The 72089-nt window shown below is 38.5% G+C and overlaps 1 long non-coding RNA gene and 1 pseudogene across 1 annotated transcript; both read right to left on the minus strand.

Annotated features, from left to right (window-relative positions):
* Positions 1-11049: 11049 nt before the first annotated feature.
* On the minus strand, positions 11050-12913 carry LOC122439178 (annotated as a pseudogene).
* Positions 12914-22827: 9914 nt separating this feature from the next.
* On the minus strand, positions 22828-59377 carry LOC122439411. The gene is made up of 5 exons (XR_006268857.1): positions 59248-59377; positions 57472-57572; positions 45494-45575; positions 44124-44204; positions 22828-23023 (listed from the first exon to the last, which is right to left on the minus strand). It is a non-coding gene; the product is annotated as an uncharacterized LOC122439411 (long non-coding RNA).
* Positions 59378-72089: the final 12712 nt, after the last annotated feature.

A 72089-nucleotide genomic window follows, 5' to 3' on the forward strand; every position in this document is an offset into this window, starting at 1 on the left:
TGTAAATTAGGCTTTGGTAAAATTTAAATCGAAAATATATTAGACAAATTCCTTAATCTTTTTTTTTTTTGCCTCAGTTTCTTCATTTGTAAAATTAAAGCTTTGGACTAGATGACCTTGAAGGTTCTTATGAGGTATAACAGTTGAAAACTACAGTTTTATGTGGAGGAAATAGCTATGTAGTTAATCAAATCCTTCATTTTTCAAGTGATTATTTTGGCTTCTGAGAGCTTATGAGAAATCCCTTCATTTATGACTATTTGTATTCATTATCTAGACATTGTCCTCATATAGATGGAGGCTAGTGATCACGTCAGTTCCAACGTGGAAAATGTCTCTCTTTCCAGTAGCCAAGTTTTAAACATGAAGGATGGTAGCAGGGTTTAAGCAACCAGGGCTGTCTGACTTACCTATATTGAATTACTGCAAAAGTCATGTTAATTTTTAGAACTGCTTCACATCTTGAGAAAACGTAATGCCAGGAGGCCAGCAGGTCGCACCGCCTGTGGAGGAAGCCGCTTTGCCTGCGCCTGGTGGCTCTGCAGGGCTGTTTGCTGTCCTCAGCCACAGTCAGAACTGGCTGTCTTTCATGCCATTGAGTCAATTGCTCAGAATTTGGAATATGCTACCTCCAGCACCTGAAGAGGCATACCCACTGCCATTCTTCTTTCTTTGTGGTGGGAATACCATGATGGAATAATTCGTGTTTTATTTTTGAGGGAATGTTTCAGACCGCTGGACCCCTTCAAGCCTCACTGCTGTGTGAAGTCCCTGAATCTCTGTAAGATTTATCCTCCATTCTCTGGGCTACAGTCCATGAGGTCACAAAGAGTTGGACATGACTGAGTGACTGACTAACTCTGGGACACACCAAGGCCTCCACTTGCCAATTCTTGCTTGTCTGATTTGATTAACATGTCATCCATATAGTGGGCCAATGTGATGTTTTGTGAAATGTCCAGATGATCCAGAAGATTCATTTGGACTGTATTATGACTGAGGGTGCAGAGTTAACATAGCCTTGAAAGTGAAAGTATTGGTCATTCAATTGTGTCTGGCTCTTTGTGACCCCCTGGACTGTAGCCCACCAGGCTCCAGTGTCTATGGAATTCTCCAGGCAAGAATACTGGAGTGAGCAGTCATTCACTTCTCCAGGGGATCTTCCCAATCCAGGGAAGATCAAACCTGGGTCTCCCACGTAGCAGGCAGATTCTTTACCGTTTGAGTGACCAGGGAAGCCCTTAACATAGCCTTGGGGGAAATTAAATGTGCATGATTGTCCATCTGACATGAATATGAACTATTTCTAATCCTCTTTCCTTTTAAAAAAAATATTTAAATCGATTCATTCATTCACTTATTTCTTTTTGGCTACATGGGATCTTAGTTTTGGCATGTGGGATCTTTTTTTTCTTTTGTTGTGGGTCACTGTCTTCTCTTTAGTTTCTCCCCAAGGGCTTAATTGCCCTAGGGCAAGTAGCATCTCAGTTCCCTGACTAGGAATGGAACCTGAATCCCCTGCTTTGAAATGCAGATTTTCAATCACTAGACCTGATCCTTTTTCTTGATAGGAATAGAAAAGATCACATTTGCTAGATCAATGTCTGCATAGTTTGTACCTGAGGCTCTATTAGTCTGCTGTAGTAAACATACCATATCTGGCACAGTAACTGCATTTGGTTAGGTTTTTGATAGTCAAATGTCATGTACAGGATCCATCTGACTTTGTGGAATTCATTATGGATACCATGAATTTAAATGAAAAGTGATGGTGACCACTGCCTCTGCATTCTTTAGGTCTATAAGATGGTACTAACCTCTCCACTACCACCAGAATGAAATTTTTTAGCTGCGGAAGGGAAGTTACACAGATTTTCACTGGGCTTTTTCTCTGATGATAGGTTTTACCCTGTATGCCAAGGACCAGATATGGAAATATTTTGATTCCAGTTATACCTCTGGAGACCCAGGGAACGACGCCTGTGGGCCTAGTGGACCTGCTGTAAGCCAAACTTGGGTCAGGACCTTGTTCATCATCTGGCTCCCACACATCTCTGCTCTAACAGGGGCCATGACGACTCTGGGCCTTTGGTTAGCAATGTTCATTTGGTCCTGTGCCTAGGAGTCCTCAAAAAATATGAGTATTTCTCTTTTCCAAGTTTCTGGTAGTCTGAGTAAGTGGTTCTAGGTCCTTTTAATCAGGGACCACCATAGAGACTTGCTATGCTGTTGCAAAGTTCTCCCAGGGACCCAGCATCTCTTTTAGTCATTGGATTTTCAGTCTGGGGCTGACTCAGGTCTACAAACTGGGCTTTTACTAGGGCAGCTGTCCTGAGTCTCTACATTATCCATCCTTGATTTCTTTTAGTTGTATATATTAAGAAGTATACTTGTTACTTCCCATAACTTTCCTTTAGGAATGCCATGTTGTTTGAACATCTCCACGGCTCCTTTCGAGCAATTTCCCACTCATTGTGATTACGACCCCCACTTGCTTCTGATGCTTCAGCATCATCACCACTTGGCCACGATTATGATCCCTATCATTCCTACTGGGATCTATCATCTCTCACGCTTTCAGAGAGAGAAGTGCTATAATAGCATCTCTTACCTTAGCCCTGGCCTACAGACAGCAGTCACCACTGATGTTTTCAATGATTCTAGTGTCCCTCAAGAATCTTTTCAATGATTTTTCTAGAATCTTTTCAATGATTCCAGATGTTTAAGCTGGATTTAGAAAAGGCAGAGGAACCAGAGATCAAACTGCCAACATCCATTGGAGAGTTCCAGAAAAACATCTACTTCTGCTTTGCTGACTAGGCCAAAGCCTTTGACTGTGTGGATCACAACAAACAATGGAAAAATTCTTACAGAGATGGGAATACCAGACCACCTTACCTGCCTTCTGAGACATCTGTATGCAGGGCAAGAAGCAACAGTTAGAACAGGACATGGAAAAACGAACTTATTCCAAATTGGGAAAAGAGTATGTCAAAGCTATATATTGTCACCTTGCTTATTTAACTTATATGCAAATTACGTCATGTGAAATGCCACACTGGATAAAGTGCAAGCTGAAATCAAGATTGCCAGGAGAAATATCAATAACCTCAGATATGCAGATGACACCACCCTAACGGCAGAAGGCAAAGAGGATCTAAAGAGCCTCTTGATGAAAGTGGAAGAGTGAAAAAGCTGGCTTAAAACTCAACATTCAAAAAACTAAGATCATGGCATCCAGTCCCATCACTTCATGGCAAATAGATGGAGAAACAATGGAAACAGTGACAGACTTTATTTTGGGGGGCTCCAAAATCACTGCAGATGTGACTGCAGCCTTGAAATCAAAAGATGCTTACTCCTTGGAAGAAAAGCTATGACCAACCTAGATAGCATATTAAAAAGCAGAGATATTACTTTATCAACAAAGGTCTGTCTAGTCAATGCTATGTTTTTTTTTTTCCCAGTAGTCATGTATGGATGTGAGAGTTGGACCATAAAGAAAGCTGAGTACCAAAGAATTGATGCTTTTGAACTGTGGTGTTGGAGAAGACTCTTGAGAGTCCCTTGGACTGTAAGGAGATCAAACCAGTCAATCCTAAAAGAAATCAGTCCTGAATATTCATTGGAGACTGATGCTGAAGCTGAAGCTCCAAATCTTTGGCCACCTGATGAGAAGAACTGACTCACTGGAAAAGACCCTGATGCTGGGAAAGATTGAAGGCAGGAAGAGAAGGGGATGACAGAGGATGAGATGGTTGGATGGCGTCACTGATTCGATGCACATGAGTTTGAGCAAGCTCCACGAGTTGGTGATGGACGGGGACATCTGTCATGCTGCAGTCCATGGGGTTGCAAAGAGTGGGACACGACTGAGCAACTGAACTGAACTGAGCTGAGTGTTGCTCTAACCAGTGCATTTCTTACTTTCCCACTTTTCCTTAAATTAATGGTTAATTATCCTTAGCTTTTCATTATAACCTTCATTACTAAAGCCTCCAGACTTCTAAAATACCTGAGATATTGCCCACACCAATGCATTCCCTTCTACCTGTTTGTCATTGGTGAAAGTAATAGCATTGGAAGTGTTACAGCATGCTGGGAGATAACAGGAATCTACCTAGCCCCAGGGACAGGGTCCTTATACCAGTTGGCTAAAGGATGATCCAACTCAAACATTTTATCTTAGAGTCTGCTTCCTGGGATTATTCTTGGTATTAATTCTCTTAGGTCAAATTCCCTAGAAAAAAGACTTGACAGAGATATGTATTTAGGAAGTTAACTGGTCAGTGTTCTTGGGTATAAGATTTGTGGAGAAGTGCAAGGGGAAGAGGTTTGGGCCAAAGGAGACATTGATTTGTGATGTAGTTGCAAGAATGATCTCGGCTGATTATGTAGGGAGCTCTGGAGCTGGGATGGTTTTTCAGAGCTGTCCTAATTTGAGGCATCCAGGCCACGATTTTAACCAGATGCTAAATCAAGAGTATCTTTAAAGATGAAGTTTTAGGCAGGTGGCTTTCTTCTATCGAAGGCAATTTCCAGAAGAAAACCTAATTGCAAACATTCCATAGCCAACATCCTGGCTGATAGTGGATAGAGGTCATGGTCTTGGAGGGGGATTCTGGCAGCACACCACAGCATTCACTACAGATGTCATCAGAAGTGGTGCTTTAGCATTCTTTAAATTTTTCTCTGATTTGTATTGTTTTGTTTTAGTACTGTTTTTAAAATTGAATACCCTCATTTGTAAAAAAAAAAAAAAAAGTAACTTGAAACTTTATAAAAAAAAAAGAAAAGTCAAAGCACACAAACTTTCCAATTTCTAAATTTCTAACCTCTTTTGTTTCTGGAATTTTTAAATTTCCTTAATATTTGAGGTAAATAGAGAAATTTATTTGATTTTTTGAGTACTTTAAAAATAAGTCAGTCAGCGGAAAAGTCAATGTCAGAAAACACTGGTTGCTTAGAACCTACTATACTTCTTGTTGAAAAGAAAAAGTGCTCTAGTAGGATGCCCAGATTCCTCCCAAGGGAGATCCCTCCTACCCCACCATCAGGAGCAAGGCATATGTCATCCTAGCTACTGAGAGTCTTGGTTGCCATCACTCAAACATGCACTCCCTCTACAGGAATTGCCCCTGTCCAAAGATAGCCACTTTGCCTATGGTTGTGCTCTATCTCCAGTTCCATTGCCGGCCTCATCTCATGACTGGGTCAGTGGGGACAGGGTCTTAGTCCCCTTGCCTCAATTTAGGGCCACTCTGAAAGACTATTATAGCTAGAGTTCACCACAGGAAAAGCTAAGGCTTCTCCTGCAATTGCCTTTTACTTTAACACTTTTCTCTGTCCAATTCTTTCCTTTTTCCCTTTTTGTATTGTGCTTCAAAGCATTCCCCAACACATTTTCTACAGGCAAGTATCCATCTCAAATCTGTTTCCTGAAAACCCAATCTAAGAAAATATCCTTTATATAACTTGATAATGAGAGAAAGATCCCCTGGAGGAGGAAAATGGCAACCCACTCCAATATTTTAGCCTGAAATATCCCATGTACAAGAGAAACCTGGTTGCCTACAGTCCATGGGGTCTCAAAAAGTCAGACACGACGAGCAACTAAGCACATATGTGAGAAGGGGGAACAATCCTCCAAATAATGATGATAAAACAGAGTAGATACATAATATAGTGTGTTCAAAAATTTAATTTTCTGAGATAGAGTTATATTTCTTATTAAGCATATGAACACAAAAATATATTTTAGTCGATTATTCTGACTAAAGTTTTAAGTGCTTGTTATCCAATTGCTATTAGCAGTTTATTACTGATAATCAGAAAATTTCTATTCTTTCTTCCTTTTCTCTTTTTATATGGCTGCAGACAATAATTCAGGGAATGGCCTTTCACTAAAATGAGTTTTGTCAGAAGGTTGGGAAAGGCATTGCAAAGATTCTGAGGGGAACATACCATTCATTGCCATTGCTAAGAAACCAGACAGAAATAAAAAATGAAAGTAGTGTTCTCAGAAACAAAATTAGAGCCATGTTGGCAAAGAAATTTAATATCTCTGAGCATCACTTGTCCTTTTTATAAAACAGGGACTATGGTGACACCTTTAGCATAAACTTAGTTTCAGTGTTCATTCAGGCTAGATTCCACTTCAAGCACTTTGAAGCCACACTACTGACCTCTGTTGCAAGCAACTTGGCTGAGTAGTTTCATTGTTGTTTAGTTGCCAAGTCATGCCCGACTCTTTGCGACCCCATGGACTGTAGCCCTCCAGGCTCCTCTGTCCATGGGATTTCTCAGGCAAGAATACTGGAGTGGGTTGCCATTTCCTACTCCAGGGGATCTTCCCAACTCAGGGATCGAACCAACGTGTCCTACATTAGCAGGAGGATTCTTTACCACTGAGTCACCAGGGAAGATAAATGTAGGACACTTCTTAAGGAAGAACATTTAAAATACTGAATAAAACATGAAAAACATACTTTCAAATACATGGCTGATTTAAGAAGGAAAATCTTCTGAGACCAAAGTGATAAAACATGTATCAAGAGATGTAAGCAGGCAGAGTACTGGGCATGTATTTTGTGGAGATGGTAGGTTATCTACATTGCCCAGTGGCCTCTTTGGGTTTGTTCAAGCTATACATGTGTGGAAAACGCAACAAACCAGAGGCCTGCGTAGGCAGCAAGACCAATTAAAGACCCTGCACAGAGTCTGCTCTACTGGGGAGTCACTAGGGCAAGCTGTTCTCAGCTTGCTGAGGCATGACTCTGTCCTAGCCCACTCTGTCTGCTGTCCTCAGAGGACATGTTTTAGGATCTCTGAATGTCACTAAGTTAGGGGCAGCTGCCTCCCACCCTTCCTGCTAAGATATCCCCTCACCACATGCAAAAATCAGTTTCAGACATCCGAAGGATTTCAATGTAAAATGCAGGACTTCAATACTTTTAGAAAGCAGTATGTAATCTCTGCAGGAATAGATTCTTAATCAGCACATCAAAATAATAAATCATGATGAATATGATCATATTAATTTATCACAAGGTTCCCCCCCAAACAGGAAATGTTACATCACAAACTGGGAGAAGATCTTTGTGAACACATATACCCAATAAAGGATAACATCCAGAACCTCTGAAAACACTAAGCCAATATGAAAAGACAAACAATCTACTGGAGAAAAAGGTAAAAGACATTAGCAGACATTTCACAGGTGAGGAAAAAATAAACAGCCAATAAACTTATGAAAAGATGTTCAACTTATTAGTAATAAGGGATATGCCAAGTTTAACCACAATGAAATGCATTTTACATACATTATACTGGTAAATGTAAAGGCACTGAAATACCAAGACTTGATGAAGATGTAATAAACTGCACAGTCACTTTAGAAAACACCTTGGCATTATCTAATGAAGTTGATCTACATCATATCCTTCTACAAACTTACCAATTTCGAATATATAGCTTATAATGTTTCATGAGTCCTGGTGTGCTTGGATCAGGCTGATTTATATCACTTTTCCTGTGATTTTTTAAAAAATATTTATTTATTTTTGGCTACACTGGGGTGTTCATTGCTTAGCAAGGGCTTTCCCTAGTTGCGGTGAGCTGGGCCTACTCTTTGTTGTGGTGCACAGGCTTCTCATTGTGATGACTTCTCTTGTTGCAGAGAATGGGGTCTAGGTGCGAGAGCTTCAGTAGTAGTGGCACATGAGCGTAATTGTTCTGCGGCATGTGGGATCTTCCCGCACCAGGGATTCCACCCTTGTCCCCTGCACTGGCAGGTAGATTATTAACCACTGAACCACCAGGGAAGTCCATGATCATTTTTAATAGCATCTCTTTGCTCTCCCCCCAGTTTTTTTAGTTTGATGATAAAATGTATGGCTGTTCTATCATCATTGTTAAAAAGATATGTAATGATATACAAAAATATATGATTAATGAATGCCTATTATTGAAGATTGGGTTTTAGCAATTTCTTTTATTCTTTATACCATCTTTTTTTTTTCCTTTTAAAATATGCAGGCACCACAAAGCAATTAGATTCCACTTTAAGACTGGGGACACCATTGGTAAGGTACACATGGTCTTCTGGTGGGGTCTGCTTCAGTTAGAATAATAGTTAGGAACCCCTGACAACAGCAGTACCTGATCGCTAACATAGGGGAGCAGCTGACCCAACCATTCTATTTCTTATTCATCTCTTGGTGATCATATAAATCTTTTTCTGTTTTTCTCAACATTGTAAAACAATTTTTTTTTCCCTTGAGAAACATAAATTTTTTCCAGATTTCCTTAGAAATGTTTTCAAAGAGAATTACCCCTAGAGATCACTGTCTCAACCTCTAAATCATTTAAAAACACGCTTCAGAATCTCCTGAAATTTTTCTACCTACTTCCTTACAAAAATAATCCTGTTTTTCATGAAACAAAGAATTCTTGAAATAAGCAAACAAAAACTATAGTTGTCTTGTTACTTTCTATTATGTCTTTATATATTTTTAAATTAGTATTGCAGTGCTATTCCTGTGTTTTTCACTATGGATGCATTTTTTTTTCAGCCATCATCTGTATAGATCTGGTTCAAATATATCCTAGAGATATGAAGAAATGCATTCTGAGTTAGTAAATTGGGGATTGGCAATAATTCTAAGTAGTGCCACCTTATAATATTTTATGGTGATGGCAACCAACCATTCTTAATAATTTATAATATGTCCAGCTCATCCAAGTAAACTTCATTTTAGCATGATGATATTTTACCTTTAGTAAATGCCTTCCATGGCTTCTTCCATCTTTCCATCTTCAAATATTTATTAAGCCTGCAATTTGCTAATGATAGAAAGATACAGCATGTGCTAAATGATATAAATGTAGTGTTTCTCAGTGCTTGATATGCCCTACTATACATTATCTGTCTTTCAGAGATCACCTGATTTTCTCATGTCCTAAGACATTTTAGGAAAAAGAAATGGTGGTTTTGGCTATATAACAGCAGTAGAATTGTACAGCATACAAACTATGTCAGTATATATTATCCTAGTAGTTTTTAAAGCTCTTTCTTAGAGTGTTAGAACTATCACATCTCTATAGCCTTTAATGTTATGGTATGAAGATCAGTTGAACTAAATTCAACTGACTAAATGGCATAGTTACATACAATTCTACCTTGAAATAAAGAAACTCCATTTATGTAAAAATGTATTTAAATAAAATGTATTTATTTTATATAAAACACTGCCACTTAAAAAGATAAGTAACCCAATGGCAGACCCATGCCCAGGGAGGGTCAGAATTCAATTCAGAAGGTCTTGGATTTTTTTCCCCCTTGTTTTATGTTTTTTTTTTTTACTTCAATTCCCATTTATTTTTGGCTCTTAGGGCAATGTCATCTTTTCAATATAAAAAAAAAGCAGCAAGTTCAACACAAAGTAGAAACTGAAATGTAGAGTAGGACAAAACCAAGAGTATGGGGGAAAAGTCAATGGCAAAAGTAAGAGATGAGATGTTGCCAAAAGATGGGGGGTGTCCTGTCCCCTCTCTGGGGAATGACATTTCAGTTCAGTTCAGTTGCTAAGTCATGTCTGACTCTTTGTGGGAGCTTGCTCAAACTCATGTCCATCAAGTTGGTGATGCCATCCAATCATCTCATCCTCTGTCATCCCTCTTCTCCTCCTGCCTTCAGTCTTTCCCAGCATCAGGGTCTTTTCCAATGAGTCAGTTTTTTGCATCAGGTGGCCAAAGTATTGGAACTTCAGCTTCACATCAGGCCTTCTAATGAATATTCAGGATTTATTTCCTTTGGATTGACTGGTTTGATCTCCTTGCAGTCCAAGGGACTCTCAAGAGTCTTCTCCAACACCACAGTTCAAAAGCATCAATTCTTCAGTGCTCAGCTTTGTTTACGGTTCAACTCTCACATCCACACGACTACTGGAAAAACCATAGCCTTGACTAGATGGACCCTTGTTGACAAAGTAATGTCTCTGCTTTCTAATATGCTGTCTAGGTTGGTCATAGCTTTTCTTCCAAGGAGCAAGCATCTTTTAATTTTAGTCACGTCTGCAGTGATTTTGGAGCCCAAGAAAATAAAGTCTGTCACTGTTTCTATTGTTTTTCCAACTATTTGCCATGGAGTGATGGGACCGGATGCCATGATCTTAGTTTTTTGAGATCATTGAGACATTTAGGTGGTAGCATATACGTTTCCATATCCATTCTTTTCTGTAAGTAAAGATAGGGTTGGGGAGGAGCTTTCTGGAGACTAAGGGACTAAGGCTAGTTTCTCTCTTGTTCCTCTTGACCCCCTTTTCTGACTAGGAGAAAGGAAGGAGTCCAGCATTATGAAGGAGGGTCAGTGGAAGAGGGAAGGATACCACTTGACAGGGTGGGGTCAGACACTTGCAAAGGAGATATCTGAGGAGAGAGCTTGGCGGGAGACTGAAAATGGAGAGAATACTGCCAGCACCTCCCCGGAAACCGAGAGAGGGGCAGGGAGCTAGATACCTGGAAGCTAGGACTTTAACTGCCTGGATGCCCTTTTCCAAAACCCTACCCCTTCCTTGGAGGGACTTGCACGTGCTCCTTGGTTTCCTTTCTCTTGGTCTGCCACACGGCCTAAGATGGTGCTCATCTCTCCAGGTTTTTAGCGCCCTGTTCTAGATGGGATTTGATGAGACCTAGATTCTTGGAGAGTTATCTCAAACAGAGAGGGAATGTTAACTGGACAGATGGGACGAGTGAGCCCCAGAAGGAAATACAGGGTTACCCAGAATGGCAGAAATCTAGGTTCCCCAGAGTGGAAAGAGAGAAGACATTCAACAAACAATAAATATTTATTGAGCACCTTATTATGTACCAGGTACTGTGCTGGACCACCCCCACCCCGGCTCACCCAAAATGAAAACCCAAGATAAGAGTCAGAAAACACAAATGCTGAGGGAGAGGGAAGGGCCAACTGAGGAAGAAGGCTGAGGGGACTGAGAAGCCTGAGATGATGGGGACTCGGCCTTAGGCCTTCTTTTTGGCCTCCTCACTCTAATCCTCCCCCTCTTCTGTGGTGGCATCCTGGTACTGTTGGTGTTTGGAGATGAGGTCTTTCATGTTGCTCTCAGCCTCAGTGAACTCCATTTTATCCATTCCCTCACCTGTGTACCAGTGGAGGAAGGCCTGCCAGCGGAACTTGGCAGTGAACTGCTCTGAAATGTGCTCAAAAGCTTCTGATGGTCGTGCTGTTGCCAATGAAGGTGACTACCATCTTGAGGCCATGGGATGGGATGTTGCAGATGGCCGTCTTGACATTGTTGGGGATCCATTCCAAGAAGTAGCTTCTGGCTTTGTTCTGCACATTGAACATTTGCTCATCCACCTCCTTCATGAATATTAGCCCACAGAAGATAGCAGCCACCATGAGGTACTGAAAGGTTGTTGCTGAACCATGAAAGACACCGGGATTCTTGGCCTCCGGAAAAGCAGAATTCAATCTGGGGCCAGAGACGAGGCTTGATAGCTCAGAGCTTTTGTGTAATTAAGTTTTATTCAAGTATAAAAGAGATAGAGAAAGCTTCTGACATAGACATCAGAAGAGGGCAGAAAGAGTACCCCCTGCTGGTCTTTAGCTGGATGTTATAAAGCTACTAGCAGTCTGCTAATTAAAGAAAGGAAATGTCTCAAAACTCAAAATGGCACTGGGTGAGTCATCCCGGGCCATAAAACAATTGACATGAATCTTGAAGAAAGGCAGATATCCATACAAATACATAGTTTCATTAACTTGGATTAGGAGACCAATATAAGAGTATAACATACTGGTTTGTCAAGTCGGTTCTGAGCCTTTAGGTGAACCGACTTGAAGACAGAGTCTAGGGTAAATGCATAGTACATTAACATACCTGAAGACAAACATTTCCATAAGAAAAATGCATTGGTTAGCTCAAGGTTTGAGAAAAGTTAAGTTCAGGTGGAACCGGGTGTCATTACGGCAACACACAATTTTAAGAGAAACCTCTTTTTATATTTGTATAGAGAAGGGGAAAAAATATAACACTAGTTTTCTCCTGCTGCTTAAGAGAAAGATAAAAAATGTCTGACACTTGCAGCCTATGTCCTCCGTTTGGAGACCCCTGGCCTTCCTGTCTGTTACCCTCTCAGTACCGGCCATGGTGGGGGTGACAGGCAGCCATCGTGTTCTTGGCATTGAAGACCAGCTGGGTGAGCTTGGACCCACTGAGCACCTGATACTGCTGGCTTCCATGACTGGTCAGAGGGGCAAATCCAGGCACGAAGAAGTGGAGACATGGGAAAAGCACCATGTTGACTGCCAGGTTGTGGAGGTTGGCACTGAGCTGGCCAAGGGAGCAGAGGCAGGTAGTGACATCACTTATGGAGGCTGGAAGGGGGTGGTTCATGTCCCTGTGGGTTGGTGTGGTCAGCTTGAGGATGCAGAAGCAGATATTGTAAAGGGCCTCGTTGTCAATGCAGTAGATCTCATCAGTGTTTTCCAGTAGCTGATGGACAGAGAGGGTGGTGGTGTAGGGCTCAACCACAGTGTTGAACACTGGCTGAGGGCACCACGCTGAAGGTGTTCATGATGTTGGCCCCATCTGTATAGCAGCCCTTGCCTCAGTTGTTGCCTGCCCCAGACTGACCGAAAACAAAATCACCTGGTCTGAAGATCTGACCAAAAGGACTTGAGAGGACAGAGCCCATAGTCCTGGGTTCTAGATTCACCAAGATAGCATGAGGGACATATTTGCCTTCTGTGTCTTCATTGTATTTGGTACACGGAGATGCGGTCTGGCTCCATGATGGGTGTGGGTCAGGCTGATGCCATGTTCATCACTGATTACCTCCCAGAACTTGGCACTGGTTGATCGGCCTGGATGTGCTTGAGTTCCCTCATTGTTAAAATGTTTTCTGATCTTTTTGTTGCCTCAAACTGTGTATGGGGCAAGAAAATATGTAATTAATTTTTCTCTGCTCTCTGGTCACAGGCTGGAAGGATGGGACAGGTCCGGTGGGTTGGAGCAACGAGGTTCAAACATGGCAGCCAGAAGGTTCTAGGAGAGCTGGGAGGCTTTTGTATAAACACTATGATGTTATCGATAATTTTACCCATGTCATAACCACCAGAGAGTTAATGTAGGGCTTTTTAAAAAATTTTTTAAAAATGCAAAGATATACTGTATGTCATACTATAAAGGTAGTTTGGCAACAATATTGATTTACCACTTAATTGACCAACCAGGTTTGTTCCAAGAGGATTTTATAGCACAGGCTTGGGAGCATCCCCCCTCTCTTTATATATGATGAAAGAAAAAGAAGTCATTTTGAAAGTCACTGCAAATGTAAGTTACCCAGTTTAAAAACAATCAAGAAAAGAAGCAAACATGTTGAAGAGCATCGTGACTGTCTGAAATCACATTTCTAAGGGCATGACACTGGTGACATGATTGCTTATGTTTTGTGTTATTAGATTATGATGGGAAATAACTACTGAATTCTGACTGAGATAAACCATCAAAAGATGAACTGTTTCCCATATCAACCTGTCAACTCAAGCATATCTTATTTATCTCCTGGTTCTTCCTTTGGGAGGCCAAATGTGGGTGATTGTGAGTGTAACATTGGTAGAGCCTTGGCTTCTTCTTACCATTCAAAACTGAGCAGTTTCACTTTTTCTGCTAATTATGAGACACTTTCAAATAATTTTTGCATCTCTTTTCCAGATTTATTGGGATATAATTGACATATAATATTGTGTAAGTTTAGGGTGCGTGGCGTAGTGCTTTGATTCCGTATACATTGTGAAATGTTTACCACCATAAGGTTAGTTAACCCATCTGTCAACTCACATAGTTACAATTTTTTTGTGTGTGTAGTGAGAGCATTCAAGATCTACTCTGTTAGCAACTTTCAAGTATATATTACAATATTGTTAACTATAGACACTATGCTGTATATTGCATCCCTAGGATGTATTTGTCTTATAACTAGAAGTTTGTGCATTTTGACTGTCTTTACCCATTCTCAACCTGGTCCCCCACTCCCAGAAGCCACTAATCTATTCTCTGTTTCTATAAATAGATATATTTTTAGATTCCACATACAAGTGAGATCATACAATATTTATCTTTCTCTGCCTGACTTATTTCACTGAGTATAATATCCCAACTTTTGCTTCTATCATTCATCATTTTTCTAATGAATACATGGATATTGGGAAATAACATTCTAGATATTAATGTACTTTCTCTCCGATTCCTTTCCTAGACAGTCAGCCTGTTATGTTGGATACTGAGAGGTGACTAAAAGGGGACATTAGGAGAAAAAACCTGACTTGGAGATGCTTACAATAAAGCCAAGGAGAGTAGCTGAGGTCAATCACAGTAGCCAAACTTAATTCTTAACACAACCAAGGAAAAATAATTCTGAAAATACAGATTTCTCCTTGCTTCTCAGCAAGGATATACTGGGAACTTACAGCATAAGTGTTTGGTCTTGAAGTGTGCTTGATTAAGTCCTTTTTCTTTCTACTCAGGTGTCTTAATGAAAGGAGAGAATGGCTTTCAGACCTGATGCCTTTCCTTCCCATTCTGTAATTTTAGATTTAATCAGCATTTTGAACATTCACCAAAAAGGAAACTTCATAAATATTACCAAATGTAAAAAGAAAAAATAATGCTAATCTTACAAAGTCTTTTAAACAATAAAAAGACTAACTGCATTTCAGTATGTTTATGAAGGCAGTATCACCTTAACACCAAAACCTGTGAAGGTTGGCATAAGACAAAGATCAGGCCAATCTCATCCATGAACATAGATAACAAAATCCTAAAACAATGTTAGCAAACTAAATCTGGCAATATATTGAAAAGGATATTATATCATGATCAAATAGATTTTAATCCATAAATGGAAATTTGGTTTAACATTTGCGAGTCAATTAGTGTGATTACCACATTAACAGAATAAGAGAGAAAAATAGATACAGAAGAATAATTTGATTAAACTCAATATCTATTCATGATTTAAAAACTTTATCAAACTATAGCCTTCTATTCATTAATCTAGTCACGAACATCTGCAGAAAGCCTACAGCAAGCATCATACTTAAATGAGAACTTTTGAAAGCTTTCCTCTGAGGTAGGGATAAGACAGGAAAACTTTACTTTTATTCAACATTGTTCTGTAGGCAAAGGAAAATTAGAAGCTACAAGGATTCAAAAGAAAGAAATGGAAAAAAAAAAAGAAATGGAAATGTTGTTATTCTCACACAATATAATTGCTTACATTGAAAATCCAAAACAGTCTACAGATAAGTTGTGTAGTTAATGTTTAGCAACTTTTCTGGGTACAAGTTCAACATATAAATTTTTATACATTTCTATATGATAAAGTGATTATTTCTGATAGCATTAAACAAAATTATTGGATATTTATTTAATGGAGTGTATGTAGGGCATTTACACACAAATCTGTAAAGCATTAATGATAGAAATTAAAGGCATAAATCAGTGGTTGTGTGTGGCATGTTCATTGAGTGGAGGATGCAGTATTGTACAGATTCAGTTCTTTCTTAATTAATTTATAGATTTAAATTGCAACCAAAATCTAAGTTTTCATTGTTATTATTGTTAAAGTTAACAAACTGATTCTAAAATATATGTGGAAACGCAAAGGGCTAAGAATATCCAAAATGCTCTTAAAACAGAGGAAAAATATGGACCACTTATGCTACTGAATATCTGGGTTGAAAGCCAAAATAATTGATGATATATCGGTGGAACAGAACAGAGAATTTAGAACTAGACACACACAAACATGAACTCTTGATTTGTGGTAAATGTTGCAGTTATAGAAAAGAAATGAAAAGATGGTTTTTTCAATAGATGGTGCCAGGTCAATTGGATAGTCATACAGGGAAAAAAGAATGAAACTTGAACCCTATGTTACACCATAACTAAGTCTAATTGTATTGCAGAGCTAAGTATAAGTAGTAAATTAATAAAATGTCTAGAAGGTAACATAAAACCACATCTTCCTGATCTTTCCATGAGGAAAGATTTCTCAATAAGAGACAAAAATCATAACCATAAATGAAAATATTAATAAATTGAATTACATTAAAATTAATAAACTGTAATCATCAGAAGATACCACTGAAGAAAGTGAAAGGTAAACTGCATAATATGAGAAGATATTTGCAGTGCATGCATTCCCAAACTAGAGAATTTCTGGAAATCAATGAGAAAAGAGACATAGACAAGGCAACAGAAGAATGCTTTCTTGAAGCGGTGCTTTACAAAGACCACCTCCAAACAGTCAACAAACATATGAAAAGGTGCTCACCTTTAAATCATCAGAAAAATGTAAATTAAATGCCCTCTGAGATATCACCACATATTCAATAAAATGGCTAAAATTTGCAAAGCCCAATGCAGAGCAATTGGAGCACTTTATACGCACTGGTAAGAATTAAAGTTGATAAAATGCACTTCAAAAAACTGCTTAACATTATCTATTAAAATGATGAAGCACAAGCTGGAATCAAGATTGCAGAGAGAAATATGAATAACCTCAGATATGCAGATGACACCACCCTTATGGCAGAAAGCGAAGAAGAACTATAGAGCCTCTTGATGAAAGTGAAAGAGGAGAGTGAAAAAGTTGGCTTAAAACTCAACATTCAGAAAACTAAGATCATGGCATCTGGTCCCATCACTTCATGGCAAATAGATGGGGAAACAGTGCAAACAGTGACAGACTTTATTATTTTGCGGGGCTCCAAAATCACTGCAGATGGTGATTGCAGTCATGAAATTAAAAGACACTTGCTCCTTGGAAGAAAAGTTATGACCAACATAGACAGCATTTTAAAAAGCAGAGACATTACTTTGGCAACAAAGGTCTGTCTAGTCAAAGCTATGGTTTTTCCAGTAGTCATGTATGGATGTGAGAGTTGGACTATAAAGATGGCTGAGCACCAAAGAATTGATGCTTTTGAACTGTGGTGTTGGAGAAGACTCTTGAGAGTCCCTTGGACTGCAAGGGGATCCAACCAGTCCATCCTAAAGGAAATCAGTCCTGAATATTCATTGGAAGGACTGATGCTGAAGCTGAAACTGCAATACTTTGGCCACCTGATGCGAAGAACTGACTCATTGGAAAAGACCCTGATGCTGGGAAAGATTGAAGGCAGGAGGAGAAGGGGATGACAGCAGATGAGATGGTTGGATGGCATCACTGACTCAATGGACATGAGTTTGAGTAAACTCTGGGAGTTGGTGATGGACAGGGAGGCCTGGCGTGCTGCAGTCCATGGGGTTGCAAAGAGTCGGACATGACTGAGCAACTGAACTGAACTGATCTTTTAAAATTGTATGCATCCATAACCAATTACCTAATATCCAATTCTACTTCTAGTAATAAGACCAATAGACAGTGACACAAAAATGCATGTTTAAGAATGTTCATGGTACTAGTATTCAAAATAGCTATAAGCTGGAACAACCACTGCCTGACAACAGTGCATGCTCTGTTGTGTTCAACTCTTTGTGACCCCATGGACTGTAACCCACCAGGCTCCCCTGTCCATGGAGTTTTCCAGGTGAGAATACTGGAATGGATTGCCATTTCCTACTCCAGGGGGTCTTCCCAACCCAGGGATCAAACCCGCATCTCTTGCATTTCCTGCATTGGCTGCAGACTGTTTACCACTGTGCCAACTGGGAAGCCCCTGATAACAGTAAGAAGGATAAATAAATTATGTATATTTATTCACTCAAACACTATCCTGCAGTAAACTTTCATGAACTTCAGTTACATGTAATAGCATGAATCAATTTCAAGAGAAGAGGTCAGACATACAAAAAAAATGTATATTGTTGATTCCATTTATGCAGAGAATGAAAATAGGTAAACCACTAGTGTTAGAAATCAAGATAGTGGTTACCCTTAGGAGGAGACAGGAGTGGGCTTCTCTTCTTTAACCTTAGTGGTGTTCACTCAGCTGTGTCTGCTTTGTGATAATACATGGATTAATACATGTGTACACATATTATTCAGATCTGAACCAGTTCTCTCCAATGCCACTGCTAATGCTTGGGTCTAAGCCACCGTCATTATCATTATTTGTCACCCAACTTGCTGCAGTAGTTTCTTGATTTTTTTTACCCTCTGTTTTTACTCTTGATCCCCTTTAAAGTGTTCTCAACACATTAATTGGAACGTTCTCTTTAAAATTAAGTTGTTATGTCTCTCTGCTGTTCAAAATCCTGCAATGGCTCCATGTTTCACACAGTGAAGAAGCCAGAATCCTTATACCCACCTAGGAGAACCCGCATTACATGATCTGGTCTCCAGTTCCCTCTGTGTAGCCAGCTTGTACTCCTTCCCTCCAGCTTGCACCTCCTCTGTCTCCCCACTATTCCATGTGGCTCGCTCTGGAAATTGTGCAGTTCCTGGAACACTCCAGTGCGCTCCTTCATCAGGGCCTTTGCAGTGTTGTTTCTCTAGCCTGGCATGTTCTTGCTTGAGAGGTCTGTGAGCTAACAACTGCTTCCCTCCAAATCTCTTGCAGGTGTGACGTGTTGCCCTTACTTCCCTGTTTAAAATATTTGGTTTGCCCCACCCCCATTCTCATCAGTGCTCCCAGTTCCCCTAACCCTGTCTTCATCCTTATTTTTGAATAACACTTCTATCTCTCTTGTGTACTACATGATCATTTTATTTTTCATCCTTATCATTAATTTTCTTTCCTTGCTAGAAATAGAACAACACATTTATTTTCTGTCGCTTCCTTCAGGGACCCTTGTTTCACTCACTGATACATCTCAAGCAGTTAGAATACTGTAGGTCCTCCACAGATATTTGTGGAATGAATGAATGAACATATCGACTGTCTAACATGTGACAAGAATTCTAGGTGCTGGGAGTGTAATGCTAAGCAAAACTAGAAGCAGTTGCTGCTCTCATAGACTGTTTGCCAGCCTGAGAGACAGTTATCATACAGCATAAGTGCATAGTTATAAAGTATAATTTCAACTAAGCAAGCCTTGAGAATGATAACTGAGGAATCTATCTTCGTCTGAAGGTGGTTCAGGGAAGACTTCATAAAGAAAGCTATGTTTTAGCTGAAATACAATGAAGATGGGTAAGTGACTCTGACAAAATAAGCTTGGGGTGGGGCCCAGGTCTGAACGTTTCTTAATAAAACTCCCCAGATATTTCTATACTGGGGCTTCTAAACCAATTTTGATGTATGTGCAGATCACTTGGGAATCTTGTTAAAGTTCAAAATCTGCCTCAGGAGGTCAGGTGTGGGCCTTGCGATTGTGTTGGTCTCCTGAGCTCCCCAGGGATGTAGATGCAAGTGCTCTGCGGTCAACATGTTGAGAAGCAAGGCTTAGTCACTGGCCCCACAGCACCTTCTCAGGAAGACAGTGTTTTCTAAATTATCAGCTGATTTGAGTCCTCTCTCTTTGCCTCCCCTATATGGACTATTCATCCTGAGAACCTAGTATTTCAGCTCAGCAATGTGTATGTCATAAATTTGGACTATGCAGGTTTCGTCTACCTGTTGTTTGAGTGTGTTTTTGTGTCTGCTTGTGTCCAGATGGGCTGGACCCTCCATAAAACAGGGATTGTATTCAGGCCACCTTTGTGTCCTCTGCCTGATCCACTGTGGCCATGATAGTTAATTTCTATTGAACAGTACTGACTCTATCCAGGCAAGTCCTTTTCTTGCCATGCGATATGTATGAAGTATGATTTAAATTATTCTTTGAAAGGTACCATTCATTTCCACCTTTCCGTGACTATAAATGACAACATTTATATTTACCGTATGCCTGGTCAAACACATATTCATGAGAAAAATTAAATGCAATAATAAATGTAAAAACACATCATAAATCATTAAACAGAATTTTGGACATTACTATTATTATTATTGTTATAATAATACCAAATATTTATATTTAAAAAACTGAGCTTCACAGACTTTTAAAGTACTATGGGAGAAGTTGAGTTTCTAAAAATAGGATACTATGGCAAGTTTATTAGCTGAGAATATATAATTTTACCATGGAATGTGTGGTTTTTTTCTTTTTTTTTTAAATATGTGCTAATTTTACAGGTTTGTTGCAAGCTTGAATCAGCACCTATTTAGCACCTATGATTGGGTCTTGAGTTCACAGGAATACTAAAGACCTATGGTAATGATTAGGAAAATAGTCAAGGGTATATCAAAACATTGATGTTTACCTTATATGGAAGGGATAATGCTCCCATGAGAGATCTGACCTATTTTGGCCAAAGCCTCATACACTAATTTTCTATTTAAATCAGAAATCCAATGAGCTAAGAGTATAAAATTAAAACAACAATTGAGGTAACACTTATCGAGTGTTATTTTAGGCATAGCTCAAGTATTAACTCATTTAAAAGGCAATTATTATTATTAGCTCAATTTTATAAGCTAGACCCCGAGGCTCAGAGAGGCTAAAATTGAAAATTATCTCCCTCTAGGAGGAGAGCGTCTTTGAGACACCACTTTAAAATTAGAATATTTCAGAGATCTGTGGAATGGAGGAAAAAAAATAAAAAACAGCTCTGGAGTCTGATAGCTTCACATAAGAATCCTGGTTCTTCCATGATTCCCTGTAAATTCTTGGGCAAATGACTTAACTTCTAAGGATCACAGTTTTCTTATCTACAAAATGGAATAAAATCATACATCCTACTTATTTTCCTTATGCCACTTCTATACAACGTGGCTAGAAAGTGGATATCAAAAACAACAGATTGAGACGTGTCATCATAATAGGTATCTTTCCAGTGCCAACACTATCAGATTAGGCAACCATCTTTCCTCCCTCCCTTCCTTCCTTCCTACCTGGGTAACTTACCATTTGTTATGTACTTGTTTCATGTCAAATGCTTTACATACATAGACTAAGTTTTTCTTTTTAAAAATTTCTTCCCCCCTCCCAAGTTATTTTTTCCCAATAGATCAGTGAAAGATGTATCTGTATACCTAAATTACAGAGGTGGTAGGCAGAGGTCTGGTCTAGGTTGTCACTGTAAGTTGTGCAGGAGTGCTTGGACCATATGCTTTGAGTGACAGAAAACTAGAACAAGGTTAATTTCAGCATGGGAGGGACATGTTTATATGTTTTAGATATAGCACTTGAGGTCAGTAAGGAGGAGGGATTTGGAGATGGTGTTATAAAAGCTAGGATGGCTCATTGGAAGGCAGCAACTACAACCACAACCATGGCTGTTTATAAATGTGTCAGCAACTATGCTAAGCACTTTCTGTGTACAGCCTCATAGGCACTCTATGAAAAAATATTTGTATAATTGAAGTATTTAATCCCGTTTAACATATGATAAAATTGAAGCCCAGGGACGCTAAATAACGAAACCTTCATACTTTTGAGCGGGCATCCAAATTTTTCTTCACATGTTTGACAGATTCAACTATGTAGTTTCTTCCATGTTGTAAAATTGTTAGTTTAAAATAAATATTTAAAACCTATTTTGGTGCATGTAGGGCTTCCTTGATGGCTCAGCAGGTAAAGAATCTGGCTGCAGTGCAGGAGATACAGGAGACATGGTATTTAATCCCTGGGTCAGGAAGATTCCGTGGAGGAGCAAACCCACTCCAGTATTCTTCCTTGAAAAATCCCATGGACAGAGGAGCCTGGCAGGCTACAGCCCAAAGGGTTGCAAAGAGTCAGACGTGACTGAGCACGCACAGACACACATACATACATACACGGTACATTTAAACAATATGAATATGCATGAACTTCACAAACATAATGCTGAGTAAAAGGCAACAGGAAAAAAAGCACATACTATAAGATTTCATTTATATAAAGTTCAAAAAACAAGCACATCTCAGCTGGGATGTTGGAAGCAAGGACAGTGGTTAACTCTGGAGTGTCAGGACGAGAAAATACTAGGTGTTTTAGGGTGCTGGTAATGTTCTTATTCTTGATCTGGGTGCTGCTTTACGTAATCGCTTTGTGAAAATTTATTGAACTACCCTTAAGATTTTTATACTTTTCTGAATATATGCTGAAGAGATGATATACTTAGAATAAAAGTATAGAAACAGTTCATGAATAGCCTCTTTACTTCCATTTTCTATTTTTCTTTATCTCTTTGAACCTGTATTTCCTTAAATTTTTTTTTATTTTATATTGGAGTATAATTGATTAACAATATTGTATTAGTTTCGGGTATATAGCAAAGTGATTCAATTATACATATACATGTATCTATTCTTTTTCAAATTCTTTCCCATTTAGATTATTTCAGAGTTTTGAAGAGAGTTTTCTGTGCTAAACAGTAAGTCCTTGTTGGTTACCTGTTTTAAATATAGAAGTGTGTCCATTTCAATCTCAAACCCTCCATCTCTTCCTTCCCGCCAGCGCTTCCTCTCTGGTAATCATAAGTCCATTCTCTAAATCTATGAGCCTGTTTTATAGATAAGTTCGTTGGTATCATTTTTTTGAGATTCCTCATATAAGTGATATCATATGATATTTGTCTTTCTCTTTCTGACTCATTTTACTTAGTGTGATAATCTCAGGTCCATCCATATTGCTACAAGTGGCATTATTTCATTCTTTGTAATGGCTGAGTAATATTCCATTATATATATGTACCACCTATATTTCTATTCCATTTTTTTCTCATAGAATTCTATCCTAGTTGAAATTAAAAATTTGATTATTTTGTAACCACAATGCTCTGTCTTAACACTTTTTTCTTCAACATTGAGTTATCTTTAGGAGTTTTTATTACTACACAATTGGTAATAAATATATTTTGCATTTTGCTCTAATATCATTAAACATTAGAAAATAGTGTTATTAGAAATGTATTTTAAAATCACGTGGATAGCCTTTTCTTGGGGGTGAGTACTTGTAATAAAAGATGGTTCAACATCAGTTGTATTCCCACTGTGGATGTGAACATGTGAAATAGATCAGAAGGCCTGAAAAAGAATGAAGGGAATTTGTTATTTTTCATAACAACGTCTCACAATTATTTGAACTCATTCTAAGTTGGATACCAAAAACCACAATAATATGTCACCAAAAATTATTTTTAAAAATCTGTCATAATGAAGACATCTTCAATTTTGTTGAGAGCAAAGAATAGTGAAAGAATTTATAAAATAACCTTTCTATTTATTCAGCTTATGAATTTATGGTCAGCATAACAAAAAGGTTTCCCTGAGACTCATCAAGTAACTATTAACTGTACATGTTTCTCCATCTAAAGGCACTTTTGAAAAAACTTATGTATTCAGAAATTGTTGGGAACATTGAAACACTGTTAATTTCAATATACCTTTGCCAATATACCTTTGCCAATGCAGTAATTTTTGGGTAAATTGCATTTATTGTATCACATGCTTTAAATATTTTTTCATTAAAACTTGGGAACTACAGATTTAACTCATTCAGATTACAGAACACATCTGTCATGTAACCAAATAGGCAAGGCCAGTTTTCATTATCAAGCCAGTTGACTAAATTAGGCTGACTTTCTCTCAGACAAATCTGACCTCCTTTATCAGTTCAAATGAATGTGTTAGTACACACTTCCGTCACTCTTCACTTGTTCAGGCTCACTTTCAGATAGACAAGTCACGGGGCTCACTAAGAGTTTGTTGCCTAAATGAAGAAAGTTTTCACTACTTTTAGTATTTCTTAGCAATACACTCTCCTCCTTTATTCTCTTAGGCTCTTAATTAACAGCGATGCATTTGTTGGTAAATAGTTGAGTAAAGGAAAAGATGAAGTCCTTAAGCTCATTGTCACTCTCTGCTGCACTGTGTAAAACACCTAAATTCATTAACATCCCTACAGAGGCCAAAACCTCCTATTTCTATACTATACTTGACTCTTAACAGAAATGGGCATAAGATAAAGAAAAATATGAGGCCTAGCAAAGAGGTATAAAGTCTTGATTAAAGGAGGCTTTAGAATCCATGTTCTTGAATTTTGGGCCCTGGGCTTTTTTCTTTTTTTAATATCTCCAAACATGCATACAGTAAAATTTAGAGTGAGAGAGATTTTATTTACGTATCAACCTCTGTCCATATGTATGTGTATGAGTATGTATCTGTTTATGTGGGAAAGGACAAATGAGAAATTGAAAAAAGTGAGGTGGGAAAGGAGAATGGTCATGATGACTTCCATCTAAAACCATTCTCAGACAGATCAGGATTTGTTCTGAGATTTTATTTTTATTTATTTTTGGCTGTGCTGGGTCCTTGCTGCTGAGAACAGGCTTTCTAGATGCTTGAGTGGGGGCTTTTCTTTGTTGCAGTGGCTTCTCTTGTTGCAGAGAACAGGCTCCCGGGTGCTGGGGCTTCAGTAGCTGTGGCACTCAGGCTTAGCTGCTCCGAGGCATGTGGGATCTTCCCAGACCAGGAATCGAAACCATGTTCCCTGCGTTGGCAGGCAGATTCTTAACCACTGGACCAGCAGGGAAGTCCAGATAGATCAGTTTTACACTTGATCTTAGCCAAAAGGTCGAGAAGCGATTATAGATCAGTTTTATAAAAGAACATATATGGAAGGTGAGGATCTGGAAATCATACTTAAAACCACTCTTGGTTGTGTATCCTTTGGAAAATCATTATAGACTCTCAAGGGTTCTTGTTCTGTTTGTGAGGAGTGCTGGTGTAGAACTGCAGATCAAGAGGTCAACAGAGTCCAGAGTGGAGCGAGGAAGATGACAGAAGTATCTCACATAGCTGGTGATTATGAACGGCAATGTATCTGAAAGGGGAGAGGCCAGGTCTGGGTGGGGCTGGGTATGCACTGTTAGTATTCAGTAACTTGAAATTGACCTTGTGATGGTGGAAAGCAGCAGATTGTGTTGGGGGAAAGGAGTAAGATATTTAGCTTTGGCCAGATGGAGCCTCATGTGAGTCAGGGTGTGGTCATTTGATATGTTTGATTTGCGGTGGGGAGTAAGGTAAGAAATTTGAGGATCAGGAAGGGGATGGCAGGAATATTTCTGTCCCTGGAGATTATACTGGGACTAGTTCAGTTAGTTCAGTTCAGTTGCTCAGTCGTGTCCGACTCCTTGCAACCCCATGAACCGCAGCATGCCAGCCTCCCTGTCCATCACCAGCTCTCAGAGTTTACTCAAACTCATGTTCATTGAGTCGGTGATGCCATCCAACCATCTCATCCTCTGTCGTCCCCTTCTCCTCCTGCCCTCAATCTTTCCCAGCATCAGGGTCTTTTCCAATGAGTCAGCTCTTCGCATCAGGTGGCTGAACTATTGGAGTTTCAGCTTCAGCATCAGTCCTTCCAAGGAACACTCAGGACTGATCTCTTTTTAGGATGGACTGGTTGGATTTCCTTGCAGTTCAAGGGGCTCTCAAGAGTCTTCTCCAACACCACAGTTCAAAAGCATCAATTCTTTGGTGCTCAGCTTTCTTTTTAGTCCAACTCTTACATCCATACATGACTACTGGAAAAACCATAGCCTTGATTAGACGGACATTTGTTGGCAAATTAATGTCTCTGCTTTTTAATATGCTGTCTAGGTTGGTCATAACTTTCCTTCCAGGGACTAAGCATCTTTTAATTTCATGGCTGCAGTCACCATCTGCAGTGATTTGGGAGCCCAAAAAAGTAAAGTCTGTCACTGTTTACACTGTTTCCTTATCTATTTGCCATGAAGTGATGGGACCAGATGCCATGATCTTAGTTTTCTGAATGTTGAGCTTTAAGCCAACTTTTTCACTCTTCTCTTTCACTTTCATCAAGAGGCTCTTTAGTTCTTCTTTGCTTTCTGCCATAAGGGTGGTGTCATCTACACATCTGAGGTTATTGATATTTCTCCCAGCAATCTTGATTCCAGCTTGTGCTTCATCCAGCCAGTGTTTCTCATGATGTTCTCTGCATATAAGTTAAATAAGCAGGGTGACAATATACAGCCTTGATGGACTCCCTTTCCTATCTGGAACCAGTCTGTTGTTCCATGTCCAGTTCTAACTGTTGCTTCCTGATCTGAATATAGATTTCTCAAGAGGCAGGTCAGGTGGTCTGGTATTCCCATCTCTTTCAGAATTCTCCACAGTTTGTTGCGATCCACACAGTCAAAGGCTTTGGCATAGTCAATAAAGCAGAAATAGATGTTTTTCTGGAACTCTCTTGCTTTTTTGATGATCCAATGGATGTTGGCAATTTGATCTCTGGTTCCTCTGCTTTTCTGAAACCAACTTAAACTTCTGGAAGTTCTCGGTTCACATATTGTTTAAGCCTGGCTTGGAGAATTTTGAGCATTACTTTACAAGTGTGTGAGATGAGTGCAATTGTGCAGTAGTTTGAGCATTCTTTGGCATTGTCTTTCTTTGGGATTGGAATGAAAACGGACCTTTTCCAGTCCTGTGGCCACTGCTGAGTTTTCCAAATTTGCTGGCATATTGAGTGCAGAACTTTCACAGTATCATCTTTTAGGATTTGAAATAGCTCAACTGGAATTCCATCACATCCACTAGCTTTGTTCATAGTGATGCTTTCTAAGGCCCACTTGACTTCACATTCCAGGATGTCTGGCTCTAGGTGAGTGATCCCACCATTGTGATTATCTGGGTCATGAAGATCTTTTTTGTACAGTTCTTCTGTGTATTCTTGCCACCTCTTCTTAATATCTTCTGCTTCTGTTAGGTCTCTACCATTTCTGTCCTTTATTGAGCCCATCTTTGTATGAAATGTTCCCTTAGTATCTATAATTTTCTTGAAGAGATCTCTAATCTTCCACATTCTATTGTTTTCCTCTATCTTTGCATTGATCGCTGAGGAAGGTTTTCTTATTGCTCCTTGCTATTCTTTGGAACTCTACATTCAAATAGGTATATCTTTCCTTTTCTTTGCTTTTCGCTTCTCTTCTTTTCACAGCTATGTGTAAGGCCTCCTCAGACAGTCATTTTGCTTTGTTGCATTTCTTTTTCTTGGGGCTGGTCTTGATCCCTGTCTCCTGTACAAGGTCACGAATCTCCGTCCATAGTTCATCAGGCACTGATGTATCAGATCTAGTCCCTTAAATCTATGTCTCACTTCCACTGTATAATCATAGGGATTTGATTTAGGTCATACCTGAATGGTCTAGTGGTTTTCCCTACTTTCTTCAACTTAAGTCTGAATTTGACAATAAGGATTGTAATAATATGGCTTATGCCATACCCAAGTCTTCTGCACCCAGAGCCCCTGCACCATGGCAGCTCACTGCTGACCTGTACCTCCGTAGGAGATGCTCAGACACAGGTCTGTCTCAGTGTCTGTGGGGTCCCTGAGTTCTGGTGTGCACACGGTTCGTTTGAGCCCTCTTAGCATCTGGTGGGCATGGGGTTTGAATACTGGGACTAAGGGGACAGGAAAGGAAAACTTTTGTTATATACCTATTTAAGTCTAGCAGTATTACATTCACAGTAAATACTCTGTTAATTGATTTAATTAACTGTTATTTAAAATGTTTGAATTGTTATTTTTAATTGTCATTGATAAACACTTGCTAATTGATTCACTGTATCACTTCATAAGCAAGATAATTAAATTCTCCGTTAAAATCACTGACAACTCAGGAGATAGAAATAGGGAAAGTGACTCTATTCATCACAAATCAAATTATATTAATTCATTAAAGAAATCAGAATTGGGGGAATATGTCATCCTGGGAAATTGTAAAGTAGTCAAATAATCTCTGTGTAGACTAAGTTACTTCAATTTCCATAATCAAGTTACCCAATAGTTGACTTTTGATAGTAGTTTTGATAATAGACTGTACGTTTTAAACAGTATCCAGGAAACATCTTTTCTATTACTCTGCATTTCTCTAAGGAGATGAATATTATGGAAAACAAACATGGAAGGGCATTCTAAGAAAGAATGAAATTGTGTACATGTTTTAATTAAAGCAAGGTTTTCTCCTTCAAAATTCGTGATAAAAGTATGAGAGAAAATACGCAAGAAAACGTGAATGCAGTTACACACAGCTTGGTAGTTTCCCAAGGGAGAAGAAGCCACTCTTATTAGTTAGCAAAGATAAGAATAGAAATAATGGATTTAAATTTGAACGGGAAGAAACTTGAAAGAGTGGAGAAAAATCTAGCAGTAAGATCAGCTGGAAATGAAACCACTTTCTGGAAAAGATGATGGGACCAAAATCACGTGCAAACCTTAAGGTGCAACTTGTCAAACGTCTAAAGAAGGGTCCCTAATGCTCTCTAAAGACACAAGGGCAGAAAATAGGTGAGAGCCGTGAGTAGAGAGACAGAGAGGGTGTACATTCCTGGTCCTGTGTGGCCTCTCCTTCCCGGTGTGAAAGAGGAGATGGAGGCTGTGTCTGTCTCATGGTGGGTGCGGACTGTCACTCTAGGTGTGTATAGCCATCTGTGTTTGAGTTAGGAGCTGAGCACAGGAATACTATGTATCTTTTTCTTTCCCCGTTGATGAAGGAGCTTGCAGAAGGAGGTGGCAGATTTCCTCCTTATCACCTGAAGGTGCAGTTTTAAGGGAATAAAAGATACTCTTTTTTGGAAAAGTAGGGCCAATATGTGGTCCAGGGAGATTCACCATATTTCACAGCACAAAAAATGCCTAGGAGATAAATAGTATCTGAATGGTACTCTTCTGTCCTTGATTTTGTTACGATAGGAATTTTTAAAAATTTATTTTAATTGGAGGCTAATTACTTTACAATATTGTGGTGATTTTTGCCATACATTCACATGAATCAGCCATGGGTGTACATGTGTTTTAAAGCATAAAATTCTATGGTTCTCTGTCAGGCAGATGTAGTAATCAACATTCGACATCCTCCACAGAGAGCTCTGGTCACTCTCCAAGCTACATGGAGCTTGGACCAGGCTAGAGTCTTCAGGATCTTTTGGCCTCTGTTCCACCATTATTCCTGAGTGACGGGACCTCAGACAACCCTCCTGCATAGAAAGGGTGGCAGTTCTCCTCATTTCCATAAAAACAAAAAAGAAACCGAAAAATCCCAGTAGGATTAACATTTTCTGTTTAAAAAAGTAGAAAAAATTACCAAGGACAGAGTCAAAGGAGTCGCATTACGTTTGTATGATTTAGGGGAATCATTTCATCTGTCTGAACACTGGGGTCCTCCTTTTAGAAACCCAGACCTGGACTAGGTGATCTCAAAAATCCCTTCCAGCTCTCAGCTGTACATGAAAGTATCTGGAAAATGGTAGCGTGCCTTCATTTTTGTAGAAGGGATAGCCAGCACGGAAATCTTTCCACAGAAGCTAGGTTTTGAATTGTATTATGAACATTTGCAAGCTCTAGGTTGGCAAATTGAGGATTAAAGATGGAACAACAACGAAAAAAAACACTGTTGGGAAGTGGGCAGAACAAAAGATTTGGGATGGAAGATTATAGAAATGAAGGCCAGCAGGGAAGAGGGTAGGTAATTGATTCCTCCCCCTTCATCTCTGGCCCCCAATTCAATCAGACATCAAGTCCCTTTCATTCTTTTTCTTTCCATCTACCTTCCTGAACTGAAACTGGAGGAGAAGCTTGTATTACAACTTGAAGTTATATAATACTAATCCATGCTCCAACATTATGATCCTCAGACATTGCTTCAGATGAAGATAGCATTAACTGAGGATGAGAAGATTTAGCTTTCATCCTCAGATAACTCTTTCAGGAGAGTCTCCTTTGTGACCCCACTTACTAAAGGAAATTAATGATACCTGTCCATTTTCACCTCAGCAAAGATGCATGGTATCTGTCCATTCTTTGCCTCACCAAATTTGGAGAGAAATTCCAGACAGACATCAAAGGAAAATAGTGATTAGTGTGTTGATTCATTTTCAACATGACAGATATTTCTCTCCATAAAATTATTTTTAATTATTAAAACAGGTTATCTTATTTGATGCATTTGAAGCAACAGTAATAAAACATGCTTTTGAAGTGAGGATGTTAACTAAGATGTGAGGAACACATATGTTGACACCAAAGTTAAAAGGACCCCAGAGAAATGACAAATGATGAAGAGAAATCACTACTATAGCAGATCCTGACCTTTTGAGAGTATGATCAGCCTGTCAGCACTAATGGTTTTCCGTGTTCATAGCAAAAAGCTATGAGCACCTCTATTTGGGATGGAGGTCAGATAATATCTCAATATAAAAAAAATGAAATGGTATCCTGTTGGACATAAAAAAATAATTCTGCAACTCTCTCTTTTTTCTTTCTTTTCTCATTTTGCAACATAGATGTACATATTTGCATAATATGCATACACATGGGGAGCCTGGCCCTTTTTGCTTCCACCACTCCAACCAATCCAATCCCTCAAAGAGGAGTCTTAACATTCTTAATGATTATTATGGCACCTAGAATGGTTATTAGAACCAAAAGATCTTTCAAGCATTCTGAGGATGGGGCGAGGACTTAGGAAATGGAACACAATAGGGACCCTGTCAATTTGATGTTTTCCATACTCTTATTTGGAGAAGGAAATGGCAGCCCACTTCAGTATTCTTGCCTGGAGAATTCCATGAACAGCCTGGAGGGCTATAGTCCATGGGGTCTCAAAGAGTCAGACACGACTGAAGTGACTTAGCATGCGTATTCTTATTGTGCACTTGAAGCTTTCCTCAGAGGGACTGCTTATGGCTGTAATACCTCTTCTGGATATTTATACTTTTTAAAATTTCTGCCTCCTGACTTAGGTTTCTTGAATTTATCGAAGAGGAACACAGTTTTCTGGAAAGGTCCGGCAAGACAGTGTTTTCCTGACTATCTGGATTTTTATTAATGGGTCTCATAAGGTCACAGACAGGAACTCAGAAGAATGATGTCTTGATTTGCACAGGAAGTGTGCAACGTGAGAGGAAGCCCTCTCAAAGTTCCTTTTATTCCTTGGTAAAGGTTGACCATGGTTATGGTTTCAAGGACAGTAAAAGAAATTTAGAGGTGGTGTGAATTCCCCCTGAGAGTGAGAAAGAAATAAGATGTCAGTGACTCCACTGTATACAAGTATGTATAATGTTAGTAGTAATAGAATGCTAATAAGAAATACGGGAAATAAGAGTTACAACTGAGACCACATTTTGCTCTGGATGGCTCGTTAATCAGCAGGAACCCTGGGCAAATGAAGTGCTATGGACTGGTGTCTGGGATTCTTGCTGAAAGGATCAGCTGCTTTCACTGAGAGGGATCAACGGATCCATGCAGAGAAAAAGCACTCTTGAAAGCAAGAAATAAAATCTAATATCGATTTGGCCTGCACCAATAGATTTTTCTGTAGGCTTCTTGCCTTTATGCTAGGTGTTGCAATAGCCAGAGCCTGTATCCAAAACTACTTAAGACAAGTTTCTGTTTGCAGTTTTCTGTTTCATTTTTCTGCACTCCATCAATTCTACATTTATGCACCTGTAATGTCACAGACCTGATTGGGGAATCATTTCTATTTCCCTCCAATTTTCCCGTACAAATCAAATTAAGACTGATTTTTTTTTTTCATTTTTCCACATGTGACACAGCCTCCCAAGTCAGGGGGAGCATTGTGTGAGGACAAAGAGGGTGAGAGAAAGTTCAAGCAGGTCTCTGAATGTTGGAAAGGCATTGTTTCAGGTCTTAAGTATCTCCAGGCTTTCTTCATTCTTGGGTTGTATTAAGTCAAAGGTTTTCATTTAAATTTTATATCTCAATGGATGAACTCCATATTAATCGCCTCTCTGGGTCATGTTCTTCCTGACGTTTCTCTTATTCCCAGTCATTTGACATTTAATCCTCAGGGTAGCATGACACACACGAGCTATCTCAGAATTTCTTGAATAAATATTCACTATAATCATTTCAAGGGAGGCTATGGTAAGTCATTGGCACAAGGGGTTTATCTGAATTTTCTTGAGTTTCAAGAACTTTTTTCTTCATGGCCCACATAACTGGAAGTCAATTTCTTTTCCAGTCTATTTAGCCACTGGGGAAATATGTGTTGTTTTACCTCAGTGATTTCATATGCAAAATGGGAATAATTATACTTTTCCCTTGGCTCACTGGAAGGTTAAGAAGATTAATTATTTTTTTATTTAAAAACATACATGTACCTCATGAGTGAAATATGCTTTGAGTAGGAATTATTGTTTGGACTATTATCATCAGTAAGGATTTAAATATCTTCTTTGTCAAAAAGGATCCTAAAAGTAGGAATTCAAGCTAATAAATTAAAACGAACTTGAGGGGATATGAACTTGAATGTCTGTCAGTGACAATTTGATGCAGTGAGTAATCTAATTTCCTTCAGGAAATATGTAACTGTGGCAGGGGTGAGGAGGTATGAGGATGGAAGACTAGCAAAGGGAGTATATAGATATTCATTAATTCCTTCAGGAAACAGTGGGAGGAAAAGGAGGGGTTGGAAGACATATTTACCGAGAAGAGAGAGGAACTGTAAAAGGATAAAATAAGAAGAAAGCCCTGAGCATTCAGAATCACTCTGAGAAATTGGCAAAACTCACAGCATACAGACTTGGATGTTCAGAAAATGTCAACTGAGTGACAGACACAAAGGAGATTCAAGGAGAAATCAAGAGGTTGGGGGAGAAATAAAAAATAACCATTCAAATTATTCCATAATTAGAGCTAAAGTTTTCTTAGGAGGGAAAAAATCGGTGGAAGAAGGAGAAAGCTGGGAGAAACCACTTAATTGTCCCTGATTCTATATTCCTAAGTAAAGCTAGAGAAGGGAGCTAAAGGGTTCCCAGGGGCTGCTGTGCTGTCCAGGGTGATGGACTGGAAAGCTCGGACTCTTCTGTCTGGGAAGGAAAAGGCAGGCAGGCTCATGATGGAAGTCATTAATTCCATATATCCTTCTGTTGAGAAAGTACAAGCTTAGTTAGCCTTTGAGCCCCACAGTACTAACTGAAGGGAATTCATTCCCCTTGAGGCCTGGAAGAAGTGGGAAGGACACATTTAGCAAGCGTAATAATCCAACAGATGGCATTAACTAATAGGTACACAGAGTTAATGGGATAAGTTGAATTCAGATGTAAAATTTTTTGTGCCTCATACACTTTTATTTCTTACAGTGAGATGAATTATTTATTAAAATTGGTATAAACTATTGGGTTATTTTAATGTAAGCTTCTTATTATCAAATAAAATACAAATCCAGAAAAATTGTGCCAAACAAACAGGTAGTTGAATGGTTAGTTTCAAGTGAAAACTTGAAACTAATAACTCCTTATAACTGCATTCAGGTCAAGAATGAGAATTTTTGGGGTACTCTTTTGCCCCCTTCTGATGCCTATGCCAGAAGCTTTCTCTATCTCTTTTATACTTTAATAAAACTTTATTACACAAAAAAATAAATAAATAAATAAATAAATAAAAAAACTTGTCCATAAGAAAAGCTCCAAACTAAGGAAAAAAAAAAAAAAGAATGAGAATTTTTTTCAGCCACCCTCTCTGTGCCTTATTCTAATCCTGACTTTTGCAGTAATCACTTCAGATACGGATTTTTGATTTTGATATTAAGGTGGGCAGACACTGCCCTTCATCAGCATCTCCTTTGGTGCTTTATCCAGACCTAGACCCCAAACCTGAATGGACCAGGACTATCACTAACTGTAGATCTCCTTGTCTTTTTATCCTAAGCAGGAAATTTGCAATGTTTTATCTCACTACCTTTTGATGTGAGGGAATGAAAAGGTCAAATTTCTTGTGCTAGTACAAGTTTCATTCACGCACAACTCATTGTTCATGTACCTGAAAAGTTAAGGCAGGTGTGAGAAGAGCACATGGGTTCTCCCTCCTCTCCAGGGCCTTCTCCTGCCTGTGCATTCTAGGGGCAGAGGGTGCCGTGATGGTTAGAGTGCTGGCTAGCATTCTGCAGCTGAGGCCACTGAACGGTCACAATTTAAGCTTATAGAGAAAGGCTGGAACTAGTGTTATCCTTTCAACTTCTGCTTCATCACAAATAACACTCAGAGGCTGGTTGTCCAAGATTAGTTTCAAATACGGGAGGTTCTTAAAATTCCTGCCTAGGCTTTGTTGACAAAGAAGTGTGCTGTATGTGACAGCAGTGTGATAACTCATTTATTTATTCACCATGAATTTTTGAGTTCTCTTATTTTGCAGGCAACAAGATACAGAAATAGTCCTGTTCATGAGGCTAACAATTTGGGGCAGTAGTTTTTGCCTGTAGGTGCACATTAGAATCACCTTGAAAGTAACAAAACAAAGTTTTCCCTGCTCCCCATGCCCAATACATGCACATACACATTGGAGATTCAGTTTTTTTTTTTTCTTTTTGGTTTGGAAATCAGTATTTTTTTAAAAATTTCCAGAATTTTTAGTGTGTACACAAAATTGAAAACCATTGATAAAAAGGAAAGACAAATACTAAATACATAAAGTCACAAAATGTTTGCTGTCATGGTAAGAAAGCACAGGTGAAACAATGGAAGTTTGGAATATATGGACAAACATCCATCTAGAGTAAATGCAAATATCTTCAAGTTTATTGAGTAAAAGCAGTAGGCTTGAAGGTTATTGTTACTTTTTAAACGAGGTTTCTAGCATTAGGGTTACATCTAGTTATACAATTTGTCTCATAATTAACTTGCTTAAACAGACCAGTGGTAAGACAATTTGTGTGTGATAATGTACAGGTCTTCTCTCAAAGCTCTCTGGATCAACATGCCCTATGAAGCATGTCGACTGAAAAAATACGCACAACCTAAAGTTGAGCGTTATGTTTATTCGGCAGGAATTTTTAGGACTTCACATCCAGGAGGCAGCATCTCAGATAACCCTGAGAGAACTGCTCCAGGGAGGTGAGGGGAGGATTCAGGTTATATAGAAGTTTTGCAACTAAGGGCAGGTAGTCTGAATGTCAAAAGATTATTGTTAATTAAGAGAAAACCAGATATCTCAAGTTAAAGAATTTAGCACTTTTTTTTTTTTTAATATATGGGAAGCTGCAAGAGTCTGGGCTCACTGAAATTATTCCTTTGATATGCACCTCAGCTGTCAGGGGTCAATATCCTATGTTTTCACATCCTGAGTTTCCTCAGGGTTTACCATAGAGAGTGGCTGCAGTCTGATGGCTGCTAGATGGCAGGTATTCTTTCCTTGCTGAGTTTCCTCAAGTCTCCCCAGCTCACTTGGGAGGGGGCTGCAATACCTGATGACTATGACATATTTTGTTTACTGACATAGCAGTAAATGTTCCATTTCTCAAGCACTTGTTTCACTCAGCTATATTAGAGCAGAAAAATATAATGAAGTACTCTCTTACCAGGTGAAGGGAAGAAAGTTTCTCTCCTTATGCTGTAGTTTCAAAACAAAAATCACTAGACTGGAGTATAGAAAACTAAGCCAATTTGAATAATTTGGAATGTTGCTGTAGAGATTGATAATTACTGGTCATCAAAATAACCCCATTCCAAAACCCAATAGCTGGGTGGAGGCTTCACATGTTGCAGTCAGTGGCAAATTATATGAGACCTCCACTTTCTAGACAGTGTTATCACATAGCCATGCCTAAGCACCTCCTTGGCAGAGGTATTTTTAGTAACAAAATGCTGTCACATATTGTGGTTTCTCTAGAGTAGTGCTGGATGGTGGTCAGAGAAGTAGTTTCTTCTAAAATCACTTGGGTCATATTGATGATTGTTTAAACTGTAGCTATGGTTATTGCCATTTAGTTGCTAAGCTGTGTTCAACTCTTTTGTAACCCTATGCTCTGTAGCCTGCCAGGCTCCTTTGTCCATGGGACTTCCCAGGCAAGGATACCAGAGTGGGTTGCCATATCCTTCTCCAGGGGATCTTCCTGACCCAGGGATGGAACCAAAGTCTCTTGCATGGGCAGTCAGATTCTTTATCACTGAGCCACCAGGGAAACCCTCAGGAAACTAAATGAATGGGAGCTCAGCCTGAGGTCACAGGTTATAAAGGGCTTATCTAACCACAGACACCTGCAGTTTTCTCCTTTGTCAAGTCACAGTTTCTTTCGTGGCACATTTTAAGTAGTTCTCAGCAGTAGAATTCCTTGTTTATTTGCAAATAATGGACTTTATCCTTAGCATCTAAATACAATGTTACCAGTATATTCCAGGAGGCAAGGACATTAAAAAGAGGTACTTAAGAGAGGAAAGGTATTCACTGGAAGGACTGAAGTTGAAGCTGAAACGCCAATACCTTGGGCACCTGATGCAAAGAACTGACTCATTTGAAAAGACCCTGATGCCGGGAAAGATTGAAAGCAAGAGGAGAAGGGGACGACAGAGGATGAGATGGTTGGATGGCATCGCTGACTCAGTGAAGATGAATTTGAGTAGACTCTGGGAGTTGGTGATGGACAGGGAGGCCTGACGTGCTGCAGTCCATGGGGTCACAAAGAGTCGGACACGACTGAGTGACTGAACTGAGCTGAACTGAAGAGAGGAAAGGCAAATTTGTTTTTGCAATTCCAGTCAGTGTAGAGAAACATCATTCCCAAACAGGTTTTTAAGTAGTGACTTCTGGGATTCCAGTGCATTTTTCACAATTATGATCTCATGAAAACATATCAAGGTGGAACAAATACATTTAAGTTACAATTTTAACCTCCTCTGACTAGATCTTGTATTTAAATTCTATTTGTGTGCTCAGATTCATTAAAAACAATCAAGAGTTTTCCCCATACCTGGGGCCTCTCTGGGTGGACTTCCAGCCTATGGTGGGAACTACTGACAAATTAATCCAGATGTGACCACTGACAAGTGTGTGTTTCTGTGATAACAGGTACCCTTTTGTGTAAGAAGAGAGACCTAAAGTGACCCCACAGGGGCAAAGGTTGGGGGCAGAGTACTTAGCATGTAGGTCTTTGGGAAAGCACAGAACCCAGGTCCCTTAGGAAAGAAACTTCAGGTCACTTCCTTTGTCACTCGTGCCTAAAGTGACTTCTGCTGACCTTCTGAAACTCAAGGGCACAAAATTTAAGCCCAACATGGAAGTGTCCCGAACTTTGACATTGTTCAAAAATTGTGCCCTGCTGGTAAGATGGCAAAGTGTTCTTTTAGCAAGCATGAAGCCCTCTTGCATCTCCTGTTTCTAGATATACACAGCTACCTGCTACTATTTTAACGGTAGATTTACATACAACCAAAGATTGCAGATGGTCTTAGGTTCTCGTCACTTTCTCCTGAGAAATGCTCGAAGCATCTGGGAATTGCGCCCTTCGGCAAAACATAGAGATAAATGCCTTTCATTTTTGTTAACTACACAGAGTTTTATCTTGGGGAGGCGCTCTTCCTTTGTGGCATCACAGCAAGAAACTGGCAGCATCTACTCTCCTTAGGAGTAAGATGCTTTGCATTGCTAAGAGGTTGATAATTACATGTTTGTGACCTCATCCCCAACAGCCTCGCCCCATGAATACAGATAACATCTTACAAAAGCAGAGGCTGGGAACTACTCAGACAGACCAGGGAGGAGGAGAGGGAGGCTGGCGTGCTTAGGGCCCATCTCCTGGGAGGAATCTGGGACAGCCAGTGGGGGAACTTTCCAGAGTGGACTCCAGCCCGACACACTGGCCTTCTGTTTCATGGCCTAAGAAGCACCCTTGGAAAGAGGAAGAAATACTCAACCTATAGGGTGACGTTTTATTTATATTCACATCCCTTGTTGAATCGTTCTGAAGAACCCGAAGTGGCCGTGGCATTCCTTCTCTTTATGCACTTGGTTACAGTTTAAAATCTGAATAGCTGTTTATGCTGGGAGGCTGAACACCCAATCAGCAGTCTTTGAATTGAAGCTGTATTGTTCACTCATGGAAATGCCTGTTTCATCTGTCAGCTCTCTTTTATAGTGAGCCTAATAATTTATGCTTGCTAAAGATGTTTTCTGACCTGTGATTCCATTGCCAGTTAGGAAAAGGCTTGGCAGCATTCACACTTCCTTTCGTAATAGGGGGCCACTAAGGTACAATTTAGTGAAATTGCTGCTTCAGTGCACTAATGGTACCCAGACCCAGACTGGGGGAGGGGGGAGGGGGCGGGAGTGAGGGACCCTACCCTTTAGAGAGGGCCACTAGACTCTGAAGAAAGATGGCCTGGATAGGGGTCTCTTCGGGAGCTGCCTCCTTTGGAGGTCTGTGTGACCTGGTGATGCCCTGATGGCTGGGAGGGTTGACTCACCCACAGAAGTGCTAGAGGGCTCTACACATGCGGGACTTCACATGGAGACCACTAACACAGATGGAGTGGGGCATCTTCATCTAGGAAGTCTGTATCATCTCTTGAAATTTATCTTATTTTAAAAAAACCCCTGTGATCCTATTAGATAGGGTGACCCATTTCAAGGAAAAAAAAAAAAAAGACAGTAAAAATCCTTTGTGCCCTTCAAAAAAGAGGATCTATATGTGCTTGAACTATGTATCCTTTATCTTATTACTGTTGAAATCACATTATGTTAAGTGGGACTTCTTTAAATGGGCCACCCCACATTATAATTATAGTCTTTTCAGATATTTAATTTGCAAGTTATTGGCAGACCCGTCCTGAAAAGAACTTTTCTAATTGCAAGTGAAATTATTCTCCAGGTGAAGTGTATCTTTTCTTTGTTTGATTCTCTCATAAAACTTGGGTTTTATTTCTCTCAGAGCATTTGTCTTATCCTCAGTAATAATCATTTGTGTACCTGTTTCATACTTTACCAGTTTGGGCAATTTCTTGAGGTCGGTGACTTAATCTTATTCATTTTGTATTTATTGCAGCCCCTATCTCAATGCCTTCTTTCAGAAGGGACTTAATGAATATTGGTGAATTGGTTTCAAGAATATTTTTAACAAAACATCCTAAATTGAAATAGGATCTCTCCCAACATATTCTAATTAGTTTGAGAAACAGATCTGAATACACAATAACATTGATGGGTATACACAGAATGCAGACCTTGCTTTAGACATAAAATTGAATACAGTGAGCAAGCAGCAATTATAAAAAACCTTTCATAGAAGAAATTTCATGCAATTTTGAATTTTTAAATGTAAGTAAATATTTTGAATAAGATATTAAAAAATCATATTCTTATCAACTTTTAGCTTTAATTGTCCTGGTAACAAAACTGCTGAAACACCTCTGGAGAGGCTAGCTTCTAAAATAATCTAAGACAATAACTGATGTTGTGATAGCACTTTGAAGTTGACAAAGGGCTTTCAGATTGAGGTGAGCATGAATAACCCCTTTCTATAGGTGGCTTTGGAAAGACTTGCTTGTGGTCATTCAATGAGTGAGATCCAGACCTAGACCGATTGCAAGGCTCAGACAGTGAGACCCACTTCCTCTCAGTTAAGCCTGCAACCTCATTTGAGTCTCCCAAGTTATGTCTCCTTTTTAAAATAAATAAGCAGAAGATAATATTTATCATCTTATTTAACTACAGATTTCTGCTTTACAGAAACAGATTTTTCAGAGTCAAGAGCAGCTGCACCACTTTTGACAAAATGCTTCATTTTGCATTTAAAAGAAAGAGAGCCTTTATTATTTTTGTTGATGTTTAGAGCAGCGGGTTATGGAATTTATTAAACCCTTTCTATTCTAGTTGCTGGACTGACAACTATGTGACATAGATATCATTTCTGTTCTACCAATAAAGAAAGAATATGTAGAAAGGATCAATAATTTTTCAAACATCACACCTAGAAAATGATAAAAATAGGTCGGTTATACCCACAACCAAGTACAGCAATTCAAACTTAGGCTGTAACATGCATTAACCACAGTTACACAGTTAGCAGCAGAATTGGGTATTTTGGTGAATTACGTGACTTCACCCTCAAAGTTTTTGCTAAATAATCCCTAAGAACCACATGAATCTCTTTGTCTCTATCTTCAAATTCCTTTCGCTAATTCAATCTCTTCTTGAACTGCTCTATAGAAGCAATCAATGTAAAGAATTATGTACATTTTTATACTCTTAAGGTTTGACCTACCATACTTTGGACTTTGATCTGACAGTTTTCCTTCTTATTTTTACATACCAAGTTCAGAAGTCCATTTACACTTAAACATGCTTAATGGAAAGTTAGAATGGAAACACACTTAAACAAGTGGTACAATTGGAAAATGTCCAGAGGAGAGCCACTGAAATGACAAAACGGTTAAAGGGTGCTTTCTGAAGGCAGATGAACTAAAAGACAAGACTGGGCTTTAGTCTAGAAAGATGAAGATTGAGTAGGGGCAACATATTGATTAGAGTTTAAAAGCTGTTGTATAGTATTTCTAGGACAAGCATGGATATGTTCCCCAAACTCCAGCACTCTCCTTGGGGGCTATTTCTTTAGACTTTATATACGATTTGTATCTTCTTTCCATGGCATACCTTTTACTCCATCATTATTGCCAACACATATCTATGTATATCTCCCTCTAACTGATTTTATGTTTTCAGAAGCCTTCTTGTCCACCTTTGTATTTCTGGCTGTTCTTGCATAATGCCATTCACTAGGTGAATCCTTAATAATTCTTTATTTAATTGAACTGAATTGTAAATTTTGAATAAACATGAAGCATGGTTTTATGAGGTGGCTGATATGTTTATGAATCTTGTTATCCCGGCAGATTGAAGAAATCTTTAGATAGATCAAGTACTGGCACTTATAGGTCATTGTTAAGGAATTAGTCATGTTTTCAGAAATAAATTACTATTTGGAGGTGCAAACTTGAATGACAGTACGTCCTTCCAAATGACTAATTGGCATATTGGGCTGGATGATCCTTAGCCTGACTTAATATGACATTATCTTTACTGATATTTTTACAGGTGGAATTAAATGTGTGTGGAAATGCCATCTATCAATTTCTTTTGAATATCCTGCCAGGTTATAGTTATTATGAAATACTACCATGACTGTCTTTCTAGCTGATATTACTTTGATGAACCTCAGTAGTTTGGCTTTTTGGTCAGATGAAAACTCTGAGAAAGCCAATGTGTTAATAAACTTTTACTTGGTGTTGACAATGGGAATGAAGGATTCTTTTTCCAATCTAGCATGCCCCTGTTCCTTCAGCGAACTTTTTGCCCATAATCTCCAGGTTTCTAAGAGAGCCCCACCTAGATAAACTGAGCCACAGCTGGACCAGAATCGAGTCTCAGAGAACAGCTTGTGGATTGCTTCAGATTATGACCTGTGATAGTGGAAAACCCTCGTTACCTATCCCCACCTTTTTTGTCCCCCTTTCCTCTCACCTTCTCAGTCTCCTGTAGGGATTCATGTACCACAGCTACGAATTAAACAATTTGGGTTTCTGAAACAGATGGGGAGCTCCATCTGGTGTAAACACGTAGAGGGATGCCCCTGGTGTTACTGAGTCAGAAATGTGGAAGGCGGAGATGAACTCCTCTTCATAAGCCATGCGCCCTGTCATAAGCTTCCTGCTCTGCATAGGTGTTGGCGGCCACTTAGACCCTCAAACCTAGGCACAGCCCTGGTAGAGATTATGGCTGTTTATAGCCACAACTCTGCCTTTGAAAAGTAACCACTGGTGCAAATGTACATTGTGCAGATAATTCTCTTAGATTGACTTTAAAGACATACCACAATCCCGGTTGGAGTATTTGCACAGGATAAAGCTACAGCCCAGTACCAAGCAGATAACAGACACTCAAAATAGAATTAATATATGAAAGATGACCAAAGCATAGCCTGCTTGTGTCCAGGTGAGCAGGGAATGGTAGAGGATATCAGCAATGGGTTTTATCCTTCGTGTCTGAAAAATGAGGGTAGAGGCTGAGGGCAGAGGTGAGCTGGGCATAAAAGTAAGTCTTTAAGAATGAGAGGGAGAATCCCCCTTACTTTCACCTTTTTCTCTATCCAACAACTATGTTACGTAAGACAGGGAAAGCTAAGTTTAGCACAACATCTGTACAACCTCTATAATTTGTGAGACTCGGAGGAAAGTTAGTTGAGTGTGTGGTACTTTCCTAGATGAAAGGTATTTTGTAAATACTAACCATTAATTTTTTGCATCAGGCTATTGCTGCTATTCTTGTTTCCACAAGCTAGGCAGTGTGCCTTGCTTTTCTGTGGGAGAGATATCACTTCTCCACAAACAGAATCCTTTGGCTATCCCGCCTTGGTTAGCTATTTGATGAAAAGATTAAAGAATAAAGCTGTATCTGAGACCCATTCTGTAGCCTACATATATTTACATAAATTCCTTGAAAAGTAAATAAAAAGAACTACACGAATAAAATGGCAGAGACATGTGAGATCCAAAGCAACTACTTATTTGAAGGGAGGAAAAAGACAGTCTTGTGTCGTTACAATTAAACCGAGGACGCCGGTTCATTTACTATTTTCGGTGAATTTTAATTGAGTTGTGTCTCATTTTTATAAATGTTGTCAATCTTCATTTTCTCTGTCTCCCATGCACCAAGTTAAACACACACACACATGCAGATCTACATACCAACGTGTTTGGGGAAAGGGGCTGTCTATAGCTACGCCCTAGCACCAACTTCCATATAGTGACACGTAGTGTTATAAACTCTAAAACATCCAACCTTGGGAGAACTCCCATAAGACTGGGGGAAAAAAAAAGCCTTCTTTTAACACATTTATTTTATAGACACAAAAGCTCAGCTAGTAATCAGTTTTGATAACTTTAGATGTCTGTTTCCCTGATGTAATGACTAGACGGAGGCTATAACAATACTTCATTATGCTATTCAAAGTGTATGGCAGGATTCAGTCAGAGCTAGACTCAAAACCTGGCCCACAGCTGAAAGCAGAGATGATGCATTAATCCACAGCAGCACCCTCTCCCCCACGGCCCCCCTCAGCATTCAGCCATTAATAATGGATATCATTTTTCTTCATAAAACTAGTGGTACTTGAATCAAGCACATGATAGTTAAGGTTTGTTTAGTCTTTCAAGCAGGTGATTACAGGATTGAACTTCCCAAGTGAGAAGCCGATGGAATACAAATAGTTAAGAGCACTCTTGAAGAGGGCAAAATTGTCCAGCCCCATCTGTCAAACTGTGCGTATGACATCATCAGATATTCTGCGCTTGTTTGCTGCTATTCAGGCCGGCCCGCCCCGCAGTCTCGGCTTTGTGTTCCAGTTTCCTTTACAGGCCCAGCGGGCTGGAAAATTACCACATGCTGTCACAGTTAGCTCAGCCAGGTCTTGTTATCATTGTTTCCAAGGAATCCATTCATTCCGTTATTTTACATATTGGGCAGACGTCCTGCCACTGAGGCTTGGGCTGCAGTAACTTGAAGGGCCAAACGTTAATGGGCCTCTATTGTTGGTAGAATGGCAGTGCAATACGTGGGAAAAAATACCCAGACAGCTCCCTGACACTGGTTTAGGACCTCTAGACTTAGGGGGTAGCCTGTGAAGATCTTTTATGTAAACAAGCCTTCAATAAACAATGAATATCTCCTGTGTCAATATTCATAACCCATCAATAAAAAAATATATAAATCTTCAACTAGAAAGAAGCCAAATGTATTATGGATGATGGAGCTTTTCCTTCAAGTAATCTATAGAATGTGGGCAAGTCTCCTTCTAAACACTGCTAATTTATGGGGGGGTGGGGTGGGGAGGGCAGCACTGTTGGGGCTGTGAGGAAAGAAAAGCATTTGATCTGAGGCTAGCGGTATTCTCATCGCAATAGATAATACAGTGTGGAAGTTTTGCAGCTTCTGCTGCTGCTACACAGAAAGACAGGGGCCTGGGTGACATGTTACATCTTCACCATGTGTGCAATTTAAGGGAAGTTAGTGAAAACATTAGAAAAGTTGTTTAGGATAATATTAATTTGAAGGTGGATCATGTTATCTTGATTAATTAGAGCATAGATAAATATGAAGTTCCCAGCACTGAAAAAACTCTAGCAATGTAGAAATAGGAAGATACATTCTTTATGGTAGATGGCCATTCTTTACATAGAGCTGTGGCTCTTGTTATTGCTCTTTTTTTTTTAATGAGAAGCATTTGGCTTCTATTTTCAAGATGAATCTGATCTTTTGACCACATAGTGTATCAGAAATGGATCACAAATTGGTATGAATGTTTCAGTTTTTATTACTAACCTCAGAAACTTCTTCCACCCGATTTTCTTTGCCTTGAACAAGACTTGATAACAAGACCTGGATACATAGATTCATCCCAATCTGGGACAGATATGGTAATTAGTTAGATGTATTGGCATTCAGAAAAAGCTTGAATTGACATCTTATATTTTAAACATTTTCATGACTAGTTCAGCTATAATTTCACCTCATTTATTTTATTGATCCTCTGCAGAGTTCCAAATGGCCCTGTAGAAGTTTGCATCAAAACGGTTCTAACCCAAATAATTTCTGAAGAACTGGAACATGATGTTGAGCCCTTGGAGTAGGAGGATAGGCAAAAGAGATGGAAATAGTCTGGTTCTGACAACCAATTCATACCATATTTAAGATAAAATATACTGCATTTTAAAAAACGTTGCCCTATCTGAAATCCAGTTTTGTCACTTTGTCTTTCTTTAAAACATATTCTAAATGAATTCTAATTTCAACTAAGATGATTTTTGTGTCTGGCAGCTAATTTTAAATGGTTCCCCTTTCAGCTGACATTAAGAGCCAATCAAGATAAATTTATTTTTTCTGTAAAAGTAATATATGTCAGGACTAGATTTCCTAAGCCAAGTCCTTCAAGCAATCACAATCACTTTGTAAACCATTGATAATGTCATCTTTGAGAAAACGGTTCCTTCAGTGTATAAAATGTTACATTAAGATAAATATTAAAATGTGGCAGTCTTCAATTAAATATAGTATTTTAGGGAATCTTAAAGAACTTTGAAATCAGTATTCTTAAAAGAATAAATAACATCCTTAACAATCAATTATTTTATTCTTCCAACATTTCTTTCAGTTCTCAATTTGATACTTATGGCAGGTTTCTGCAACATGAAAACAAGTTTTGATAAAGTCTACTCTGACTCCAAAGTTACACTATGAACATTACTTCTGAGATCCCAGAGTATCATCTTTATACCCAGATTGAAAGTAAGTGTAGATTTAACTGCTAATTATTTAATAAGGCAGACTACTGTCTGATTCTTTGTCACATTTAATAAGTGCAATAAATTAAAAAGCAGGTTTTCAGTAAGTGCCAAAAAATTGTTTCCTTAAGCAACATCCTTTATTATCTCATAGTATATACCAAGCTATACTGTTTAGCAATTAGTTTATTGTTTAACAATTAACAACAACTCTCAGATGAAAACAAATCATGAAGATAAGTATTTCTAATAGTGGCTTTTCTTACAAAAAAAGGCAAAAACTATAATTACTGCAGCTACCTCCTGCATTCAAAAGCAATGACAATAAAACTCAACTCTTTGAATCAATACTCACAATTGTTTAGAATAGATTCAAAAAATGCAAAAAAATTCATGCAGTATATTGCCTACCTGAGAGAAATATTTTCATTTATGAATCCAGTCCAGCAGTGATATCCTTGTGCCCAATTTCTTCTTTGTCACCACCTGGTTCCTATAAAGAAAATGTCTCCAAGACATCACACCAAAGTAACTTAAACTTTTTTTTCCAAATGGGCCTTCAGATCATATTAGAAACTTTTTATAATATTAACAATTTTCTTTCATCTTATATTAGAATCATATAATTTTGGAATTTGAGTTGCCTAACAAGATATGACCATGCAATCATTTCAGCAATTTTCATTCCATATTAGTGAAAACAAATACTAATATAATAGGATGCTAACACGAAAAACCCTAATAAAACATGACAAAACTTTTCATATTTTATTTGTGCATTCTTGTTGTTGTTCTCCATTTCAACATTTTCTACTTCAGTTTATGGGAAAGTAGCATGGCCTTGCATGTTTCTGAATATCAATTAAGTAATATTGTAATGCAGCAGTAATGCAAAAGTCTGCTATCATTCTGATATAGGACCGATACCCTTCTCTGAATCATCAAGTCTTTGAATGAGAATGGTTTCATTTGGTTTTGTTATTTATTTCAATTAAGTTTAGAAACTGAACTATTTGCAAAAAGAAAGTAAGAAACTTTGTAGTTGAGTATGAGGATGCAGCAAATTAAAGAAATGATGCAATTATCTAGATAACTTACTGCATTTCCCCCTTTAAGTATCCATAGAGACAAAGGTGAGTTTTTGGCTTGAATTTTGTAGGCAACTGCCTTCATTTTATACTCTAATTCTCTTTTGTTCCACGGGGGTACCTTTCATCCCCAGTCTTTCCTTAAACATAGTTTATTTGAGCAGGATTGCTAGGAATGCCCAATGAGGAAACAAACTGAGAGGATATAGTCAGATTCACATCTTGAGAATCTACCAATAGAAATGAAGGGTGTTTTGTTTTGTTGATACTTCTCATTGGTATCAAGAAGGATTGCACTGGGATTAAACACAGTATTCTCTCAGGTGAGAAAGATCTTGTTCTAATGGTAAAAGAAGTTGATCTTTTCAGAACTGCTTTGCACACGAAGATATCAGCAGTGCACAACAGGCATAGTTAAAAGGACAGAGAATAACCTCCACAGTGTTTGGCAGAAAACACGACCCTCCTATCACCCACTCTGCTTCACCTGTGTATGTGGTGATCTATGAAATCAAACAGGAAAAACTTTGGCCATGTAAGTGCCTAGAACTGTTCTTTCCAAACATAAACCACATTATCATGGAGTAGAGACATAGCTTCCACATTCTAGTAAACCGAATTTACACAAGGTCAAAATTACCTTTGAAATCTTCTATGGAAAAACACTACATTGGAGGGTATATTTGTTTACCCTGTCTTTAACAAATCCAGCATAACCCATTTGTCCTCTAGGCTGCTATTCAGTAGAAGATAAGATGAAGGCAGTGTCTTGTGTTAATGGTCAAACCTTCAAACTACTTAGATCATTTCATGGCAAAATATTCACAGTATATGTGGCCAGTGATAACCAAGACTTCATCTTTTCTGGATCATGTTTACCTCAGGACATGTCAGTGAGAATAATAGTGTGTAGAGTTTGAGGTTTTTTGTTTTCTCTTGTATGTTTTTTTCTCTCGCTTCTCCCCTCTGCCTGCTCATCCTTTTCCTTTTCTTTTTTCTCTTCTTTTCTTGTCTGAATGAATGTAGATGATAAAGTTAAGTATGTATATGACTGTCCCCACTGTAATTGCTTGTGTGATTTTCTGTCTCCCCTGATAATACAGATTCCATGAGAAGTGAGATCAGATTTATCTTGCTCACTGTTGTGTTCTTGGCATCTAGTTCGGTACCTGCCACGGTGCAGGCACTTGGGAAATATTTGTTTAGTAAATGAATGAATTGCTCAATCAGTTTCACGCTGGCAGACTCATGTACACTTGCCTTAAAAGCAGAAACTAAAGTTATTTCACGCCACCAATGCAAGCAACTTGGGATTCTCTTGGAGCCATTGCTAATGGAGGTCCAGAGGACACAGGGCAGCCATGCTTCGTTTCTGGCATTGAGAGATGTTGGACTGGGAAACAAGTTGGCTGACTCCTTTAAGGGCAAGTTTGAAACTGTTGGGATTATGGTGGGAAATTCCCTGGGACATGGCTTATGGCAAGGAGTACTCAATGTATTTCCATGCTGTCCCAACTTCATATTCTCCAAGGTTCTACTTTATTAAACTCTTTTATTTTTTTCCCTGCCAAATATTGCTGGAGTAGGGTAGAAAGGGAACTGTAGAACCAGCTCGCCAACAGATTAACTGAGTATATGACACATTTCTCCTTTTCAAACAGTTTTCACGAGAGTATATTTTGATAAGATGCCCCAAAATGTATGGTCTCCATTACAGGACATGGCCTTGCATAGGAGCCATGACTTATACATGTTTAGAATTGGCAGTGGAATATGACCAAATGGCCTTTTGTTGTGTATGTGATTGGTTTTTAACCATGACCATAGAGACATTGTTGGAGAAGGAAATGGCAATCCATTCCAGTATTCTTGCCTGGAGAATTCCATGGACAGAGCAACCTGGCAGGCTACAGGCCATGGGGTTGTACAGAGTCGGAAACGACTGAGCGACTAACATACAACATATACAGAGAGACTAGAAATGGAAGGAATAAGAGAAAGCCTTGGGCTCATCAATATGCAAATGTTTATGGCTGATTGGAGTTATTTTATGGCAAAAACCCACACAGCATTGTAAAGCAATTATCCTCCATTTAAAAAAAAAAAAAGAACACGCACACAAAATCTTTTAAGCAGCACATGAATGATTTACAGGCAACATGCTTGGGTTTGTAGAGAAGATAACTTTCTTTTTTTTCAGTGATGACAGTACATCTCAGGGAATCAGCAACACAGTAGCTGGCTTGCTGTCCCCCTTTTCACATTCAGGGAAGAGCCAGAGTAACCTGCCCTTGCCCCCATCTTGCCCCTGGTGTGGAGTCGTGGAGCCACACTCCTCACTCATCCTGATTGTGACAGTTCTGGGAGACTCCATGCTATGTACCCAGTGCCCTGTGCCTCCTGAGATTATCTTGGTGAATTGGGTGGGGGTAAGGGGGTGGTGATACGAGAAGCCACAAAGGCTTGTGGCAGAATTGCTTCATTTTGCTGGAGCATCGTGAAAAACAAAATACTCGACAGAGTAATCAGACAGAGAGCTGCAGCTGTTTGTGGGGTGGAAGTAATGCTCGCTCAAAACATCAAGTGAATGGCAGGCAGGAAAATGAGGTGATCATTAGGGTAAAGATGAGTTAGGCTGTAATTGTATTTTAGCTCTCTCTCTTCTCATTCATGTATGATTTGGGGCAAGGTACTTGCCCTAATTCTTAAACTCCTCATCTGTAGAATGGGGATCATAATGCTATTTGCCTTTTAAGATTGTTGAGAAAGTGAAATAAGAGAATGCATCTAAAGGGCTCAGGCAGTTCCTGGATTCATAAGGTATGGTTTTTATTAAGATGCTGGAAGTCTGCTTTTGTTGTTGCTGTTTAGTTGCTAGGTCATGTCTGACTCTTTGCAACTCTATGGATTGTACCCCTCCAGGCTCCTCTGTCCATGGGACTTTTCCAGGCAAGAATACTGGAGCGGTTTGCCATTTCCTTTTCTAGGGCATCTTCCTTACCCAGGGATCGAACTTCTGTCTCCTGACTCTATTGCATTGGCAGGCAGATTCCTTACCCCTGAGTCACCTGGGAAGCCTACTTTAGACCACCCCTTATTTTTCTCTGAGTTGGAGAAAAAGTAGTTTTTTTATCTGATACTTCATATCTGATTATAGCATTTCTTAATTAGTTCCAGAGGATATATTTGGTACTTAGATATTTTAAGGATGGAAATTTTACAGTTGTCTCTGAACTGTCTTTTAAGGTAATATTCAGATTCAGATATCATGCACATTTCACGTTTTCTTAATTTTCAGCTTTAATTATTGTTCAGTTGTGTTTCAAACAACTAAGATTTAAAAAAAAATGTACACCAGTTACTTAGTTAAGTCAGATCTTTTCAAGAAAAGGCAGAAATGAATAAATAAGATGATTCAAGATGAAATAGCAGATTACTGTATCTTTATGGACAGTATTCTGTTTGATAATTTGAAGAAAATTGAAAGAACATGCATCACTTACATTTTTGTATCCTTAGCAATGCATTATGGATGTTCATTCCTTAAACACTGTGCCCATATTATTCAAACTTTCTTCTTTAAATATATCTTTAAAGGTCTTTTTATTTTAGATAAGTTATTTTTCCTTCTGATTTTTCTTATGTATCTTTTCTAAAGGTGTTAATTCAATTTACCCAGTCTACTTAGATCATTTTAGTTAAAAAAATCAAATAAATTACTTGATAGTCTTGAAGTAGCTCCACATATATGTCCTTAGTGTTACCACCATCTTGCCAAATTAAGTGATCTGTTAAAAGAAACAGTTTCTGGCAGAGTTAAGAGTGAGGACTAAGACTCAGCTCCCTACCTCTTTCTCTACAGTTTGTGTTATCCACCTCCATTCTCTTAGGTAACAGAATTCTTGGAGGCACATGCATGACAGGAATGCAATATTCATGGCATATCCACAGGAACCATGCCATGGTCTGTGTTGAAGCTGCTTATGTCTTATAGGATGCTTTAGGGAGAGGACAACTTGTGTTGTGCCATCTCTTTGGGTTATAGCGGAGTTCTTAAGTCTCTATTGTAATATTTCTATCCTGATATTATAAAAAGTTAGATTCTATAATACTTATAATAATCTTAAAATTTTTATTCTCATTATGATATTACCTGATAAAATGATCTGACACACCACCCCACTACTGCCTCTCTCCGCCAAACTGGTAACACTCATTTGTTCTTTATTTTTGTGAATCTGCTTCTTTTTTGTTATGTTCACTTGTCTCTTATGCTTTTTAAATGTTCCATGTAAGTGCTATCATACAGTAATTTTCCTTCTCTGACTTTTTTAATTTAGCATAATGCCCTCCAGGTTCATCCATGTTGCTGCAAATGGCAAAAATGTTATCCCCCTTTTATGGCTAAGTAATATTCCATTCTGTGTATATATGCCACATTTTCTTTGTCTATTCATCTATTGATGGACACTTAGTTTCCTTCCATAGCTTGGCAACTGTAAATAATGTTGCTATGAAATTGGGGTGTATGTATCTTTTTGAATTATTATTTCCATGTTTTTTGGATATATACTCAGGAGTGGAATTGCTGGGTCATACTGAAATTCCATTTTTAGAGTTTTGAGAAACCTCCAAACTGTTTTCCACAATGGCTGCACCAATTTACATTCCCACCAACAGTGAACAAGGGTTCCCTTTTCTATGAGATTTTCATGAATTCAAACTCTAAACAACTGCTTTAGAAGACTCTGGACTTCCCTGATGGCTCAGCTGGTAAAGAATCCACCTGTCATGCAGGAGAGCCCAGTTCGATTCCTGGGTCGGCAAGATCCACTGGAAAAGGGACAGGCTACCCACTCCAGTATTCTCAGACTTCCCTTGTGGCTCAGTTGGTAAAGAATCTGCCTGCAATGCAGGAGACCTGGGTTCAATCCCTGGGTTGGGAAGATCCCCTGGAGAAGGGAAAGGCTACCCACTCCAGTATTCTGGCCTGGACAGTATTCTGGCCTATACAGTCCATGGGATCACAAAGAGTGGGACATGACTGAGTGACTTTCACTTGACTTAGAGGACTCCAGTGACTTGCCATAATCTATCCAAGGTCTTCATGGCTGAGTCACAAATTGGATAAAATTGAAGATAAATTCAGAATAAATTTGCCACTCTTTGGGTGCTAAAAGAACAGGCTTCTCCTCCCAGGAGGAATTGTTTGGGGGAAACAGTGTTGAGAAAGACATGAGCAAAGTTGAGTGGAGTGGAGTGGAAATCTTCACATTTTCAGTTTGTTTCAGCTTCTGACTGAGTCATTTGCTTGCTCTTGAAGCTTAGATTTTGGGACCACCTCACAATTCCTTGTAAAGTATTTTTTTTTTTTTTTTGCAGCTTCTAGGCATGATCTCAGTGGGTCTATGAAGATCTGTTTTTGCTCCAGTATCTGAATATTCAATAGCTCTATGGTTCTGGGGAATCAGAAAATATTTAAACCTACAAACTACTGTTGGCATTTTTCTGCAAATTCCTTTAGGTGGTTATGCTGTTCCATTCATAAATGTATGTATTATAGCCTAGTTTTTGATGACATTCTTTAAAATGATATAAAATCTGGCCACCACAAGAATTCTTTTCTTGTATGTGTCACATCATCTTTAAAGCCTTCAAATCCCTTAGTTCTTAGTTGTCACCTATAATACAGTGAATGGGATTCTTTTATTATCTTCTGCTAACTGGCTTTGATGCCTACCACAGGCATTGCAGTTCTACTTTTCTCCAGAGAATTTGTTTTCCTTTTCCCTAGAGTAATTATATTTAAAAATCAGTCTTACCAATTTTCAAAAAACAACAGTGAATTTGGAATTTATAAACAATTAAAATTACAAATTTAATAACAAAAAGTAACAATCTTGTGATTTGTGAAGGAAATGTCAATAGATGTATGTACTTTTTCCTGTTTAATTGGGTAAACTAAAGAAATCTCTTGAATGGTTCCTACTTCTGTGTTGTTGTTTTGGACTTAGGGTGTCTATTGATTCACATTTGTGTACTTTCTTTTATGTATTCAGGAGTGTTCTGATGCTGGGAAAGATTGAGGGCAAGAGGAAAATGGGGCGAGAGATGATGTGATGATTGGATGGCATCACTGACTCAATGGACTTGAGTTTAAGCAAACTCAGGGAGGTAGTGAAGGACAGGGGAGCCTGACGTGCTGCAGTCATGGGGTCACAATCAGATATGACTTAGCGACTGAATAACAGCCATTCTCCATTTATACCTTTCACAGCGCTTTTGCTGTAGTCCTTGGAGAAAGAGCTCTCTTAGTAAATTGTGTGTGTGTGTATCTACCTGAACTTTTTTTCTTTTGAACATTTTAATGTTTTTTGCCATTGATTAAAAACCTGTATTGTCCTTGGGTCAACTGTTGTATTTTCCTCTTAATTCAATGTAAGGCATTTTTGTGATTCAGGCTCTGGGTAAGTCTGTCCTCTTAGTACAAATTCCCAACATAGAATGCATCATAAGAGTTTTCTTTCTGATGCTGGGGAAAATTCCTCTGTTGACAGTCATATTGTCATTCTCTCTAGGCTTGATTTTTTTGTTTGTTTTCTGTTATTTTGATTATTTCTCATGTATGCATTAAAACAGCACTGTCTGGAATTTGTGTGTATATAAAGATATATGTGTGTGTGTGTTAAGTTTCTTCAGCCGTGTTCAACTCTGTGCGACCCTGTGGACTATAGTCCACCAGGCTCTTGTGTCCATGGGATTTTCCAGGAAAGAATACTGAAGTGGGTTGCTGGTTCCTTCTCCAGGGCATTATCCTTACCCAGGGATTGAACCCGCGTCTCCTGCAGCTTCTGCATTGCAGGCAGTTTCTTTACCGCTGAGCCACCTGGGAAGCGCCATATGTAAAGATATATATGTTTAAATGTATATTTTGAATATAATTTTAACTGCTGATAATTCTTCATGTGTGAATAAGTATAAGCGGTGCTAGCCAGTATCAGATATTGAGATAGTGTGAGTGACAAGTCCTTTAGACTTCAGCTGCTTGCAGAGGTAGAGAAAGCAGGAGGAGGCGGAGCTGTTCTGGAGGAGCTAACAGAACAACTAAAAATTGCCACTTCCAGAATCTCAACAGACCGAAGATGCCTCACTCCAAAATCTAAGCATGACTAGTGTCAATTGAAGAGCTGACTCATTTGAAAAGACCCCAATGCTGGGAAAGATTGAGGGCAGGAGGAGAAGGGGACGACAGAGGATGAGATGGTTGGATGGCATCACCGACTCAATGGACATGAGTTTGGGTAAACTCTGGGAGTTGGTGATGGACAGGGAGGCCTGGAGTGCTGTGGTCCATGGGGTCACAAAGAGTCAGACACGACTGGGTGACTGACCTGAACTGAAGTGAACTGAGTGTCAATGAATAACCTAGACCCCCACGTGGCCTTAAGTTGTTGCTTTCCTTTGAAGGATTACTCTAAGGATATCTAAAACTTTGCAGGGACACAAGCAACAACACATTAGAACTTTTAAAAGCACCTGGAGTACTCTTTTCATCGGCAGTGTTTTATTAAGGAACATTTAGATGAGACTTTTGAAAAGTAAAAAAAAAAAAACAAAAACAAAGCCTTCAAAGAATCCATCAAGGTTTTCCTTATAACTTTGGCAAACAGGAAAAGGGGCTGAAAGTTGCAATTTGATTGATACAGAGGTGTGCCCCATCTGTTAAGTGCAAGGAAGGTGAAAAGTGTTAGTCACTTAGCCGTGACTTAGTCACTCTTTATGACCCCATGGACTGTAGCATGCCAGGCTCCTCTGTCCATGGAAGTCTCCAGGCAAGAATACTGGAGTGGGTTGCCATTTCCTTCTATAGGGGATCTTCCTGACCTAGGGATTGAACCAGGGGCTCCTGCATTGTGGGCAGATTCTTTAACTCTGTGCCACCTGCAAGGAAGGTACTGACCTTTTAATTTTGACTCTTGGGGTATATTCCTGTCATGTTCTCTGAAATCAGAGTTCTAATGGTTTACAGCCTTTTTGGTCACTATAGTCTCTTTCAAGTGGACGGTGGAGTGAGCACTTTCTCAACCTCCCCAACGGGGTGTTAATCTCCTGCTTTAGGAGATAACTGTAATGAAGAAGCAAGTTGCATTGACCTTATGTTGCAGGTGGATTCTTTCTGCCAAACTACCCATTTGAATTCTTCTTGATCCCTGTTATAGCTTTTGTTGCTGGGGAGCATGAACCTCAACTGAATGCCTAGATTGTATTATAGTCTTTAGAAGTACAGTCCTGCCTTAAATTTTTCATTTCTGCTTATATTTGAGGAAATAGTTTGGAATTCTTTCCAAACAGTCCCCAACTCTCTGGGAAAAAATGTAGTTGCTTTGGGCTTTCTGTATTAGCTTCTGTGTCTTTTTATTTTTGTAACTTTGTCCTTCTGGCAATTTTTCCCATGAACTGCAAACATTTCTGTATCACATTGTCATGATTTTGCTCATAGGGCATTTGTTCATTGTTAATTAGGAAGGCATTTGTGGAGACAAACTGATTTCTCTGACAGATGGGAGAACCACATAGCTTTGGTAGGGGTAATTTTCAACACATGTATTTGTAAATTCTATTCAAATTTGAGGAGGCACCCAAAACTTCTAGGGAAAAAAATCTAAGAAAAAATATGCTTTTCTAACTGTTGGTTAATAAAACAGAAATGAAACTTCAAAAAGTTATGGGATTCCTCCTCTAAAGGGAGAAAATTTTCTAAACAAATGGATTATTTGGTTTTAGTCTGTTTTCCTGTCCAAATTTGAAGGAGAAAATTGTGAATTAAAAATAGATGTACAGAAAATTGGCCTGATTAACAAGAGCAGTCCAAGGCAAAGCTATTAATTAAAGATTTAAAAAAAATAATTTGGCAACATCTCTCTCACTGAGAGCATTCTTCCTTAATGGCATTGTATTTCTCCTCTAATCGTCTTCTAGACAAACTCATCTAACTGTTTTACTTTTTAATTTTGTCCCTCTTCCTTTTAAAACTTACCTTATATATCCCTTTGCCTGTCAGCCAAAAAAAGGTAAAGTTTTGTTAACAATAATGGTTACTGTATTAACTGTATCAAAATTTTAAAGTTTTATGGGAATTTTTGGAGGTAATTATTCTTAAAATTAAATCAGAGAAATTAAAATGTGATAGAGGAATTAGTGATACCAAGGAATATATTTTGGTACAGGCAGAATTTTTGCACGCATCCTTCAAATTGTATCTGCTTACTTCTGTATAATAATGATTCTGCTAATTCTAAACACATTGAATTCCTATAACAGAAATGGTTTGCTTGTTATTTGAAAATGGAGTTCATTAATTATTAGAGTGGTTTACATTTCTAAAGTGATTTCCCATGCATTTCCTCATGTGATTATCTCAATAGCCATAAGAGGATAGCACATAGTTTCACCTTTTATTTTTTTACAAACGATAGAATTGAGCCTCAGAGAGGTTAGTAAATTTGCTCAAGGTGGCCAACCAGTGTGTGGTAGAAATAGAAGAGAAGCGAAGTCTCTGGACTCCTGACCTGGTATTGTTCCATCATTGTTAGTTAAGAGATCTAAGTGATTGAAATTCATCTAATATCCTTCTATTTGTTCGGTACATAGATACTAAGCACCTGTGATACTCTTTGACCCTAGGAGACACTGAGAGGCATGGATATGACCTTGCTCAGAAGGAGATCCCTATCTGGTTGGGAAGGTTAAAGCTTCTAAACAGATGACTGAAATGCATTGTAGGAAATAAAAATGCTTTAATTGAGGAAGGCAAAATGCTGAGTGAAACTAGAGAATCCTCTAGCTGGGAAGGGAATATTTTTGTCTTCATTGCCAGAGACCCTTGACAATGGCTTCCTAGAATGCCTCAGATATGGACACAGCGAGGTAAAAAAGGATCAGAGGATGCAGAAATAGAGGGGGGATGAAGAGAAAGCTACCAACAGGTGAACCGGTAAATGATCAAGCGTCTGTCTGCATTTTGTTTGCTTTCTATCAGTATGCCCTTCTCTGATCACACTACCCTAGTATTTCTTTGAGCAGATACTTCTCACCAACTCCAAACTTCTAGGGGAAGTGGGGGAGGTTGATCAGGTAACTCTGCTCCAAAGAGGACCACAGTGTTAAGTCTGGCCAGTCAGAGTTACAGTGACCCAGGAACACGCATGCTATCTAGGACCTTTGAGAAAGCACACTTCCTCTTTCTGCTGAGGTTGTGTAGGTGGTAGAATAGACTGGTGGACTTCTTTGCTGTCTGCTGGAGAAAGTCTTACGTGGGGAGACGGTTCTCCACGAACCTCTCACCTTTGCGTCTGATGCACAAAGTACTGATTGCTCTTTGTTCCATATTATTTTGTTCCACTCTAATTTTACTTAGTCCCACTATATTTTTAAATATGTTTGCTTTAGTAAACAGCCTTGGGAAGAGAGAGCTAGAGATCCAGAGTGAAGGAAAGGCAAAGTTACTGCCCCAGTGTATTCAGGTTCCCTAAGCTCATGGTTTCTGTACTGTAGCACAATATACTGCCTGTGTAGGCACCCACCTGGGCTTGTCTGTATCACTCCTGTGGGATCTAGATAAGGGGGTCACAGAAATAGGCTGACGTTTCTGCTGCTGGCTGTGCCGTGAGTAATTAAGCCCTTTGGCGCTGGCCCAAGAGTCTCATGTCTTTTTTTTAGCATCATGTAGCTGAGGTAGGTTAACTCATTACTTATAAGTAGGATAAAATGTTAGATTCTTCTCATTATCCAGTGCTTCAGTTAACCAACTTAGATGTTTCTAGGAGATATGTAGAGAGAGAAGTTTATGACAATATTTTTTAAACATCTAGAGCAAATTGTGCTGGAATCCGGAGATCTCTATGCATAGTTACATGGACAATCCATTTCCTCTCTTGCTTTAGCTTTCTTAAGTTTCTGTCACTTGCAACCAAAGAATCCTGGTTAATCTTGACATAAGAGAAGTAGCTAATAATTTATTTAACCAGAGTGTAAGGCATAGGAGTGGGATTACTGAAAGATTAAATTAGAAATGGATTTCTAGAATCGGTTGACTTGGAAAGAATGGAAAGAATTGGATTTTCCTATTAGACTGCAATATATTGCACACATTTAATTCTTGAATATCAATATAGTAATTTTGCTACAGTGTGTTCTGTACACATACTCAAATAGTGAAAAATACATGTAGGTCTTTATCATTAGCTTTGAGAAGATTAGAAACATATTTACCCATAAGCAAATTCAAATTAAGTGACCTACCTGGAGCTCCATTGTAGTTGGAGAGTAAACCATAGTTTATATGATTGCCTTTAGAAATTCCATGTCTTCTTTCTGGCACATTTCACTTCAAAATATATCATCTGGCAAATTTAAAAAAAGGATGCACGTTAATCACATAAAGTAACCTACAATTTGATATATATACATTATATATGCATTTTAAGTAAAAGGATAGTCTACTAACTTGAGAGTTTCATGTTTTAAGTAAGGGACAAATATATGTGATATTATGAAAGGAGCTTGGAGTATTTCTACCTGCATTTTTACTGAAATACTGGGTAAGACATAAATTCCCAAAGTCTTAGATTTCTTATTTATAAATTGCAATACTTAATCCTGTCTTCACAGAATGACTGAGAATTAAGGAACTGTGTTGAATATATTGTATGTGCTGTATATATTGTATATGTTGTATATTGTATATATTGTATGGGCTTCCTGCATAGCTCAGTAGGTAAAGCATATGCTTGCAATGCGGGAGACCTGGGTTCAATTCCTGGGTTGGGAATTTCCCCTGGAGAAGGAAATGGCAACCTACTCTAGTATCCTTGCCTGGAGAATCCCATGAATAGAGGAGTCTGGCAGGCTACAGTTCATAGGATTACAGGAGTCAGACAGAACTTAGCGCCATCTTTTATTGTATGTGTAGCAAGTATTTGGAAGACAGAAGGGGGAGGTACTTTACAATATTTCCTTTCCCTCGTATGAGATACAAATGTAAGAGGTGTTTTTGAAGCACTCAAATAATGAGGTGATTTTTAAAAGAATAACTCTTTATCTTTTTGGGATAAATTCTGAAATTCTTCAGATAAGTTCATCTGAAAGATAAATACATGACATATGAAAAACAAAAATGGTGGGGGCTTGCCTGCTTCCCTAAATAGTATAACATAGTGCAGAATAAAGATAACTAAAAGACTATAATTTAAACATATAAATCAATACAAATCAGTGAATGAGACTAGATAATCCTAAAACACATACTAATATGTAAACAAATAAAAAGAAGCAAACAGGAAAGAAATATAATTTAACAAATGTTAGAAAAATCAGATCATTATATTATTTTTTATTATTGATAAATTTAATTTATTGTTAATTTTCATTTGGATCTAGGAAAATTCTTAAAGTGTTGAGGGATTTTTAAGCATAAAAACAATGGGAAAATCTGTAAAAAGCAAATATTTAGTAATCTGATTCCTGTAAATATAATGTGTATGTCAAAAATATGAATAAAAAGAACTGGGAAAATATTTGCAACAAATATGACAAAAGGAAAAGTTCTTGCAAATTATTTAAACATAACTAAGTAGAGAAGTAAATAAAGGTTATGTGCAGCCGTATAATCAAGAAAGAAAAACAGTCTAGAAACTTATGGAAAAAATTAAAGAAATACAATTAAGATGAATGTATTAATTATTATTCATTAATAATAATTTTCATTATTACTAAGAACCTTATAGTGTTCTGGATTGCTCATAAGTGAGCAAACTGATCCAAATGTTCTGTGAACAAATTTTTTAATATACATTTAGAAACTTAAAAATTCATGTTTATTATATTCCTCATCCTAAATCTAAATCTAATTTTATCCATAGCCATAAACACAATTTCCTAATCTACTTTCAGCAATCTAGTAAGATAAAAAACCAGTAATTCTCATCCAATTTAGTATATGCTTATCATAGCTTGATATAATAGAAAAATAGGCTATAAAAAAATGAAAAAATAATAAAATAGTTAAATATTACTTACATGTGTAAAAAGTTTCATCCCATCAGTTAAGAATTCAGGTTTCAAGAGTCATCTGGGGAAACGTTTGTGGTGTAATATTAAATGAAATCAAAAGCAAAAGTGACACAGACAAGAACACAACTGATACCCATTATGACCAAAAATAAAATGCACTTAAAAAGGAAGGAAAGGAAACGCACCACAAATGAGATCATGCTTGTTTCAAATTGTTAATATCACACATGGTTTTTATTTTACATTTTATACTTTTGTTTGTTCACCAAGTCTTTTGTTTTTATAATGTGACTTGTTTCCATAGCTAGAAAAAAAAAAATCAATGTCTTAAAAATAAAGTACTCAAATGAGAAGCATTTCTCTCATGGATGAAATCAGCTCATCTATAAAACTTTGTACTACTCAAATTTTAGAGTACCTAAGGTAGGAAAATTAATTCAATTTTATGGTACAAAGGTTCAAAGATGAAATGCACACTATATGCTTGTGATATGAATATTTCTAATACTGGAACCACCAACAGAGAGCACACTATTTTGCATATTTTAGCTCTTTTCTCTTAGCATTACATGACCTTATGCTTGATTTGCATAATTTAAATGACTCCTTTGAGTGGCATGTAGTTGCATAATTATTCTTTTAATTACTGTTATTAACCTGTTTGTGTAATAGCAGATAATTTGAATAGATCATTTTCATCTTTCAAATTTTGCAGTTTCATATGCAATATAGATAGATTGCATCAAAATGGCAAAATTATATGAATAGACATAAATAGAACTGTAGAATGATCTTTAGGATCATAGATTTTTCTTTTTCCTAAATAAATAGAAGAATCTACGTTATTTGTATAAAAATTATTTATTTGTATAAAATACATATACAAATTTGTATAAAAAATTTTCATCAAAAATTAATATTTTACTGTTATATCTTTTATAATTACGGCAAGCCATCCACAACTAAAGTTGAAATACACATTTAATTGATTTTCTTGGATGATACCATTTTCTTATCTTTTAAAAGAATTTTTCTTATGTAATAAAACTGAGAAGAAAATCATATATCAGTAAAGAATGTATGCTCAATTCTACATAACTATATAAAAATAATATTCAAAGTTATATAAATTTTGATATTATTTTATTTTCTTGAGTTGCCTATAAGCAAAATAATTTGCAAGTATCCTTAAAATTTAAATTATTTAGCAACTATTTCTCCCTCTAGATTTATTAATACAAATAATAAAGCTCAGAATTATAGGGCATGTCAAATCCTTTAAATTTCCTTATTTATCTTCCAGATAGATGAGGCATAAGGGTTGTGGATGTAAGGCAGACGTCTGCTACCCCATGAGGCATGGAGGGGGGTTTTGTAACTGGGGATCAGAAGGGAATGGGCAGTTTAGGCTAGGCTGTTACAGCTGTCATCTCTTCCCATAATTAGCCAAGATTTCTTTAAAATTCCCTACATTTTACCATAAGAAAGCATCTGATGGGCCATAATTGAAGTCAGTTTTGTTTTTTTGTGCATATGTATATGTCAGGTGTTATAAGGACAATTAAGAAATAGAAGGCAGGATCCTGTCCCTGTTTGCAAAGAGTTGACACTTCCATCAGGGGAGGCCCATCATTGTGCAGGCCTCAGGTCCCCAAATGACCACGTAGCAGAGTCATGCCCTGTTGAGCATCAAAATGTGCAGTATAAAAACATAGGCCCCCCAAAACCAGTCACCGCAAGAAGATATTAGTGCCGTCAGAGGACTGAAAGCAGATGGGGGGGTTTTCATTAGCTGAAAGGAAGTGCCAGGGCTCACCACGACCAATGGACATCCTGAGTCAAGGTTCAGAAGTGAGCACAGAGTTAGAATCAATTAAACAGTTTAATTATCTGCTTGAGCCAAAACATTGTCTTAGAGGGATATCCCTTTCTCTCTTACTTTTTATTCCATTAAATTACCAAGCCTGCCAATTCTATCTCTTTAACATCTCTCTCACTTGAACTCCCACACCATGTCATCCTTGGAGCCCTTGCCTTAATTTCAGTTCAGTTCAGTTCAGTTGCTCAGTCGTGTCTGACTCTCTGCGACCCCATGAATCGCAGCACTCCAGGCCTCCCTGTCCACCACCAACTCCCGGAGTTTACCCAAACTCATGTCCATCGAGTCAGTGATGCCATCAGCCATCTCATCCTCTGTCGTCCCCTTCTCCTCCTGCCCCCAATCCCTCCCAGCATCAGGGTCTTTTCCAATGAGTCAACTCTTCACATGAGGTGGCCAAAGTATTGGAGTTTCAGCTTCAGCATCAGTCCTTCCAATGAACACTCAGGACTGATCTCCTTTAGGATGGACTGGTTGGATCTCCTTGCAGTCCAAGGGACTCTCAAGAGTCTTCAACACCACAGTTCCAAAGCATCAAATTTTTCAGCGCTCAGCTTTCTTCACAGTCCAACTCTCACATCCATACATGACCACTGGAAAAACCACAGCCTTGACTAGATGGACCTTTGTTGGCAAAGTAATGTCTCTGCTTTTTAATATGCTGTCTAGGTTGGTCATAACTTTCCTTCCAAGGAGTAAGCGTCTTTTAATTTCATGGCTGCAGTCACCATCTGCAGTAATTTTGGAGCCCCCAAAAATAAAGACACTGTTTCCACTGTTTTCCCATCTATTTCCCATGAAGTGATTTAGTGCCCCATTAACACTCAACTCAGCTATGATAATAGTCTTTTAACTGACCTCCTTGCTTACTGTTTAATATTCCTATAAATCCATCCTATTTTCTGCTGCTAATATGATCATTCTAAGCCTCAAATCACGACCATTTTAATCCTTTGCTTAAAACCCTGATCTCCTCACATTAGCTCTGATGTTGAAGTATAAGATTGCTGATTTTGGACTGGTTTTGACCCATAAAAAGAGTAATTTTATAATAGAATTGCTTAAAACCTACATCAGGAAATTTGGGGCTGTAAGTAACAGAACATCCAGCTAAAAATTTCTTAAAAGTTAATTGTCTCAAATAGAGAATACTTACATATCCTTCAAGGTGTATTTCATACTCTGCTTTTTTTCAACACTTTCTCCACAGGGTTTTCCTGGAGGAATCGGGTGGAGAGGGAGATGGGAGGGGGGATCGGGATGGGGAATAAGTGTAAATCTATGGCTGATTCATATCAATGTATGACAAAACCCACTGAAATGTTGTGAAGTAATTAGCCTCCAACTAATAAAAAAATTAAAAAAAAAAATAAAAATAAAAACAAAACAAAAAAAAAGAAACTGCCTGCCAATGTGGGAGACCCAGGTTCAATTCCTGGGTCAGAAAGATCCTCTGGAGAAGGTAATGGCAACCCACTCCAGCGTTCTTGTCTGGAGAATTCCATGAACAGAGGAGCCTGGCCCTCTAGTTCAGGATCTCCTGGACTCTAGTAGGGCCAGGATCTTATATATGTATGTGGGAGCCCCTATAGTCCATGGGGTCACAAAGAGTCGGACATGACTGAGCCACTAACACTTAACATATCCTTAAAGGTGTGCCTCATACTCTGCTTTTTCCAACCCTTTCTTCTCATGTTTCCTTTCCCTAGGTAGAGTGAACATATATCCTTTCTAGAAAGAACGCTTATTATTGAAGGTTACTATTAGACCTACCCTAACATTTAGTGCCTTCCTCTTGTAATAACTTCAGGTTCTTTGAGGAGCCATGTCTGATACATCTCCATGTTGCCAGAGCATTCTGCCATGTCTTGTAGATTAAGGGAATGAATAAATGAATAGATGAATGAACAAATAATTGACTAAATAGGAGAGAGTCAGATCTTATATCATAGTTGCATGAATGCAATATAATTGTCCTCACTACTTGCCCCAAACCATAGGTTGCAGATTGGAGATTCTCAGAATAACACAGCCTTTCTCTAGATTGCTCCAAATGATTATATATTAATAATAAACTGAGGTTGTTGCTGAAACAACTACCTTCTTGCTTTCTGGTCTGATACTATAGATACAAATTACTATCAACATCATGATATTGATTGTGTAACTTGCCATCCAGAAGTAATTGGTTCAAATCAGTGCCCTTAAAAAATGTTACTCCCATCCCATATGAGTATTGCAACCAGGTATAGTTATGATTGAACTCAAATAATGCTGTTTAAAATGAACTTGGATTGTTTTAGTGTCACAGTTTAGCAAAATATTTACTAATGTTTCCAGTGAGTACTTTTGAAATTGCTAGCTAATATTCCCTGCAATATTTGTTAAGAGGTGAGACTTCCTTCATTCAAAAGATGCTTATCTAAAGACAGGAAAATGTTGTATGTTACAGAAAATTGTTATTTATTATTACTGTGTCTTAAATTTTATGTTGAAAGCCTTATGTGATAGAGTAAAACAATAATGAACTGAATTTTCAGAGTATACATTAAGCACCAAGTGAAATAGACATGTAGATTATCACCCTTACTGAGGTTATAAGGTTATATAATGTATTTGCTTTCCATAAAATATTTTATAGTACATGCCAAATGATGTACTGTTTTTCCAGTTTCATAGAATAACATGTTTTTCATCTTTGTACAGTTGTAAGCATCATATAAAACATCATATTATAGATCCACAAGAGGTTTTGCTGAAGTTCTCACAGCTTATATTCAAAAGAAAGTTTCCTAGTCAGAATTGCATATAATAGAGTAAATTTATGACTCCTAAAATAGATTGCCATTTCTAACACTCAGGGAAGCATAGTGGAGTCAGAGGTGTCTGGCCTCACTTATTAATTCCACCTCTCCTCCCTCTTTGAGCTTCATACTTTTTTTTTTCCCAGTTGAGAATTTCGCAGAGGTGAGTGCTGAAAAGAATATAACCAAGCCTTGAATTATACAATAGAACACACAGTTAGAAATTTTATGTGGGCTACAAAAAAGCCAGCAAATCTCAAAGTACAGAAAGTTAACACTAGGATGGACAGGATATGCCAAGGTGACTTCTTATAAAGTAGAAGGACATGTGTGTGAGCGTGTGCCCTCACACATGTGCACTATTGTAAGCAAAAGTATCAACCTGCAATTCCACTGTAAAAGATGGCCCAACAATTAAGTGCCCAGTTTCTCTTACTTATAATTTTATTCTCAGAAACTTAGATAAATTAGCAGTTATCAAACATACAATAAATTGGAGGAACCACTCTGGATTTGAGAGGTCTGTATTGCTGAGCTGACTCCATAACTCGGGAAGTATCTATAGAAGGAGGAAAATTCACAGCAATTTGTTGAAATCACCCAAGCAAGCAATTCTACCTAACAAGCAATATCACTGTGAACCTGTAGCCCCTAGCCCCTACTCTGTTCAGATCAGCAGTCAGGAGAGACGTCAAGTCAGACCAAGGAAAGCCTGGAACCAAAATCTGTCCTGCATTCAAAGCCACGAAGAGATGAGCTCTGCAAAATCAAGACTAAAGTGAATGTGTTAGTTGCTCAGTTGTGTCCAACCATTTGTGACACCTTGGACTGTAGCCCACCAGCTCCTCTGTCCATGGGAATTCTCCAGATAAGAATACTGCAGTGGGTTGCCATTCCCCTTCTCCAGGGGATCTTCCCCACCCAGGCATTGAATCCAGGTCTCCCACATCGCAGGCAGATTCTTTACCATCTGAGCCACCAGGGAAGAAATGTCACACATCATAGGATGCATATAGAAGTTGGGTCTGAGACAAGCATAAGACAGACCTGTGGAATACACCAGTCAGTCAGTTCCATCCCTCAGTTGTGTCCGACTCTTTGTGACCCCATGAATGCAGCATGCTAGGCCTCCCTGTCCATCACCAATTCCCAGAATTTGCTCAAACTCATGTCCATCGAGTCAGTGATGCCATCCAACTATTTCATCCTCTGTCGTCCCTTTCTCCTCCTGCCCTCAATCTTTCCCAGCATCAGGGTCTTTTCCAATGAATCAGCTCTTCACGTCAGGTGGCCAAAGTATTGGAGTTTCAGCTTCAGCATCAGTCCTTCCAATGACTGATGGAAGGTTGTTGATCCAGGTATAGAAAGGGGCTACAGGCAGCAGGGTACCTTGGACCACAAGAAGATCAAACAAGTCAGTCCTAAAGGAAATCAACCCTGAATATTAATTGGAAGGACTGATGCTGAAGCTGAAGCTTAATACATTGGCCACCTGATACGAAGAACTGATTCATTGGAAAAGATCCTGATACTGGGAAAGATTGAGGGCAGCAGGAGAAGGGGACAATAGAAGACGAGATGGTTGGATGGCATCCCTGACTCAGTGGGCATGAGCTTGAAACCTGGCATGCTGCAGTCCATAGGGTTGCAAAGAGTCGGACACGACTAAGCAAATGAACGACAACAGGCGGCAGGTAATTAAAATCCATCCACAGAAGCCTAGGAGCCAAAGTCAGAACCAGGTCAGCTGCAGGCTGGCTTTAATGGAGAGTGATCTCAGGACTTCCCTGGTGGCCCAGAGGCTAAGATTCCACACTCCCAAGGTGGGTTGCCCTGGGGTTGATCCCCAGTCAGGGAACTAGATCCCACATGCTGCAACTTAAAAAAAGAGAGAAAGAGAGAGAGATCTTGACAGCTGGGGTCCCTTTTCTCCCTGGGTCTAGCCAGAATTAGTCCCAGTTTGGCTTCCTGCTGAACCTACAGGCAGGAGAGTCAGAAGAGTGCAGGGGCTCATGTGTTAGGGTGCAAGGCTACCCCCAACTCTGCCTTTCCACACCTGCCCCCAAATCAGAATTCCCAGCTGCCATCCTCTTTCATCATCTCCCCCTGCACCCCCCTGCTCCTGCCACCCACACTTTTGTGGGTTTCTCCCTATATCTCTGGGAGACTGCTCCTAGAATTGTCATGGAAATGAATAATGTATTTCCTTCTCTTCTGAACAAGGCAATGTTAACACTGTTCCTCAACCAGCAGTCTGCTTGTCCACATCTCACCAGCAAATGACCCTAAACCATCTTCTTATGGCTTGACACCATGAGATTGTTGGGCTGACTAATTAAGTCTATTTTGCTCTTTGATTCCCATGCCTCCTTGCTTTCTAGATAATCTTCCATTTCTCTTCTTCCTCTGTAACAAGTGTTTTTAATATGAGGTCCATGAACACATGAGATTCAGATGATCTATAAAACCTCTTGAAAATTATAATTAACGTTTGGGGTATATTTCTGTGAATTTTGCTGAAGAGAGTCCATAATGTTCATTGGATTTTTCAGTGAGGCTGGTGACATAATTTATGACATCTCTTTTATTCATGGGCTTCCTGTTGTTTCCTTTCTAATACAACAATAGAACTATGACCACAATCACTAATGGGATTTGAACAGCACTTTACAACTTACAGTATTCTTTAGGTTACTCTTTCATGTCCATACTTTTATTTGAAACTCATGACTTTCCTTAGGGGAGGGCGGGTCTTTTTAATATCCATTTTACTGATGAAGAAAAGACTTAGTTTGAGGACCATCCCACTAAATATACAGTAGAGCTGGGACCTGAGCCCAGGCATCTTGACTCTTGGTCTGAAAGGAAAGAGTAGGCTTTTTGCATGGCCAAACCACTTAGTACCTGCATGCATGGTCAGTTGCTTCAGTCTTATCCCACTGTTTGCAACCTCATGGACTATAGCCCGCCAGGCTCCTCTGTTCATGGGATTCTTTAGGCAAGGATACTGGAGTGGGTTGCCATTCCCTTCTGTAGTGGATCTTCCTGACCGAGGGACTGAACCTGGGTCTCCTGCATTACAGACATATTCTTTACTGTCTGAGCCATGAGGGAAGCCCCACTTGGCACCTACTTAGGATTTTTCCTTCTTTGGGCTACTTTTTTTCCTCTTTAATACTGCTTCCAATACTGTACAAAAAAGGTTGATGTGTATTTCATCCAGATTTCCTCTATTTCCAAATGGAGGACTGCTGCAGAATGTGATTTTTCTGTGGAGCTTTGAATCTTTCAGTGTGTTTAGAAGCAAACTAATTAACTGATTTAAAACATAAGGCAGAAAGTCAGTAGTTCAAGGAGCTAAATGTGTCTCTGGTTTAGATTTGTCAAGTGACCTTAGGCAAAACACTTAACCTTTCTTTCTCAATTAATTGTGAAATGGAGTTAAAATATTATCTTGTACTGGTAAAGTAACAGTTAATAAATCATTGAAGACTTAGAGATTTACACGTACTATGTAAATAAAAATGTTGAACAGGTCAGTGTTTTCAGCTAAATTAATAAAAAAGAAATCTTGTGGAGGTACAAGATTGAATGTGTAAGTCATTTCCTGGTTAGACTGTTTATAAAAGAAATCCACATTTTTTTCTGCATTTCTGGTTGATTATTTCTCCCACTAAATTTACTGTCTCATCAAAGCAGTGTTTGTTCATTTGTAGAATCATTTAGCATGTATTGGACTATGGGGATCTGAGATGAAACTTTTCCCATTTAAGAAAATAGCCACTCTGTATTTAGATTCCTGTAGGGGACACTTTAGGAGAGTGATGTTGTTTTATCACGCCTACAAATACCTCATCTGGGTTTGGAGTCTCTGATAGATCTGCTCATTCACGATAGCGGCACTTAGCAATTCAACAAGATGTAAGTTGGCTAATAAACAAAGCCCGCGTTCTCCCGGGGTTTGAACAACACTTCCTGTGTTTGACTCCAGCTGCCCTGAAGTTGTTTTAAGCCCGGCACTGCTGGTGATGTTTCCCCTGGTGCACTGAACAGCTCATGCCATGTCAAAGGGCATTGACCTTTTCACTCGTAGAACAAAAAAGACTGGAAACAAATTATGCTCTGAGCACTGGTCAAAGGACAACAGACACACACACACACACACACACAAAGGAAGAAGAAGAAAATAGAAAAAGTGCTTGACCCCCGAACAAGTGATGCACACAAATTCTAAGCTTTAGAGCATTATCTTTAGAGTATTAGGCTCTTTGACCAACTTCTCTTTAAAGTGTGATGTGAGAATTTGCTTCGATTTACTCTGGAACCACCCACCTCCACCCTGTTGGCTTTCTTTGCAGAACATGATGAACCAGCGACTGTTGTCTCTACTCCCCCTGTCCAACTGCATCTATTCCAATTTACGAGCTGTCCACTGCGGAGCTGAGTCTTTCAGAGAGAATGACTCATCTGCAAGTTGCGCTCGTGGTTTCTAAGAGTATATTTAGTGTGAAGAGCTGGAGGGTGCAGCATATCCAAACACATGCCAGGGTACAGAATTTGAGTGGGAGGAAGAGGACGGGGCTAAAATAGAACCATAATGAGGCAAAGAATTGGACGTCTGGCTTAGCCTTTTCAGCTATGTAGCTTCAGCAACACCTACAGTTCCCTGCCAAGAATGGCACGCCATCCCAGTGTAGTGGAAATGAGGCCTCCCTGGTGGTTTCCATGGAAAAATCATGTAACAACCTAGTTAAGGTAAAAAGTAATCAAAAGTAAAATGAGCAAAGGGTGCTGGGCTTCACCAGTGTCACAAGTGGATGGAAAAGTAAATTCTCCGTATGTTAGAAATTAGACAGCACTTGTCCAGGAGCTACTTGTAAGATAGCTGTGTTGGGTGGGTTGATCACAGTCCTTAAGAAATGGTTTAGGTTGGATCTTCCATAGTGAACCCAAGTTGGATTTGATACTGTTTCAGGGATTGCATTCTTCTGTCTCCCAACTATTCAGCGTTGGTTATGGAGACCCAGTTCTGACCTGACAAGTCGCGTGTTTATCAGTTCATTGGTTTCTGCCCCTCAGTCAGCGTTTGAAAGCGGTGATCACAAAAGCTCAGAATCAGAGGTCCAAGTCCCCCCACACACCAAAGTGTGACTAAAGTGGCTTTCTTTTCCTTAAACTGATGCCTCCCTCAGGGTCTTTAACTGACTGTCTGTCTTTCTTCTTTCCTTGCCTTGGGGCTCTCTATTTGCAATTTCCTCTTGCGGCTGTCCCTCTGTTTTTCTTGCCTATTGGTTTCTTTTTTGTCCTCCTATCTTCTTTTCATTCATGTTTCCTCTCCTGTTCCCTCTGTATTCATCTATTTACCTAAACTGATCATGACGTTGAACAAAAGATTATGTTTAAATAACTTACACATCTCCACAGAAAGGTTCGTATTTTCTCTTCTTTAATAATCTATAATCATTGCTTTCTTAAAAAAGCAGTTAAGTCTTTGTTTCTTTGTGTGAATCCTTGATTTTTTTTTTCTCTTAGTAACACTTGATGGAAACAGGAAAAAAATTTCCTCAATCCTATTATGAAAACACAATGAATTTTAGGAGTAAAGCAGCACAAGTTGCCCAAATAACCAGGAAAAATTTGTTTTTAGCCAGTTGTTTTGAAAATGGTTTTACTTTTATTATCCCTCAAACTGATTCATGGATTGAGATAGTTTTTATTTACTTTATAGACAAGATTAGTAGGCTTCAGTAATTTTAATTAGAATTTCAATCATACTTCATAAATAACTTACATTATTTCATTTTTCATATCTTTTCTTACTGGTCTACTGTATATAACCTATTATATTTAAATTAAGTATTAACTGTAGTCTGTAAATATATGGGGGGAAATCATCAATCTATCTGATAACCAAATAAAAATTAAAAGAAGTTAGATACCTTCCTTTATTTTTGCCCAATCATGTAAGCAAGAGGAACAATTCTCTTTTTCTTTTCTCTCTCTCTGTCTCCATAGGTGTGTGTGTGTGTGAAGTGAAGTGAAAGTTGCTCAGTCATCTCTGACTCTTTGCGACCCCATGAATAATCCATGGAATTCTCCAGGCCAAAATACAGGAGTAGGTAGCCATTCCCTTCTCCAGGGGATCTTCCCAAGCCAGGAATCAAACCCTGGTCTCCTGCATTGCAGGTAGATACTTTACCAGCTGAGCTGCCAGGGAAGCCTATATGTGTATGTATGTATATATGCATATATATGTTACATAAATACACATATATACCTACATAAATGCATATGTTGTAAGAATACATATATATTTTCTCTTTAAAAATGTTGAAAAGTAACATCATTAAATTACTTTGCACTCCAAGGTCAAAACTGTATTTGAACATTTGACCTCTTTTGATGACCATTATTTACACTGTTATAGTAGAAAGTTGCTCCCCAATTCCAACCAAGTAAAAAATATTGGTTTCTAAATGTATTTTAAAAGTTTTTAAATTGTATTCTTATAGCCTTACTCATACAAGAAAAAAAAGAAAAGATGTTTGCAGAGTTTGATACTACAATAAAGGGGGGCGGGAGAAGTGAAATGCAAATGCAATTCTTATTCCCATTACAAGTCTGAATTTTATTTCTAAAAATTCTACCTTACCTTTCTCTTCGGGCAACATTTACTATTTGAGGCTTATGCATAATACAGACAAAAAAACATACCTGAACAATTGTGATTATGAGTGTTGTGTTAACAACTACTGCTGTTCTATCAAAACTGTGAACAGAGAATGGGTATTAATTAATGGGAGACATTACCAGGCGGGAAAAGTTGGGAGAGTATTCAATAAGCTGTCAAAACAGGAGTTGAATTCTATAGAACGGGTGTTCACATATCTGACAAAAATTGATCCTGAAACTTTGCTTTCCCATTTTTGCTTAGAAATAACATTACTCAGACTCTCACCTACTAATCTTTCAATAGCTTAGAATAATGGTGTTTATAGCATGAAAATGAAATTTATTTTAGTACCTTTGAGATCAACAAAGCCACTGTGAATTGTGGCACAAAAGGAATATACAGGTGTGTATTCAGATCCTTACTTGAAACTGTCTTATTTAATCTTGTAGGATTAAAGAGTTCAGAAAGATATAGTATGGTTTGGGAAATAAATTGTGTCAAATGTTCCAGTTAAAGGCCATAGAAGCCTTCACAAAATAAATTGGTTTTTAAATTGTAGTTTTGAATATGTAAAATTTATTTTAACATGTGTATTTTAAATTCCTGTGGGAAAAATAGATGACACAGTGACATGTAACCATAAGTAAAATGTCTGAGGTCAGTAAATTAGTCATAAGAGTTTTCAATGAACATTGTGAGGGATTACTTTGAAGGAAAGGTAAAACATTTAAATAGACAAATGCCCTGATTTTCTAAACTACTTATCTCACAATGAAATACAACCTAAAGAGAACTCCCCTCTCTATAACTTGGATCTGACACACTGTTATTATTCCTGGCAAAGGCTCATGAAGGTCTATGATCTGATGGACACTTAAAGGCAGGTTCATCAAAAAAAGTCTTTCTTCTTCTCTTGACTCCATATCTGAAGTTCCAACATTAGTTACTTTTTGATGTTAAAAGAATTTATGATTGTGAAATGCTTGTCAAAATACCAGAACAGGCTATAAGAGTAAATTATAAAAGAGAAAATACAAGATGCTCTGCCTCACTAATGTAATAATAAATGTAAAGTATACATTACTAGCAAAAATCATTGTGCCAACATTTGTAGCAATGAAAGACTGAGTATAGTCTAAATGTCCATCAATGTGTTAAAGTATATTATATCCATATTATCAACTATCCTGCCACTGTTAGAATGAGATTTAGGTTTTATTTATTGACACAGAAACATGTCTGTAAAATATAACTGCATTAAAAAAATAAAACTGCATGAGAGCCTGAGTAAATTCATACCATTTCTGTAAAGTTGCATACCTATGCCTATAAATATCCATACATATGCATATATCTAGTTATCTCTGGATAACGGGTCAGCTAGATTCTTTTTGCCTTTTTGATACTGTCCAAAGGTTTTGAATTCCTCTACATAATTTTATAAAAAATAATATATGCTATTCATAAATATCTTAATGCTCTTTAAAAAATG

The sequence above is a fragment of the Cervus canadensis genome, chromosome 4, assembly GCF_019320065.1.
Source record: "Cervus canadensis isolate Bull #8, Minnesota chromosome 4, ASM1932006v1, whole genome shotgun sequence".
Lineage (NCBI taxonomy): Eukaryota > Metazoa > Chordata > Mammalia > Artiodactyla > Cervidae > Cervus > Cervus canadensis.